We start from the raw sequence: 65,673 nt of genomic DNA, 5'->3' as shown, positions 1-65,673 counted from the left end.
GTTTCTCTCTGTCTTTCCCTTTTTCTTCCACTCTCTCTAAAAATCAGTGGGGAAATATCCTTGGGTGAGGATTAAAATATATATATATATATATATATATATATATATATATATATATATTAAAATCAAGTCTTTCCTAAAAAATAAAAAAGGTGGGGGGTGAGGGCGGGGTGGCTCAGGCAGCCTGGAGCCCAGAGGAGCCCTGGCCAGGCAAAGGGCGGAGGGCGGGGTTTTCCTCCCAGTCCCTCTGAGAGCCGCCTGCCCGCTGTGGGGAGGGGTGGGGCTGAGAACCGGACTGGCAGGAGGTGGAGGGTGGTGGCTGAGCTGTTTGAAGGTTTCTGGAAACTGCTGGCTCCCAGAGGCAGGGGGAGGGGGGTGGGGAGCTGGGCCTATGGGCCAGTGACAAAGATCTCATTAAAAAAAAAATATATATATATATATATGTTATTGATTTCAGAGAGGAAGGGAGAGGGAGGTAGAAACATCAAATGATGAGAATCATTGGTCGGCTGCCTCCTGTATGCCCCCTACTGGGGATCCGGGTTGACTGGAATCGAACCCAGGACCCTTCAGTCTGCAGGCCGACCCTCTATCCACTGAGCCGAACCGGCTAGGGTGAAAGACCTCATTTTATTCTCATTTCTCCCTTCCTTTCTTTTTAAAAAATATATTGTTTTATTGGTTTCAGAGTGGAAGGGGAGAGAGAGAGAGAGAGAGAGAGAGAGAGAAACATCAATGATGAGAGAGAATCACTGATCTGCTGCCTCCTGCATGCCCCTCACTGGGGTTCGAGCCCGTAACCCAGGCATGTGCCCTTGACCGGAATCAAACCCAGGACCCTTCAGTCCGAAGGCTGACGCTCTATCCACTGAGCCAAACTAGCTAGGGCCTCCTAGTTTTTTAAAAAAAAATTTTAAGGGATTGGTGATAGAAACTTAAAAAAAAAATTTTTTTTTGCAATTTCCGTTTACTATTTTGTATTCGTTGCAGGTGGATGTATAGTGGTTAGACAATCAGGTACTTTACAAAGTGTCCCCCAGGCATAGAAACTTTTTTTTTTATTGTTTTCTTTCCTGGGAGGAAAAAAGTGAACCAGATGTGAATTGGAAAGATCCTCAGAATGAGGAAGAGACTGATGATCCGAGGGTGACTCTAAAAGCAACCTCATCACAGGGGGAGAGTGTGTGTATATCTGCGAGGGGGTGAACACCAGATGCATGGAAACGACGTTGGTTCGGTAGATCTGATACTGTCTTCTTCCCTCGGACATTATGTCTGTTTTTAAACTTTTTTAAAAAAATTGTAAACTTCCCACGCTGGCCGGTTTGGCTCAGTGGATAGAGCGTCGGCCTGTGGACTGAAGGGTCCCAGGTTCGATTCCCGTCAAGGGCATGTGCCTTGGTTGCGGGCGCATCCCCAATGGGGGGTGTGCAGGAGGCGGCTGATCGAAGTTTCTCTCTCATCGATGTTTCTAAACTCTCTATCCCTCTCCCTTCCTCTCTGTAAAAATCAATAAAATAGAAAAAAAAAACCCCAAAACTTTCCTGCAGCTGTAAAATAGGAGGTTCTGCTCTGGCCGGTTTGCTCAGTGGATAGAGCATTGGCCCTCAGACTGAAGGCTCCCAGGTTCGATTCTGGTCAAGGGCACGTACCTCGGTTGCAGGCTTGATCCTTGGCCCTTCGATTGTTGTCTAGATTAATCGATGTGTCTCTCTCACATTGATGTTTCTCTCTCTCTGTCTCTCTCCCTCCCTCCCACTCCTTCTAAAAATCAATGGAAAAAACATCCTCTGGTGAGGATTAACCAGAAACAAACAAGCAAACAAACAAATCAACCAATTAATCAATCAATTTAAGAAAAATTTAGCCCTGACTGGTTTGGCTCAGTGGATAGAGCGTCGGCCTGCGGACTGAAGGGTCCTGGGTTCGATTCCGGTCAAGGGCATGTACCTTGGTTGCAGGCACATCCCCAGTAGGAGGTGTGCAGGAGGCAGCTGATCGATGTTTCTCTCTCATCGATGTTTCTAACTCTCTTTCCCTCTCCCTTCCTCTCTGTAAAAAATCAATAAAATATATTTTAAAAAAAGAAAAATTTTAAAAAATACAAAGAATTCCCATCTACCAAGTTCAGTTCCCCCAAGGTTAGCAGTGAACATGAATGCTTTTGCTCGTTCTTTCTCTCTCCCTCTCCTCTTTTTTTTTTTTAGATGCTGGGGAACATCAGGGATATGGCCTTTTAAAAAAATATATTTTATTGATTTTTTACAGAGAGGAAGGGAGAGGGATAGAGAGTTAGAAACATCGATGAGAGAGAAGCATCGATCAGCCGCTTCCTGCACACCTCCTACTGGGGATGTGCCCGCAACCCAGGTACATGCCCTTGACCGGAATCGAACCTGGGACCTCTATCCACTGAGCCGAACCAGTTAGGGCTCACGCCTTCTTTTTCTCAATTGTTTGTCATTACAGACTTGATATCCCTTTACCCGTAAGAACTTTATGTATTTCCTAAAAACAGCCGATTGAGAGAGAGAGAGAGAGAGAGAGAGAGAGAGAGAGAGAGAGAGAGAGAGAGAGAGACTTGGACGCCAGGAGCCCTCTGATGGGAAAGCAGAGGGCATTGTGGGAAAATCCTCTCAGCACCTGGGACAGCGCCCAGCACTCAGGCATCTATTAAGGGCATCAGCGCTGGTGTGTAAACCCGCGTCGCCTGCCCTAGTCCCGGGAGACGAGAGGGAGAGACTCTGAACAAGTCGGGTGTGTCTGGGAACCGGGTGGGAGGGCCCAGCGGGAGGAATTCGCGTGCATTGTTCCTTTAGGGTAACATTGGCAGCCAGGGACGCTCAGGCCCGCGCTGTGCGGCAGGCCCCTGCTGCATGTCGGCCTCCCAGAGTCAGGGCAGGAGCCAGCCAACGACAAACTCCGGCCCTCTGCCGCTTTTATTTATTTTTAATTTTTACTGATTTCAGAGAGGAAGGGAGAGGGAGAGAGAGATAGAAACAGGGATGATGAGAATCATGGATCGGCTGCCTCCTGCACGCCCCCTACTGGGGATCGAGCCTGCAACCTGGGCATGTGCCCTCTTGACCGGAAACGAACCTGGGACCTTTTATTTATTATTTATTTTTAAATATATTTTATTGATTTTGACAGAGAGGAAGGGAGAAACATCGATGAGAGAGAAACATCGATCAGCTGCCTCCTGCACACCCCCTATTGGGTATGTGCCCACAACCAAGGTACATGCCCTTGACCGGAATCGAACCTGGGACCCTTGAATCCGCAGGCCGACGCTCTATCCACTGAGCCAAGCCGGCCAGAACATAGTTTTGTTTTGTTTTTATACTTTAAAAATAGGCATGTTACTATATAAACTCTAAAAAGAGCCAGCCTGCTTCATCTCCCCCCGCCTCCCCACCTGTATTGGCACTTAAGGAACTCATGGGTGTTCGGAAGCATTTAAACCCAATGAAGCTATAGGCAGAGTCTGTCCAGAAACAGGGACAGAGAGATTGACGTTTACTGTCCGTGTCAGGGGATCTGTGAGGCGGCGACTTTGTGTGTCTTGTGGCCGAATTTCCAGTGTCTAGTTCAATGCCTGGGACGCATAGGTGCTCATTAAATGATTGTTGAAGAAGGGCAGGGGTAGGAAAGGAGAGAGGAGGACCACTCTCCTACTCATAGACATCGAGGCTGCTTTCATTTGCTTCCAGTGTGTCGCTATGGCCGAGAGGCAGGGCTGTGAGGAACAGTTTCCTATGTATGTTTCTCTCCCAATGACCCATCTATATATCTATCTCTATCTCTATCTCTATCTCTATCTCTATCTCTATCTCTATCTCTATCTCTATCTCTATCTCTATCTCTATATATATCTATATCTATATCTATCTATCTATCTATCTATCTATCTATCTATCTAACTATCTATCTATGTAATATGCAAATTAGGCCGGGATGCCATAATGGGTCACGACCAGACAGGAGGAGGTTGCATGCACAGGTGAGGTCCGAGCAGAGGCAGAGACAGACACAGGGGGGCCTGCCCAAGCTGCCGTGGCAGCTCTGGCGGCCTGGAGTGGACACAAGCAGGGGGAGCCGGGGGGCCTGGGGCGGAAGTCAGGTGCGGGTCCTGGCCGCAGGTGGCACAGGTCCGGCCCAACTCCCTCGGGGTGCCTTCTTGCACGGCGGGAGGTGGGGCACCTCCTCGCCTGATTCCAATCGTGTGCTGGGCCTCTAGTTATTTACATAAATTCTTACAAGGGGAAGGTGGATCAAAACTCTACGCAGATGGTTTTGCCCTGTATTGGAATGCCCGTTTAGGAAGGCTGCACTAATTGACACTCCCATGGGCTGGTATGAGTACCTGTTTTGCCGCATCCTTGCCAACACTCGGTATCATCCCTGTGTTGGTCCTGCCAATCTGATAGGCAGGAAATATGTTGTTATGATCTTCGTGAGCATGTCTTTGACTCCCAGTAAGGCTGAGCAGCTTCATTACATTTGTTAACTTATTTTTATTTTTTGCAAATTGCCCATCATATCCTTTGCCTATGCTCCCATCTCCCTGCAGGAGGCAAGCTTTTTTTCTTCTTATTGATTCATAAGAGCTCTTTACATATTAAGGATACCAGCTCTTTGTCATTTTGGTGGCTAAGAGGAGCCAGAAGCTGAGAGAGGGGAAGTCGCTGTGGAAGGTACACATCTAAGAGGTGGCTCAGAAATTTGAAACAAGATCTGTTTAGCTCCATGTCTGGGGATCTTTGCCACAGGCTCCATACCACCTTTTCCTTTCCCTGGCTTTGCCCCTCCGTGGCCCAGGAGCTCCGAGTTCCCGCAATCTCAGAAAGGGGAGAGGTCTCTCACCAGATCCAGCCACCCTCGCTACATCCTCAACAGCAAAACGATTCTTTGGTTTGTTGTATAGATTAAACACTTGGCAATACTAGGTACTCAAGAAATAGTATCTGGTGTTATTTTTATTTTATTTATTTAAATGCTAACCAGAGCATATGTTTTTATTGATTTTTAGAAAGTGAGAGGAATGGAATGAGAGAGAGAGAGGGGGAGAGAGGGAGAGAGAGAGAGAGAGAGAGAGAGAGAGAGAGAGAGAGAGAGAGAGAGAGAGAGAGAAGCATCAATGTGACAAAGAAACACAGATTGGTTGTCTCCCATATGTGCCCTGACCAGGAATCAAACGTTTTGGTGCACAGGATGATGCTCCAACTAATTGAGCCACCCAGCCAGGGCAGTATCTGGTATTATGATTATTATTATTTTTAATTTAAAATTTTTCTCTTCAACCACATGTCTTGCCAGCTGCCTCCTCCTTCGAGCCAACCTCCTATAATCTGAAATATCTGGGACTCCCCAAGCAAGTTGCTATTCCACCTCTCTACTTGGTCCATTTGAAGAGCTCCTACTCATACTGCAAAACCCTACTCAGGCTCCCCTTTCTCTGGGAAGTCTTCCCTCACTCCTAGACTGAATTATACAGAGCCTGGACCCAGGGCTGTTGTGTGCCCTTTGAGCTTTCCAATGTACTACAGAAATAAGGCACACCTCTTAAAAAATTGTTAGCTCTAAGCTATAAAAGCTGCAGAACCAAAGTGAACACATTTCATTCCCTGTCTAGAAAACAAAACATTACGTCAACTGTCAGCTTTATTGTCGAAGCCAATATTAAAAAAACTCCTGGGACAGTTGGAAACAATTTATCAGTGAAACATTCTTCACTTCAAAGCATTCTCAAGTATGTCTGTGGATGGCTGACAAGTCCGATCCCATCATAAATTAGACCAAGTACTTGTTGCCAAATAATTCCCAAAAACACAATTATATAAAAATCTCTAGGGGGTGGTTTTTCTTTTTAGCCAGCTTTATCGCAGTCTAATTTGCATGCAACGGCAGTCACTATTTTTAAGTGACCGCGGAGACTTGTCAAATGTATGTCGTCAGGTGTAGAACCATCAGTAGGAGGAAGATAGAGATTATCTCCAAAATCCACCAAAAATTCCTTTCCAGTCGTCACTGCCCCACACCCTCTGCCCCCGCCACTGATCTCCATTCTTTCACGATAGTGTTGTCTTTCCTGGAATGTCATGTAACCGGAGTCATACAGCACCAATCAGTCCTTAGGGTCTGCCTCCAGGGTCCCTCAGATCCATGAGTCAAAACACCCAGCCTCCTCCCTCAGACCGAGGAGTCCAGGACCCCAGCCCCTCCTCTCCCAGGCCCAGGAGCCCAGACCCCCAGCCCCTCCTCCCTCAGACCCAGGAGTCCAGGCCCCCAGCCCCTCCTCCCTCACACCCAGGAGTCCAGGCCACCAGACCCTCCTCCCTCAGACCCAGGGGTTTGGAAACCAGAGGCTAGTATACTGGTCCTGGTTTCTGATCATTGGAATCCTAAAATTCAGCCATAGAGTCTGTGAGGAAGGTCTGAACACATTTTTATTTATTTTTAATTAATTAATTAATTTTTAAAAAATATCTTTTTATTGATTTCAGAGAGGAAGAAAGAGATAGAAACATCAATGATGAGAGAGAATCACTGATTGGCTGCCTCCTGCACGCCCCCCACTGGGGATTGAGGCCGCAACTGGGCATGTGCCCTTGACCGGAATCGAACCCGGGACCCTTCAGTCCGCAGGCCGACCCTCTATTCACTGAGCCACACCAGCTGGGGCTGAACACATTTTTCGAGGAGGCAACAGGCTGCTATGTTTGAAAGACGCCCAGAGAAACGGTCCTGAAGCGGCAGCTGCGGGATTGGAGTCCTGGTTTCCCCCCAGAACCGAGCTGCGCTTTTGCAGCAGAACGAGTGTGACGTCATTCCAACACCGCGCAGGCCCCGCCCCTCCAGCCTCGCCCGCAGCCCATGGCCACGCCCACAGGCCAGAAAACTACAATTCCCAGCAGTCGTAGCGCTCGCGGCCCACCCCATAGGCCCCGCCCTTTAAGCCCCGCCCCCGGCCTGCCACGCCACGCCCCTTTCCGGAAGTCCCGATTGCCAGTCCTGCCGCCCGCCCTTCCCCACGTGGATCCCGGGTCGCGCGCTCCTGGGAGCGATCGGGCGGCGGATCCGCGGGCGGCCCCACGCGGTGCCCCGCGCCAGCCCGGCATGAACCGCTACCTGCTGCCGGTGTCCCTGCTGGGCACGGCGGTGGGCGGCGCCGTGCTGCTCCGGTGAGTGCGTGCGGCTCCGCTGCAGCCCAGGGAGGGGAGGCCGGGGGAGACCGCCAACTCCTCGCCCCGCAGACACCCCACCTGCAGCGCCCCCCGGAGGACGTGGGGGGACGCACCGGAGCCCCGAGATGGCAGGTCACCGCCAAGGTCACCCAGAGGAAAGGGCGCTTCCGGGCCCTGGTAAACATTGTGGTCTAGTTGCTTCCGGGCTTTTTAACGGGAGAATCCATTCATTCATTCATTCATTCATTCATTCATTCATTCATTCATTCATTCATTCAACAGGTATGTATCGGGGCAGTCCCGTCCGTATGTCACCGGCTGGGCCGAGGTGCAAAGAAAAATGTGTGCCCCCTAAACGCTCTAATCCAGCGGTTCTCAACCTGTGGGTCGCGACCCCTTTGGCGGTCGAACGACCCTTTCACAGGGGTCGCCTAAGACCATCCTGCATATCAGATATTTACATGACGATTCATAACAGTAGCAACATTACAGTGATGAAGTAGCAACGAAAATAATGTTATGGTTGGGTCACCACATGAGGAACTGTATTTAAAGGGCCAGGAGGTTGAGAACCACTTTGTCTAATCCGAAATGAGGGGACAGAGAGAATTGTGCAACTCGACACACGAAAAAAGCTCGTGTTGCATGGGATGTGTGTGCATGTAGCTCCTTAAAATATAAAAGAAACCCGTCGGTTATGCTCATATGCATGCATACAAGTCCTTTGGTTGCTCTCTACCCCCCCCCCCCCCCCCCCCCCCCCCGCCATTTGTCTCTGAATCTATTCTTTTTAAAAAAATATATGTATTTTTAATATATTTTATTGATTTCAGAGAGGAAGGGAGAGGGGAAAGAGAAATAGAAACATCAATGATGAGAGGGAAACATTGATTGGCTGCCTCCTGCATGTCTGACCAAGCCCGAAACCCAGGCATGTGCTCTTGACCAGAATCAAACCAGGGACCCTTCAGTCCGCAGGCCCATGCTCTATCCACTGAGCCACACCAGCTAGGGCCATTTGCCTGGTTTTAACCACTCGTTACAGCGGCCGTAGGAAACGAATACAGCGGGTCTTTATACAATAACGATGTTTCCCTGGCCGGGTAGCTCCGTTGGCTAGAGCCTCCTCCCAGTACATCCAGGTTCCGGGTTCGATCGCCTTTTGGGACACATACAAGGAGCGAACAATGATGCATACGTAAGCGGAACAGGAACTCATCACCTGTAACCTGGCAATGGCTTTGTGGAGCCAGGCAGTGTCCTTCCATCTTTCCGAGGGGTCACTTGCCTGAGACCCAAGCGGTCGGGGTCACCGGTGGGGAGTGGTCAGGCAGGTGGAACTGAGGCGGCTCTTTCTTGCCTCCAGGGACTACGTCGCGGGCGGGGCCTGTCCCAGCAAGGCCACCCTTCAGGGCAAGACTGTCATCGTGACGGGCGCCAACACCGGCATCGGGAGGGAGACTGCCTTGGAGCTGGCCAGGAGAGGTGAGCCCCCCGTGGCAGGGCAGGGCATCGGGAGCTGGGGGACAAGGGAAGGGACTAAGAAGCACAAATTGTAGTCACAGGATGGTCACGGGGATGTAACGTACAGCACAGGACATGCAGTCAATCAGATATATATACTAGAGGGCCGGTGCACAATATTTGTGCACAGGCGGGGGGTGTGGGGGGTCTCCTCAGCCCGGCCTGCACCCTCTCGCAATCCGGTATCCCTTGGGGGATGTCTGACTGCTGGTTTAGGCCCAATCCCACTGGCAGTCAGACATCCCTCTCACAATCCGGGACTGCTGGCTCCTAACCGCTCACCTGTCTGCCTGCCTGATCGCCTCTGACCCCTCTGCCTGCCTGATCACCCCTACCCTAACCCCTCTGCCTGCCTGCCTGATCACTCCTAACCACTCACCTGCCTGCCTGATGCCCCTAACTGCTTGCCTGCCTGCCTGATGCCCCTAACTCCTCTGCCTGCCTGCCTGATCACCCCTAACAACTCACCTGCCTGCCTGATGCCCCTAACTGCTTGCCTGCCTGCCTGATTGCCCCTAACTGCTCTGCCTGCCTGCCTGATCACCCCTAACCACTCACTTGCCTGCCTGATCGCCCCTAACCCCTCTGCCTGCCTGATCACCCCTAACCCCTCTGCCTGCCTGCCTTCCTGATTGCCCCTAACCACTCTGCCTGCCTGCCTGATGCCCCTAACTGCTCACCTGCCTGCCTGATCGCCCCTAATTACTCTGCCTGCCTGCCTGATGGCCCCTAACCTCCTCTGTCTCAGACCTTGCTGCCGTGGCTTCGTCCAGAAGGGTGCCTGGAATGATGTCCAGAAGGTCATTTGGCTCTCTGGTCTAATTAGCATATTACGCTTTCATTATTATAGATATTTTAATAAAACATTTTTATTGATTTCAGAGAGGACGGGAGAGGGAGAGAGAGATAGAAACGTCACTGATGAGAAAGAATCATGGATCGGCTGCCTCCTGCACGCCCCACACTGGGAATCGAGCCCACAACCTGGGCATGTGCCCTTGACCGGGAATCAAACTGTGACCTCCTAGGTCCTCGGTCGACGCTCAACCACTGAGCCACGCGGGCCGGGCCCTTCTCTGGGTTTTGCTGAATGGTGGATTTTTAGTCTGTTCAGAGTCGTGCAACCGTCACCACTCCCAATGAGAACACTTTCAACACCCCCAAATGAAATGTCGCTTTCCTTGGACCCCCCCCCCCCTCCATTCCCCATCCCTCCCTGGGAGACACGAATCTCTCTTCCATGGATTTACCTGTTCTGGACATTTCCTAGACGTGGAGTCACTCACTACGTGCCCTTGGCCGTGCGGCTTTTCACTCAGCATCATGTTCTGTGTTCGGGTCAGGGCCTCTGCCTTTTTCATGGCTGAATAGTACTCCACGGCGCGGGCAGACCATGTTTTGTTCACGTGTTCCTCCATCGACGGACACTTGGGTTGTTTCCACCTTTGGGCTGTTGTGAATAGTGCTGCTGTGAGCGCGTGTTTTCATTTGTGTTGGGTATACACATACAGGGGTGGTTTTTTGCCGGGAGCCGGTCCATGCTTGCTGTTTCAAGGGACCTGGCATATATGGCATACTGTTCTTAATATGTTTGCTCACCTTCTTGGCACTATGTGTTTTAACCAAGGTCTCTGAGAAAGGTTGTTTCCCCAGGTAGGGATTTTCCCCTGAAGTTAGGGAGGGAATAAAACCTTTTAACTAAGTGCCAGGTGGGTAATTAATCACTTTAACTACGAACAATCATGCTTAAGCTACATAATATTTACTCCCTGGAATGAAGATAAGAAACGCCCTAACCTTTGTAATAGAGATTGATAGGATTGAATCAACTGGTATAAATACAGATGCAACAAGACAGCAAGTCAGAACTTAGAAGACAGAGCTTAGAATACAGAACTTAGAACACAGAACTTAGAATACGGAACCAAGAGAGACAGAACCTAGGCACAGAACCTACACAGAACGTTCTCTAGAGACAGAAGAACTTCGCTGGAGAACATGGCAAAAGTTCCTGGACAGAAACTGGCCTCAGAACCTAGAGACAGAACCTAGCGAGAGAACATGGCAAAAGATCCTGGACTGAACCTGACTACAGAAATTGGCAAGAGAACCTGACTAGAACCTGGTAACTGAACCTGGCTGGAGAACCTGGTGACTGAACCTGGCTGGAGATCTGAAGCAGAACCTCTCTGGAGATCCAGACCAGAACTTGGCTGGAGATCCTGGCTGGAGATCCTGGCTAGGCTGCTGATCAACTGAACACTGTCTCCGTGTCCTTCCTTCTTCGCCGACTCCGTCCACACCTTTGGGGACCCCTGGACCCGCTGGGGTTGGACCCCAGCATCTGGCGCCCGAACAGGGACCCCTAGGTAAGCGCCCCGCACTCGGGACGGATAGGACTCCACCGTAGGAAGAGGGTGGATAGTCTTTGCCCCACAATCGGGACAGATCGAACTCCACCATAGGAAGAGGGTGGATAGTCTTCGCCAACTCCGTCCACACCTTTGGGAAACCCTGGAACAGGATTCCCCTAGGTAAGCCCCCCCCCCCCCATTGAGAACCCCACACTCAGGACGGATAGGACTCCACCAGGGTACTGCAGACCCCCCTATAGAGGATAAGTAGGGTAAGAAGGTGGATAGTACAGAACTTAGATTGAGAAGATGTGCCATACTGAGTCCAAAGAAAGAAGACTCTGTATTGATCTTTAGATTAAGAAGATGTGCCATACTGAGTCTAAAGAAATAAGACTCTGTATTTATCTTTTAACACATATGCTTGCTAGCAGAGGAATTAAGGTTACTCCCAGTCAGACAGAACGTTTTATACAAGAAGTATGTCCATGCTTTTCTGAGGAAGGAAAGGTAAATGTAAAGGCATGGGAGGAGGTAGGCCCAAGGAGCCTTATCCTTAACCCCACTGCAGCCTTTCCACCCCGGGAAAGTGCAGGATTGGCAAGCTCTCCCTGGGGTGATAGATCAGGACTCAGGTAATAGCAGAAAGCGCCAATCCTACTCTTAAAATGGATACAAGAGAGCATTCGGGGTTTTCTTTTTAATGCCCGCTTTTAAAAAATAAAAAAGGGGGAATTTGCCGGGAGCCGGTCCATGCTTGCTGTTTCAAGGGACCTGGCATATATGGCATACTGTTCTTAATATGTGTGCTCACCTTCTTGGCACTATGTGTTTTAACCAAGGTCTCTGAGAAAGGTTGTTTCCCCAGGTAGGGATTTTCCCCTGAAGTTAGGGAGGGAATAAAACCTCTTAACTAGTGCCAGGTGGGTAATTAATCACTTTAACTACGAACAATCATCTTAAGCTACATAATCTTTACTCCCTGGAATGAAGATAAGAAACGCCCTAACCTTTGTAATAGAGATTGATAGGATTGAATCAACTGGTATAAATACAGATGTAATAAGACAGCAAGACACAGAACTTAGAACACAGAACTTAGAATACAGAACTTAGAACACAGAACTTAGAATACGGAACCAGGAGAGACAGAACCTAGGCACAGAACCTACACAGAACGTTCTCTAGAGACAGAAGAACTTCGCTGGAGAGAACATGGCAAAAGATCCTGGACAGAAACTGGCCTCAGAACCTAGAGACAGAACCTAGCGAGAGAACATGGCAAAAGATCCTGGACTGAACCTGACTACAGAAATTGGTAAGAGAACCTGACTAGAACCTGGTGACTGAACCTGGCTGGAGAACCTGGACAGAACCTGGCTGGAGAACCTAGCAAGACAACTTGGCTACAGAACCTGGCTGGAGGACCTGGAGAACCTAGCAAGAGAACATGGACACAGAACCTGGCTGGAGATCCTAACCAGAACCTCACTGGAGATCCTGACCAGAACGTGGCTAGAGAACCTTGCTATGATGATCATCTGAACGCCCTCTCCATGTCATTCCTTCTTCGCCGACTCCGTCTACACCTTTGGGGACCCCTGGACCTGCTGGGGTTGGACCCCGGCAGTTTTTTTTTTTTTTTTTAATTATTTTTTTCCATCCTGGGCATCCAGGAGGCAACATCATCCTGGCCTGTCGAGACATGGAGAAGTGCGAGGCGGCGGCCAAGGCCATTCGTGGGGAGACCCTGAACCACCACGTTAACGCCCGGCACCTGGACTTGGCCTCGCTGAAGTCCGTCCGAGAGTTTGCAAAGAAGATCATTGAAGGTAGGCGGGAGGGCGCTGGCCATGGGGGCGAGACCTCGGGTGGCCAGGCTCTGAGGACCCAGGAATTAAACCAGGCCTGGGCCTTAAGCTCGCAAAGCCAGTAATCTCTACTGTCTGGTCCTGGTCCCTTTAAAAAAAAAAAAATATATATATATATATATATATATATATAATTTTATTGATTTCAGAGAGGAAGGGAGAGGGAGAGAGAGATAGAAGAAACATCAATGATGAGAGAGAACCATGGATTGGCTCTGTCCTGCACGCCCCTACTGGGGATCGAGCCCGCAACTCAGGCATGTGCCCTGACCGGAAATCGAACTGGCAACCCTTCAGTGCCTGGGACCACGGTCAACCAACTGAGCCGCAGCGGCCAGGGCTGTCTGGTCCTCCACAGAGAGTTTGCTGGCTCCTGCTCGGTGGGAAAGCAAACGCCTTCTGTATTAGCTTGGATCCTACAAGAAGCAGAGGGCAGGACGGACCCGGAGCAGGAGTCAGCCAGGGGAAGAGGGGCCGAAACAGTAATTCATCCATTGTTTCCTGAGGCTTTTGTCTCTCTCGGGTGGCCCTGGGGGCACACTGATCAGTCAGAATCAGGCTGTGACAATCCCTACGCCACTGGAGGACCCACAGGCACAATGCGAGTTCACTGGACCTCCCACACCTTCGCTGGACATTAAAAAAAATATATATATTTTTATTGATTTTAGGGAGGAAGGCAGAGGGAGAGAGAGAGAAACATTAATGATGAGAGTGAATCATTGATCAGTGCCTCCTACTGGGGATTGAGCCTGCAACCTGGGCCTGTGCCCTTGACTGGAATCGAACCTGACCTCCTGGTTCATAGGTCGACGCTCAACCACTGAGCCACACCAGCCAGGCTGGAGTTTTTGTTTTTTTTTTTGCAAATCCAAGGATCAGGCTCGAGTTTTCTGCACTCGTCACACTGATTGCTGACTCACTCGTTTTGCTTCCCACCTGGTGTTCTCTGAACCGTCCGTGCGCTAATTTTTTCGAACAGGAATAAGGTTGACAGTATTCAATGTTCAGAAAGCACAGAAAGGGAGGCAGTCAGACGTCTCCCAGCCACGCCCGCCCCTCGCTCCCAGCCCCGCCTTCCTCACGTGTGTGCAGTGCTCACGTGTCCGTCTGCGGAGAGTTCATGCGTCTACCAAACAGGAAGGTGTGTCGCCGCCTTTTAGTACAAATTGGAGCCTGTCCTGTGCCCGGTGGGGCCCCAGCGATTCCCTCCCCGCTTCTCTCAGCTTCCTCGTTCTTGTGGCCACATGGCATTTCTTCATTCTTTTCTTGTGGCTGCACTGTCTCCCTTTATTCTTCTCTTGTAGCTGCATTGTATCTCTTTATGGTTTTCTTGTGGCTACATGGTCTCTATTTATTCCTTTCTTGTGGCGACACGGTCTCTCTTTATGCCTTTCTTGTGGCTACTAGTACATGGTATTGTGCTCCCTCCTGTGGTCTGACGGGTTGGCCGTTTGGCTGCCAGCCTTCCCGCGGCTGCTATGAACGTCCGACCTCGTGTCCGTGTCATTTGTCACGCGGTTGACGGTGTCTGCACATCTCGGAGGCAGCCTCTTCCTCTCCACCCGGCTGCGTGTGAAACCACAGCAGGGAAGCTAGCCTGGAGACAGAGGAGCGGGGGCTGAGAAGAGGTGAATAAACAAACACAGATGGACTGTTTTCCCTGATGCAAAGAAATACATGCTCCTTATGGAAAAATTGATAAAATCTGGAAGAGTGAAGGAGAACAAAACACCATTGATTCCACACCCAGCTCAAGGGACTCCCTGTTGACTTTTCCCCTGCTGCCTGGTGAAGTTTCATTGTGAAAACTTCGCTACTTTTCTTTCTTTTAAATGCTAGAGGCCTGGTGCACGAATTCGTGCACCAGTGGGGTTCCTTGGCCTGGCCTGTGAGATTGGGCTGAAACCGTCTCTCTGACATCCCCCGAGGGGACCTGGATTGCAAGAGGGCACAGGCCAGGCTGAGGGACCCCACCGGTGCACGATCGGGGCCGGGTAGGGACCGCGGGAGGGCTCCAGGGAGTGTCTGGCTCGTCTTGCTCAGTCCCTATCGGCTGGGCCCCAGCAGCAAGCTAACCTACCAGTTGGAACATCTGCCCCCTGGTCGTCAGTGCACATCATAGCGACTGGTCGACTGGTCAACTGTCTGCTCCCTGGTGGTCAGTGCACATCATAGCGAGTGGTTAAGCGGCCTTAGCATATCATTAGCTTATTACGCTTTGATTGGTTGAATGGCCGACCAGTTGACCAGACACTTAGCACATTAGGCTTTTATTATATAGGATTTTTACAGATTTCTAGGGCGAGGGGAGGGAGAGGAAGAGAGAAAGAGAAACACCCATCAGCTGCCTCCTGCATGCTCCCTGCCGGAAATCGAGCCCCAAATCCAGGCACATGCCCTGACTGGGAATTGAGCTGGTGACCTTGTGGCACAGAGGACCTGTTGGTACCTGGGGCGACACCCAACTGACTGAGTCACACCAGCCAGGGCCAGACTTGCCTTCTTGTGAGGACGCTCGTCATGTTGGATGAGTTGGATGAGGACCCTGTGACCTCATCTTTACTCGGTCGCTTCCGCCAAGACTCCGTTCCCACAGGAAGGGCACACGCCCAGGTTTCAGGTGGTCGCGAATCCGGGGGGACACTGTGCGTGCAGCCCCCCGCAGACGGGGAGCTGACGCGCTGGCCCTGGCCCCTGTCTTCCAGAGGAGGAGAAAGTGCACGTGCTGATCAACAACGCAGCCGTGATGCGCTGCCCACACTGGACCACGGAGGACGGCTTCGAGATGCAGCTGGGCGTGAACCACCTGGGTGAGGCCGCGCTGTGCACGCCTGGGACGTGAGCCTGCTGGGTCAGGCATGGGCTCTGGGAGCGGGTGTCCACTTTCTTTTTTCTTTTTATTTATTTATTTGTTTATTTATTTATTTAAAATATATTTTATTGATTTTTTACAGAGAGAAAGGGGAGAGATAGAGAGTTAGAAACATCGATGAGAGAGAAACATCGATCAGCTGCCTCCTGCACATCTCCCACTGGGGATATGCCTGCAACCCAGGTACATGCCCTTGACCGGAATCGAACCCGGGACCCTTCAGTCCACAGGCCGACGCTCCATCCACTGAGCCAAACTGGTTTCGGCCACTTTCTTTTTTTTTTAAAAAAATATATTTTTATGGATTTCAGAGAAGGAGGGGAGGGTGAGAGAGAGAGAGAAACATCAATGATGAGAGAGAATCATTGATCGGCTGCCTCCTGCACGCCCCCCACTGGGGATCGAGCCCACAACCCGGGCCTGTGCCCTTGACCAGAATCGAACCTGGGACCCTTCAGTCCGCAGGCCGAAGCTCTATCCACTGAGCCAAACCGGCCAGGGCGGGGGGCGTCCACTTTCCACGTCGGCCAGGTGGCCACTCCTGGGGTCACCCAGCAGCTCAGGGAGTTGCCGATGCCTCACTGCGCGCTCATAAAGTCTTTGGGACCCACCATCAGTCCCTCGACCTTCTATCCCTTTGTCCGTCCATCAGTCACTCCGTCAGTCTTTCCGCTGTCACCCTGCATGTACCTGGGGTTCTGTTAGGAAGGGCCAGGGGGCAACGGGACATATTGGATCAGGGCCCACCCTAATGACCTTACTTTAACTTAATTATCTCTGCAAAGACCCTGTCTCCAAATAGGGTCACATCCTGTGGTTCTGGAGGGTAGGACTTCAACATATTTCTTTGGGGGCTGAGAGTAGGGAGACACAACTCAACCCTTAACACACACACACACACACACACACACACACACACACACACACACAATCATTTGCATCCTATTGGCTGGGACTTAGTCACATGACCAATCCAGTTGCAAAGGAGCCTGGGAAATGTAGTCTTTTACCTGCGTCTTGGGCCCAGCCAAAAGTTCTATGACTGAAGAAGAAATGGAGAAAAAATTTTGGGAGGCAGAAGGCAGTCTCCTCCCCAGCTGACCTCAGAGGGCTGGACATTTGGGGCTGGATAGTTCCTTGTTGCGGGGACTTTGCTGTGCGTTGTGGGATGTGGAGCAGCATCCCTGGCCTCCACCCACTAGATGGCAGTGGTGTCCCTACTCTCCACAGTTGGGACAAACAAAATTGTCTCCAGATGTTGCCAAATGTCCCCTGGGGGCCATGCTGCTTCTGGTTGGGAACCATGTGCTATTGGGAGGGTGAGGTAAGGTATGTGCTCAGCCCACTCCAAGGCATGTGGTCGGACTTTAAGAACAGTTTTCTCTTTTTTTCGTTCATCCAGGTCACTTTCTCCTGACGAACTTACTGCTGGACAAGCTGAAGGCCTCGGCCCCTTCGCGGATCATCAACCTCTCCTCCTTGGCCCATGTGGCTGGGCACATAGACTTTGAGGACCTGAACTGGGAGAAGAGGACGTATAACACCAAGGCGGCCTACTGCCAGAGTAAGCTGGCCGTCGTCCTCTTCACCAGGGAGCTGAGCCGGAGGCTGCAAGGTGAGCGGGTGACCTGCCTCTACCTGTAGCTCTGAGCCTGGAGCGGTCCTGCTGTGACCCGGGGCTGATGGGAGGTCAAGCAGGGGCTCTAGGACACAGGAGGCAAATGCATGGCACACATGACCAGACTCCTCCCTGGTGCCCAAAGCAGACATCACTAATCAATCACACACCACCAGGCTCCCCCCTGGTGCCTGAAGCAGACATCACTAATCAGTCACACCCCACCAGGCTCCCCCCTGGTGCCTGAAGCAGACATCACTAATCAGTCACACCCCACCTGGCTCCCCCCTGGTGCCTGAAGCAGACATCACTAATCAATCACACACCACCAGGCTCCCCCCTGGTGCCTGAAGCAGACATCACTAATCAATCACACACCACCAGGCTCCCCCCTGGTGCCTGAAGCAGACATCACTAATCAGTCACACCCCACCAGGCTCCCCCCTGGTGCCTGAAGCAGACATCACTAATCAATCACACCCCACCAGGCTCCCCCCTGGTGCCTGAAGCAGACATCACTAATCAGTCACACCCCACCTGGCTCCCCCCTGGTGCCTGAAGCAGACATCACTAATCAGTCACACCCCACCAGGCTCCCCCCTGGTGCCTGAAGCAGACATCACTAATCAGTTACACCCCACCAGGCTCCCCCCTGGTGCCTGAAGCAGACATCACTAATCAATCACACCCCACCTGGCTCCCCCCTGGTGCCTGAAGCAGACATCACTAATCAGTCACACCCACCAGGCTCCCCCTGGTGCCTGAAGCAGACATCACTAATCAGTCACACCTTCCCTGGTCATCCAGGACTGGCCTCTAAGCCTCCCGTGCTCCAGGCCAGTGGACATTTGGCAATAATTGGATACTTTTGGCTGTCACTTCAGGGGTGGGTGTTGCTCCTTGCATCTAGTGGACAGAAGCCGGGGACCCGTCCAGGGCACAGGTTAAAGAATGACTGGACCTCAGCGTCCATAGTGCGGGGGTTGCAAAGCCCGCCCTTTGCCCTTGCTTCTCATAGAGGCGTGTGGGCCAGCCGTGTCCGCTCACCTGGGAGCCTGTCGGACCCCCCCGGACCCACTGCTTCAGGCCTCTGTGGGTAGGGCCAGCGGTCCGGGTTTCCTGAGGTTCCATGTGGTTTCGACACACGGGTGGACAGGCCCGTGCTCTGGGCAGCCACGTGACGGAGTCGCCTCGCACGATGAAACCACGTGATATGGAGGTTTCAGAGCAACAAGGGGATGCGGGTTCAAGGGCAGGAAACGGGGGTGGGCCCAGAGCTCAGGGTGGACAGCGTCAGGCTTCCTGGTAAGGAGCGAATCTGACATCCGTCTGCCCCCTCATCTCCCCCCCCTTCCTTCCCTTCTCTCCCCAGGCACAGGCGTGACCGTGAACGCGCTGCACCCCGGCGTGGCCCGGACAGAGCTGGGCAGGCACACGGGCATGCACAGCTCGGCCTTCTCCAGCTTCACACTCGGTAAGCGCCCCCCTGGCCTGGGGCCCCCTTGCTGAACCCCTGTCCTCCCAGCCTGGGGCCCAGGAACCTCCTGCAGGGTTTTAAGGCCGATGGGACATCTGTAGGTATTTAGAAAGATTTATTCGGAGAAAGTGGCTCACGATGTGTGGAGGCTGAGAAGTCCCACCATCCGCCCTCGGCCCGGGAAAGCCAATGGTGTAGTTGCAGTGAGTCTGCAGCCGGGCGCGCCCAGGTCTGACGGGAGATGGAGATGACGTCCCAGCTCAAGCAGAGATCGAATTCTCCCTTCTTCACCTTTTTCTTTTTTTAAAATATATTTTTTATGATTTCAGAGAGGAAGGGAAAGGGAGGGAGAGAGAAACATCCATGATGAGAGAGAATCATTGATCGGCTGCCTCCTGCATGCCCCCCAGTGGCGCTGGAGCCCGAAACCTAGGCTTGATTGGAATCGAACCTGGGACCCTTTGGTCTGCAGGCCGATGCTCTATCCACTGAGCCACACCGGCCAGGGCAGAACAAGTCACTTTTCTGTGTGGAGCCTCAGAATAGCCCCAGAAACAGGCCAGGGCCCATCCGACTGATGAGAAAGCCACATCTGGGGGGAGGGGGGGCGGGGAGGAGCCTGTGGAGCCAACTCCTCGAGTCTGCTAACTGGCTGTGCCACCCAGGGGAGCGGCTGCCCCTCTCTGAGCCTCAGCGCCCTCCTGCAGAGGGAGGGCCTGCGTCGGCGTCCCCGGGAGGAGGCCTCCCGTAACCGGGCCAGCACAGCGCCTGGCCCAGATCGAAGGGGAACAGTTAGAACTTGACAACTAGCATTTATAACCCTGAAAAACACGAAGTGGGTGCTACCAGGTGGCACGGATCTCAAGCTGGAGACAGTCAATAATAAAAGTTATTTAGCCCTAGCGGCTAGGATCAGTGGATAGAGCGTCAGCCTGTGGACCAAAGGGTCCCGGGTTCGATTCCGGTCAAGGGCACATACCTTGGTTGCAGGCACATCCCGGGCCCGGGCCCTGGTCGGGGCTCGTGCAGGAGGCAACCAATGGATGTGTTTCTTTCCCATTCATGTTTCTCTCTGTCTTTCCCTCTCTCTTTTACTCTCCCTAAAAATCAATAGAAAAATATCCTCAGGTGAGGATTAACAACAGCAAAAAGTGATTTTAAAGCAAGATGGGGTATGGTGGGGACTCGGGGCTGATGGAAAGGAGGGAGAGCCTCCATTTGCCTGGGAAAAGCCAGGAGGGCTTCCTGGGGGAGGCAGCTTCTGGAGGGAGGTGCTAGGGAAGGGGATTCCTGGTGGCGGGAACCGCGGGAGCAAAGGCCCGGAGGGACTCCTGGCCAACGTCCGGCCTCCCTGGGCCCTGAGTCTCCCTGAATGCCTGTGGACTGAATGCTCTGTGGGCTGGTTGCAGGGCCCATCTTCTGGCTGCTGGTCAAGAGCCCCCAGCTGGCGGCCCAGACCAGCACCTACCTGGCTGTGGCCGAGGACCTGGAGGGCGTTTCGGGGAAGTACTTCGATGGACTCCGAGAGAAGGCCCCGGCCCCCGAGGCTGAGGATGACGAGGTGGCCCGGCGGCTCTGGGCTGAAAGCGCCCGTCTGGTGGGCTTGCAGGGGTCCTAGAGGGTCCCCTGCGTGGGGCCAGCCCTTCCCCCAAAGCACCTGGGAGCAGGTGTGGAAACCGTCAGGATGGAGCAGCAGGAAGACCAAGGCTGGCTGCCACGCCCATGCCGCCCTCTAGGTGGCCGCATCGGCCAAGCCTTCAAAGGAAGGACCCTGCCTGCCTGCCACGCCCGCAGCCGCCGCTAGATGGCAGCATTGGCCAAGGAATGCTGGCTGCCATGCTCACACCGCCCTCTAGGTGGCAGCATCGGCCTTTCCACGCTCCCTCTCTCTCCTGGCAGCGGGGAACTGGGCGGCAGGTGCGCACCTGAGCCAGGGGCTGCCCCAGGGGAGCCAGGCCATCAGCTGCTTCCCCTGGGAACTGCTGGGGAAGGAGCCAGCGCCCTCCGACGTGGGCCGGCCACGGTGGGGTCAAGGTGTCTGCTAGACATGATCGAGTTCATGGTTCACCCGTGGTTCTCCTCTCTGAGCCTCAGTTTCCCCAACTGGAAAGTGTGCACAATCCCTGGACTACCTCACAGGATGGCGTGCTGAGCATTTCTTGCCAGGGAGAGATTCCTGAGGGTCTTTGTGTGCCAGAGCCTGGCCGGGTGTGGGGGAAGGAGGGGTAGTTGTGGGGGGGGGGGGAGGGCTGTACCCCGAGACCAGGCTGAGACACACCTGGCCCATTATCCCCGAGTGACGCCCCCGCGGACAGGTGAGCAACGCACCAGCTGCTGCTGCTGCGGGCCCAGGATGACCGGGGTCACGACCTTCCCTTGCTCTTTAATAAATAATGATAAAGGTCTAGCTGAGTTTTAGCTTTCACTCCTTCCTCCGGGCACGTGGGGAAGTCCCATGGGCTCGTGTATTTCTTCCTGTTTTTGTTTTTTTTTTAGATCTTGCCATTCACATTCTAGGTTTCTTGGATACATGTATATTTTAAAACACGAACCATTAGAGTCCGGCCGGCGTGGCTCCGTGGTTGAGCATCGACCCAGGAGCCAGGAGGTCACCCGGTTCGATTCCCGGTCAGGCCACACGCCCGGGTTGCAGGCTCCATCCCCAGCGTGGGGCGTGCAGGAGGCAGCCGATGGGTGATTGTCATCATTGATGTTTCTATCTCTCTCTCCCTCTCCCTTCCTCTCTGAAATCAATAAAAGGAAAGGCTCCTGCCCTGACTGGTGTGGCTCAGTGGATAGAGCGGCCTGTGGACTGAAGGGTCCCGGGTTTGATTCTGGTCAAGGGCACATGTCCGGGGTTGCAGGCTCGATCCCCAGTAGGGGCTGTGCAGGAAGCAGCTGATCAATTATTCTCTCTCATCATTGATGTTTCTCTCTCTCCCTTCTCTGCAATCAATACAAATATATATTTTAAAAAAGGCTCTTAAGAATGACTTACTCACAGACAACAGGGGGGTGAGGGCATGAGTGGGAGGGTGATGGGGGTTAATGTGGGGATAAGGACACATATAATAACTTAATAAAGTAATAAAAAAAGAATGAGTTACTAATTAAAAAAAATTAAAGTCCCTTAATCAACAACTTTAATCCCCCTCATCCCAGGTGCCTCCTCCATCCCCTTGGCCCCAGGAAGGGGTGGTTTTGGGGGAGCAGGATGTGGACACCTTTGGGGGCGCCCCCGTCCTGTCTTCCACTCTGTCCCTTTCACACCCCTGCTTTCTTAGCCTTTCTCACGGCCGTGGGCTCCCCTCACAAGGTCCCCACTGCTTAAAGGAGGCAGAATTACCAGCAGAATTACGGTCCCGGTGTTAGCAGCAAATCAGCTGAAATGAGATGTTATCGCCAACTCCCCAAATAGGGCAGCCAGTCTGGCCTCAGCCACGTGCAGGCGGCTGGTGGCTTGCGGTTTCGAGCCACAAACCCCTCAGACCGACATCCGCTTCCTTTTCGGAACCGAGAAACCTCAGACCACAGACATTGTCTCACACACTGAGGTCACCCTTCTCTCGGCCCCGGAGGCCCTGGGCGGCTCCCGAGCCCAGCGCTAACCTTCGGAGATGAAAGGTGATGAAACCCCGTCTGAAACCACCAAACCCACAGCCGCTCAGACCGGAGACTGTGGCAGAGCAACCAGCAGCCGGAGGAAGTGGAGAAAGGGCTGTGGGTTAGCGGGGGGCGGGGTGCACGCTTCACAGAAAGGCAGCCAAGTCGGGGTGAAGCTTTCGTAGGCTCTTTGGGGCCTGGGGACTGTGCCAGGAGGCCCGACTGCTGGTGACAGGCGCTGGCCGGGTGCCGGCTGGGCTGGTGTTCACCCGGCTGGGCGCTGTGGCCCAGGAGACACCCGGCTCTGGTTGAGGAAACCATCCCACCTGCCTGACAGGTGACCATCACCAGGGGCCACTTCACCCCGAGGCTGAGCGTCTATGGCGGGTTGATGGTGGCCCCTAAAGTTATGTCCATCCCTAGCCGGTGTGGCTCAGTGGATAGAGTGTCGGCCTGCGGACAGAAGGGTTCGATTCCAGTCAAGGGCACATGCCCAGGTTGCAGGCTCGATCCCCAGTAGGGGGCATGCAGGAGGCAGCTGATCAATGATTCTCATCTCATTGATGTTTCTATCTCCCTCTCCTGCTCTGAAATCAATAAAAAAATATATATATTTTAAAAATATGTGGCCCATCCACACAAGGACATGTTGTCCTGGGAGGGAAACGTCGCGTTCAGTGGAGAAACCCTGAGACAGACGGGCCGGGGTCCCTGTATGAGGCTGCCAGCTTCAGGAGCTGGGAGCGGGCGGCGGGGGAGATGGACCTACTACTCGCGGGCAGCGCACAGTGGGACCACAAATCGCGTCTGCACTGTGGCTCATAGGGATGGGGCACGGCGCTGAGCCAGTGGCCTTAGAGTTTGACATCGTCATGGAAACAGAGCGAATGGTGAAAGGCTGTGGCAACCGAGCGACAGTGAGCGAGCAGCCGGTGCCCGGAAAGGCGCGTGTGAAATCGGGGTTTCCTCCAGCAGAGGGGCTCCCCGAAAGTCACGCCTGCCCGGGGGCTTGTCACAGCGGCGGAGCTTCGCGGGAAACGCGCAGCCTCGGGCCGGCTGGACCTGGGAACCTGGAGGCCCTCCGCCCCCCAACTCCCCTTGATGGGAAGTCCCGGTCCCTCCTCAGGCAGGTGTCTCCCCCATGAGGTTGATTGGCATCAAGCCCCGCCCCGCCTGGCTCACCTGGGTGGGGGTGGGGGGTCGGCTAACGCGCCGTGATTGGCTGAGTCCGGGGCTCACCTGGGGGCGGCTCTCGGGGCATTAGGCTGGGGGTGGGAGGGGGTCGGGCTGGGGGGATCCATGCATGGGGAGTTTCTTCACAATTTCGGGACCCGGGGACCGGGGCTGTGGCGGCTGCGCAGGTAGGTGTCTCCCCACATAACGTGTAAGAGCGGGGCAGCCCTGGCCCGCGTGGCTCAGCCGGCTGAGCATCGCCCTGGGCACCCCAAGGTCTCGGGTTCGATTCCAGGTTGGGGCTCATGCCCGGGTGGCAGGTTTGACCCCCCCGTCAGGGCGCCTGTGGGAGGCAACCAATCGATGTCTGTCTGTCTGTCTGTCTCTCTCTCCCTCTCTCTCCTTCCCCCTTCTCTCCCTCTCTCTAAAATAAATAAAGACATATCCTCAGACAAAGGCAGAAAGAATGCCCGAACTTATACATAATTTAAAAGTACATTGAAAAGGGAAACCCCACCCGTGTTTAAGGAAGTGGTTCTCAACCTTCCTCATGCCGCGACCCTTTCATGCAGTTCCTCATGTCGTGGTTTCCCCCAACCATAACATTATTTTCGTTGCTACCTCATCACTGTCATGTTGCTACTGTTATGAATCGTCATGTAAATATCTGATCTGCAGGATGTATTTTCATTGTTACAAATTGAACATAATGAAAGCATCGTGATTCATCACCAAAACAATATGTAATTATAGATGTGTTTTCAGATGGTCTTAGGCGACCCCTGTGAAAGGGTCGTTCGACCCCCAAAGGGGTCGCGACCCACAGGTTGAGAACCGCTGGTTTGAGGAGCCTCGCTCCCACTCTTTCCATATTTTTAACACATTTGAACCCTGTGGATGGATGACTGGGATAAAGTTAATTTAAGTTCAATAAGTCAAAGCGAAGGCTTGCGCACACATGGTGGCATACCAAGATATATTCTGCATCTTCCCTTTTCCCCACGCAGCCATCGATACGAAAGAAAAACCGTGCGATGCACGTGCAGCTGGCGGGCCCGGGGCTCTGTGCAAACCACCCTCAGACAGAGAGACAGGTGTGCAAACAGCAAAAACAACCCCAACATTCTGACCGATCAGGCACCGGCCGTGCCTTAGAAAGGCGACTCCACAGCGAGGAGAAACTAGAGGAGGGTCACACTTTGGGCTCTGCAGGGTTAAGGGAAAAAGCAGAAGAAAGGGGAAATTAGGATTTTGCAAGAAGTGGGGGGAGGGAAGGACAGAAGCCTCTTCCCCTATCAGATAAGAACCTGTACTTCACCGCACCGACAGTAGAGGGCGCGCTTGTCTGAAAAAAATCTTCACATTCATAACCAGGAACGTTAAATACTTAGGAGCACCTGTTCTCTCTCCCAGGGATGTTTCTCTCTGTCTGTCTCTCCCCCGCCCTTCACTCTCTCTAAAAATCAATGGAGCCCTGACCGGTGTGGCTCAGTGGATAGAGCGTCCGCCTGCGGACTGAAGGGTCCCAGGTTCGATTCCCGTCAAGGGCATGTACCTGGGTTGCGGGCACATCCCCAGGAGGGGCTGTGCAGGAGGCAGCTGATCGATGTTTCTAACTCTATTCCTCTCTGTAAACAATCAATAAAAACAATAAAAATATATTTAAAAAATAAAAATCAATGGAAAATAGCCTCAGGTGACCACGATGACCAGCAGCAGAGGAAGACACTGAAGGAAGAACTGTAGGAACCGCCCCAGCCGGCAGCCCCGGGCCCAGCGTAGTGACCAGACTCTGTCACCAAGTGGTCAGGTTGGACTTGGGGCTGCGGCTCCGTCCACGGCGGTTCCGCTGGGTTCTGCGGGTGAGACTCAGCCGGCCGTCCTGACGTCACTCCGCCTGCCTTGGGGAACCCTCTCCCTCTCCCTCTCCCGTGGCCACACACAGGCCCTGTGGGAGCGCCCCGGGGGGCCCCGTGTCTGTGGCGGGCAGGCAGCCGCAGGCGGAAACCGCAGAGGGATGTGGGTGGCGGTGCAGCCTTGTCTTGCAGAGGGGACGTCCCCTTCCCGTAGAGCAGGGCTGAGGTCGCCCCGGGTGAAGGGCTCAGAGCCCCGGGCTGCCCCGTCCTGAGCGTGTCCCCCTGTGGCCATCGGCCGTCCAGCGCGAGGTGTGGGCTCCTGTCCTCGGGGTCCCTCTCCTGCTTGGACCTGGTGAAGGCCGCCGCCGGGGAGGCGACGGGAGGCTGTGGAGGGAGGAGGGTGGAGATGCTGAGGTTCATTCCCCGGCGACCCTCTGCGAGGTCCTGGGGCTGGAGAGGGATCGAGAGACTGCCCACCATATGGTCATTTTTCTTTAGTTTTTAAAAATATATTTTTATTGATTTCAGAGAGGAAGGGAGAAGGAGGGAGGGAGAGAGAGAGAGAGAGAGAGAGAGAGAGAGAGAGAGAGAGACATCAATGACGAGAGAGAATCATGGATCGGCTGCCTCCTGCACGCCCCCCACTGGGGATCAAGCCTGCAACCCGGGCATGTGCCCTTGACAGAAATCGAACCTGGGACCCTTCAGTCTGCAGGCCGATGCTCTATCCACTGAACCAAACCGGCCAGGGCTTTTCCATTGATTTTGAGAGAGAGAGAGAGAGAGAAAGAGAGAGAGGAACATGAACATGAATGTAAGAGAGACACATCGATCGCTTGCCTCCCACACGCTCCCCGACCAGGGCTGGGGATCGAACCTGCAACCCAGGTGTGTGCTCTTGCCCGGGAATCGAACCCTTGGCCCCGAGGTGCTTGGGGCTGGCACCCTAACCACTGTGCAGCACCGGCCAGGGCTGGTTGGGGGTTTGATCTGCACGCCTCCAGGGAATGCCAGGGCGTCTATGGGGAGACTGGCCCGCGGACAGTGCCTGGTGGCAGGAGATAAGTGAGGCTCCTTGGAGCTTGTGTGCAAGTCATTCCCCCGGGGGCACAGCTCCGATCTGATAAGTCTCAATTAGGAAAGGCCGGGCGGGCAGGGGGAGGGAGGGGAGGGCACTTCTCTCTCATCACGTCCGTCCATCCGTCCGGTGTCCCTGCTCCAGCCCCTCACGGCTTCCCTCTGAGCTGCGGAGTCAGGATGGGCACAGGAGCCATGTCCCCGTCTCGGTCTGCCCTCTTCTGTCTCGGTGAGTCCGGAGGGTGGACCTGGGAGACGCTGAGGGGCGGGCAGTGGGTACCAGGCAGGTAACTGTTTGAAAGCGTCACTTGCGATGGATTTCAGAGCCAGAGGCAAGCTGTGGGTGGGACCCAGGGGGTGGCGTGTCTGCGTTTTCCTAGTCTATTCACGGCCCGGGCAGGACATGAACAGAACATGCTTAGTGTCGGCTTAAACGTTCTCCCACTACAACATCTTAAAAAAAAAAAAATCCAGCCCTAGCTGTTGTGGCTCAGTGGATAGAGCGTTGGCCTGCAGACTGAAAGGTCCTGGGTTCGATTCCAGTCAAGGGCACATGCCTGGGTTGCGGGAGCAATCCCCAGTGGGGGACATGCAGAAGGCAGCCAATCAATGATTCTCTCTCATCATTGATGTTTCTATCCCTCTCTCCCTCTCCCTTCCTCTCTGAAATCAATAAAAATGTATATATATTAAAAAAATCCTCACATACCTGGGTCGCAGGTTTGATCCCCAACCCCGGTCTGGATGTGTATGGGAGGCAACCAATCGATGTGTCTTTCTCACATGGATGTTCCTCTCTCTCTCTCTCTCTCTCTCTCTCTCTCTCTCTCTCTGTCTCTCTCCCTCTTTTCCTCCCTCCCTTCCACTCTCTCTAAAAAGCAATGGAGCCTGACAGTGTGGCTCAGTGGTTGAGCATCAACCCATGAACCAGGAGATCCCGGTTCGATTCCCAGTCAGGGCACGTACCTGGGATGTGGGCTCGACCCCCTGTGGGGGGCGTGCAGGAGGCAGCCGATCCATGATTCTCTCTCATCATTGATGTTTCTCTCTCTCTCTCTCTCTCCCTCTCCCTTCCTCTCTGAAATAAAAAAAAATATATATTTTCTTAAAAAAAAGCAATGGGAAAAATATCATTGGGTGAGGATTAACAACAACAACAATAAAGGAATCCCTGTCCATAGCATTCCCCTTCCCCTCTCCTCCCCCGGCCACTGCTGACCATTACTCTACTTCTTGTCACTGGACAGATGGCCGCTTCCTATACATGGAACGTAGAGGCCCGTCATGTTAGCGCCTTTCGCTTCAGTTAGGGGCCTGTGTATCTCCCAAAACAATGCCAACAAGAAGCCTTGAAGGCACGCCGACGCCTCATCCTGGCGTCCAGCCCCCGGGAAGTGGGTCCCCGGACGCCCTAGCCCTGGGTCCTGTCCTTCTGTCCCCAGGGCTGTGTCTGCGGCAGGTGATACAGGCTCAGGACGGTGAGTGGGGACCCCTCCTCCGGGCCCAGCTGGCGAGGTGAGCGGGCAGGGCGGGAGGGCCCGGGGCCCGGCTGACCCCCACGGCCTTCTGCTTGCTCCCCTCCCAGGGCCACTGCCCAAGCCCACCCTCCGGGCCCTGCCCAGCCCCCTGGTGCCCCTGGGCACGCCGGTGACCGTCCGCTGCCAGGGCCCCCCCGGCGTGGACTTGTACCGCCTGGAGGAGCTGAGGTCCGGGAAGTACATGAACGTGGCCTCCCTCAGCATCCCGGCCATGGAGCACACCTCTGCTGGGCCGTACCGCTGCTCCTACCAGAACGGCAGTCGCTGGTCCCTGCCCAGCGAGCAGCTGGAGCTGGTGGCCACCGGTAACTGGGCGGACGGACGGACAGGACGGGGCGGAAGGGCCGACAGTGCTCAGTTCTTGGGCTCGAAGTGGGTGAATGGGGGAAGATGATTATGGTAAACTCAGTGTCTCCAGGGTCTGGAACTAGGGTGGGGCAGTGAGGCACTGGGCTTATGTGCTAAATTTTGGGGAGTTGCCCCCCCCAAAATCAGCTCTCAAGGTAAATAATATGTTAGTGCAATAGCTGCTTACAAAGACCAGTGTGAAGCTCAGCCGGTGTTGTTCAGTGGTTGAGCATCGACTTATGAACCAGGAGGTCACGGTTTGATTCCCGGTCAAGGGCACATGCCCAGGTTGCGGGCTCCATCCCCAGTGTGGGGCGTGCAGGAGGCAGCCCATCCATGATTCTCTCTCATCATTGATGTTTCTCTCTCTCTCCCTCTCCCTTCCTCTCTGAAATAATAATAGAAAAATCAGTGAAGCTTGGCCAGTGTGGCTCAGTTGGTTGAGCGTTGTCCAGTGCACATACCTAGGTTTCAGGTTCAATCCCCACTTAGGGCGAAGGCAACTGATTGATGTTTCTCCCTCTCTCTCTCTCTCTCAACCTATCTCTATCTCTATCTCTATCTCTATCTCTATCTCTATCTCTATCTCTATCTCTATCTCTATCTCTATCTCTATCTCTCTATATCTATCTATCTATCTATCTATCTATCTATCTATCTATCATCTATCTATCTCTTCCTCCCTCCAGTGAGGATTTAAAAAAAACCAGTGACCTAAGCCAGTCGGAGAAGGACAAGTACCAGATGATTCCACTCATACGTGGAATCTAATGAACAAAATGAACTAACAAGCAAAATAGAGACAGATTCCTAGAGAGAGAGCAGCTGGTGTGTGTGTGTGTGCACACGCGCGTGTGTGCGTGTGTGTGAAGGGAATGAGCAAAAAAAGAAAAAGAGAAAAATACGTGGACAGGGACCACAGTGTGGTGACTGCCAGGGGGAGAGGAGGGGAGAGGGGAGGGGAGGGGAGGGGAGGGGAGGGGACATGAGGTGGAGGCGGGCACAGGGGGATACATGGTGATGGAAGAAGATATGACTTGGGGTGGTGAACACACCACACAGCGTGCAGGTGATGAGTTGTGTGGAACTGTGCACCTAAAACCTGTATAATTTTGTTAACCAGTGTCACCCCAATAACCAGTGTCACCCCAATAACCAGCGTCACCCCAATAACCAGTGTCACCCCAATAACCAGCGTCACCCCAATGCGTTCAATAAGAAGGAACAAGCACAAAAGAAACAGTGGCCCGTTGGGCAAAGGTGTAGCTACAGTGACGTTCACTACGATTTGTTCATGAGGTTTAAGTTTCTTTTGTTTTTGCTTTTTGTTAATCCTTACCCAAGGATCTTTTTCCCACTGATTCTTAGGGAGAGTAGAAGGGAGGGAGGAAAAGGAGAGAGAGAGAGAGAGAGAGAGAGAGAGAGAGAGAGAGAGAGACACATTGACTGGTTACCTCTCGCATGTGCCCTGACCAGGGCCGGGGGATCCAGCCTACAACTGAGGTATGTGCCCTTGACTGGACTCAAACCCGGGACCCTTCAGTCTGAGGGCTGACTCTATCCCCTGAGCCAAACTGGCCAGGGATATGATGTTTAACTGCACATTTTAAAAAAATATATATATTTTATTGATTTTTTACAGAGAGGAAGGAAGAGGGATAGAGAGTTAGACACATCGATCAGCTGCCTCCTGCACACTCCCCACTGGGGATGTGCCCGCAACCAAGGTACATGCCCTTGACCGGAATCGAACCTGGGACCCCTGAGTCCGCAGGCCGACGCTCTATCCACTGAGCCAAACCAGTTAGGGCAACTTTGCACATTTCTAAATTTTACAGAGAGGAGGGGAAAGGGAGGGAGAGATAGGAACATGGATGGGCTGTGCACGCACGGAATGATGCTCAGGCAATGGAGCCACACTGCTGCTGTCTTTGATCCCAGAGTTCTTTTGTTCACAGGAATTTATGAGAAGCCCACGCTCTCGGCCCAGCCTGGCCCGGAGGTGTCCCTCGGAGGGGACGTGACGCTCCAGTGCCGGAGCAAATACGGTTTTGACAAATACGCTCTGTACAAGAAGGGGGACACTGGGCCTTACAAGGGCCCTGAGCGGTGGGACCGGGCCAACTTCCCCATCATCACGGTCACGGCCGCCCACAGCGGGACCTACCGGTGCTACGGCTTCTCCAGCAGCAACCCGTACCTGTGGTCCGCCCCCAGCGACCCCCTGGAGCTCGTGGTCACGGGTAAGGGGGTGCAGGCCAGACCTTCCTTCCTCTGCCTTCGCAGACCCTGATGCAAGCTCCCAGGGGAGGGACCCAGAGGTGCAAAGGGTGGACTTTATGCCAACACCAGAGATTCTTCTCTCCCAGGAGTCTTTTATGTTGAAAATATATTTTTATTGTTTTCAGAGAGGAAGGGAGAGGGAGAGAGAAAGAGAGAAACATCCATGATGAGAGAGAATCATGGATCGGCTGCCTCCTGCAGGCCCCACACTGAGGATCGAGCTGGGAACCCGGGCATGTGATCTTGACGGGGAATGGAACTGTGACCTCCAGGTTCATAGGTCGATGCTCAACGCTGAGCCACACCGGCCGGGCTCTTTATTATTTTACTAGAGGCCCGGTGCATGCACCAGTGGGGGTTCCTCAGCCTGGCTTAAACCCTCTTGCAATCCAGGACTATTCAGGGGATGTCGGACTGCCGGTTTCGGCCCGATCCCCTGGCCTGCGGCAGTCTGACATTCCCTGAGGGATGTAGTAGTGTGCAAAGCGGCAGACGGCCAGGGAGGAGCCCAAGGCCTGGCCAGGCGCCCGCAGCTCCAGCTCATCCTGGCCCCACTGCGCCTGCTGCTACTGCTCACAGCTGTGCTCGCCAGCCATGAGCCGGTGTCTGGCGCCTGAAGGTCAGCTGAGCAGCGCTCGGACTGTGGGAGTGCACTGACCACCAGGGGGCAGGTCCTCATCGAGCGTTTGCCCTCTGGTGGTCAGTGCGCGTCATAGTGACTGGTCAACTGGAAGTTCAGTCGTTCAGGCTTTTGTATATATAGATTGTTGACCGTATTAGAGGTGTCCCCCCTTTGCTCCCCTCCTCCCAGCCCTGGCTTTTCCCCTAGGTCTTCGCCACACTATTATCTACATCCCTGGGGTACATATATGTACATATGCATATAATCTCTTCCAATCTCCCCCTCCTCCCTCCCAGATCTGTTAGTCTGTTCCATGCACCCACGCCTCCGGACCCATTTTGTTCATCAGTTTATTATTTTGTTCATTAGATTCTATACATGCGTGAGATCGTATGGCACTTGCCTTTCTCTGATGGGTTTATTTCACTGAGCACAATGCTCTCCAGGCTAGGGGGGCCTTGGAAATGCTACTTAACACCCAGCGGTGTAAGATTTGTGTTCATTTTCCAGGCGAGGAATCTGGGTGGCAGAAGTGTTTTTGCTCAGAAAACGCAGCTAACAGGCCACAGAATTCCCTCTTTTTCTGATTTCTCAGGGACCTCTGGGACACCCAGCCAGTCACCCACAGAAGCACCTTCCTCTACAACACGTAAGTCCTGAGGGGTTCACCCTAGTGTCTGGGGTCCAAGGCACGTGAACCCCTTCTTTTTCATCCTCAACTGAGGATATGTCTATTGATTTTTTACAGGGAGGGAGGGAGGGAAGGAGGAGGAACATTGATTGGTTGCCCTCCTATATGTGCCCTGACCAGGGATCCAACCCATAACTTAGGCATGTGCCCTGACTGGGAATCAAACCTACTTTGTGGTGTATGGGATGACGCTCCAACCAACTGAGCCACACCAGCCAGGGCCATCGGTCGATTCTTGTAGGTGCCCCAACTGGGGTCCAAACCCGCAATTTTGGAGTATCAGGACGATGCTCTAACCAACTGAGCTACCCGGCCAGGGCCATTGCTAGTTTAATTTTCACATTGACGGAGTAGAGGAGATGGCCCCATCCCTTTACTCTCCCCTTAAAAAAACTCAAAACTTTATTGTTGAAAGTATTACAGATGTCCCCCCTTCCCCCATTGACCCCTTCTAGCCCACACCTGCCCCTGCCCCAGGCCTTCACCACACTACTGTCCACTATGTCCATGGGTGGTGCATATAGGCATACAAGGTCTTTGGTTAACTCCTTCCCACCCACCTTCCCTCTGAGATTTGACAGTCTGTTCCATGCTTCTCTGTTCTTTCTTTTAAAAATATTTTTATCCCAGGGCCTTCTAGGGATACCACCATCTTTTCAGGGGGGCCGGACTCTACAACTGGTGAGTAAGTGGTTCTCTCTGGACCTTCCTTCTCCTCACCTGTGTGTCTTTTTCTGATTTTTAAAAGTCTTTTAAAAAATATATTTTATTGATTTACCAAGAGGAAGGAAGAGGGATAGAGAGTTAGAAACATCAATGAGAGAGAAACATCGATCAGCTGCCTCTTGCACACACTCTACTGGGGATGTGCCCGAAACCAAGGTACATGTCCTTGACCGGAATTGAACCTGGGACCCTTCAGTCCGCAGGTTGATGCTCTATCCACTGAGCCAAACCGGTTAGGGCTGATTTTTTAAAGTCTTTATTGTTGAAAGTATTACATATGTCCCCTTCCCACCCGCCCCCCGCATCTACCCCCTCTAGCCCACCCCCGAATCTGTCCCAGGCTCTCACCACCCCACTGACTGTGTCCATGGGTTGTGCATACAAGTTCTTTGGCTAATCTCTTCCTATCCACCCACCCTCCCACTCCCATCTTCCCTCTGATATTCGACAGTCTATTCTTTATTTTTTATCCCAGAGCTTTCTAGGGACACCACCATCTTTTCCAAGAGGCCAGGCTCTACAACTGGTGAGTACGTGGTCCTCCTCTCTGGACCTTCCTTCTCCCCACTCCTCTTTATCTAAAGCTCACTGCTTTCCCAATACAGAAGCCATAGCTCTGGGATCTTGGGCCCTGATACACCCAGTGTGAAGGGGAGGGGAAATAACAGTATATGGAGCTCAGACTTGGGAAGGTTGAGGTCTTCTGGAAGATCAGAGTAAGATCCATTCCACCTCCACCCCCTGATAGTAGCCTTTTGTTCCACAATCTGCCAAATAGCCAGGGAGTGTTTGTGTAGGGGCGGGTTGCCTCCGAGGCCTGATGATGGAAGAGGTTCTACTCAGGGCACTGGGCTTATTGACCCCGGGGGAGAGGGGAGGGGCCCTCCAGGAAGGAGGTTGGCATCCCAGCTAGCAGAGTAACAGGACTTCCGGTGAGGGAATACGGCTATGAGAAGCCCACGACAGGGCTCCCATCTCTCTTCATTCCCCAGGCCTTGCCCATCAGGACTACACTAAGGGGAACCTGGTCCGGATATGCCTCGGGGCTGCGATTCTCTTACTCCTGGCGGGCATCCTGGTAGAAGACTGGCGCAGCCGGAAGAAATTCCCGCTGCACTGGGTCCCGGCTGTCCACAGGCCACTCCCACCCCTCCCACGGGCTCAGAAGTCACAAAGTGGTCAGGGCGGGGGTCGACTAGTTGGCCATCCCCAGGGTTTGCCACCATCAGAACCTCAAGATGTGGTTGTACCCAAGAGGTCATGAGAACAGGGAGGGGACTTGGCGTGCGCGCGCGCCCGCGCGTGTGTGTGTGTGTGTGTGTGTGTGTGTGTGTGTGTGTGTGTGTGTGTCTCTTCTTGGGGCTCCGTCAAGGAGCCCTTGAGTCAGTGTCTATTTGGCTTTCTGATTGCTTCTCAGCCTTTAAGGCCAAGTGCACTTGGCTTTCTGTTGATTAACCAAAGAACTTATATGCATATATTCATTGCTCATGGACACAGACAATAGGGTGGTAAAAGCCTGGGGCCGGGCTGGGCGGGAACTGGGTGAAGAGGAGCAATGGGGGGAAGAAATGGAGGACATCTGTAAGACTCAACAATGAAGATTAAAAAAAAGAGAACTCCCTCTGTTTGGGGTGGAAAGAATCAAACCAGCAACCCCTCAGTCCACCGGCCAATGCTCTATCCACTGAGCCAAACCGGCTAGGGCTAGTCCCTCATGTCTTGCACATTGTGGCTCTTACAACTTCCTCACCGCATCATCATACTTCCCTCTTTTTTTTTAAAAAAATGTTTTCATCGATTTTTAGATAGAGAAATGGAGAGGAGGATAGAAACACTGCTTAGAGAGAAACATCGATTGGCTGCCCCCTGTACACCCCTCTACTGGGGATGGAGCCAACCACCTGGGCATGTACCCTGACTGGGATTCGAACCGGTGACCTCTGGTGCATGGGAGGATGCTCAATCCACTGAGCCACTGGCCGGGCTTCCCTCTTTCTCCAGCCTTCTCTCAGGTGGCTCCTGGATGGACCCCTGCCTCTGGTCTGACTGTTAATAAATACAACCTCTTCCACAAGTGCTTTCACCTTTATTTCTCTTGATAAACTCGTGATTGGGGCAGCTCATCGTAACAGGATTAAGTGACACGTGCGTGATTTGTGTAAGGGGGAGGGTGCAACCATGGCTCAGACCCCATCGGGTCCAGAAAGTACTGACACGGAGCGGGCTCACGGGAAGCTCACCCTCGCCTCGAAGAGCCGTGGCGCCTTGATTGGCGGGACAACGAATGACTCGGAGGGGATTCAGAAAATGAAGTCTGCAGAAGAAGGCCTGTTATTTCTGGGCTCTTGGTTGTCCCTCTCAATAGTCAGTTTTGGGTTGCCCTCTTTGATTTCTTCCAGCAGCTTCTGGATTTGGGCGTCAGAATGATCGATCTTCAACCTGGTGGAACAATGGGGAGTGAGGGGGGGGGGAATCAAAGGTTTCTTGTTGCTTCCAGGAGACTCATTCCAGACCCCCCCCCAAGCATCCGCATGCGTTAGGGAATTTCAGCAAAGGGACCACCTTTATGCATTCGTCTGTGCTTCCAGGTAGAGTTCCATATCGACTTGATAGGGAAGAAATATGATATCAGGCTACCCTCCTGATGGCATCAAGCCACTGGCGAGCTTGGGATGCTCGGAGGGTCTTGGGTGATTTTCACGTCCTCCTTGGTGTGAGAGACGGAACTGAGGAACGTACCTGTGACGTGGCTCTAATACCAACCGGCTCCATATCTCACTCTGTCAACTTCTGCTACGTAGGTGGACCCAGGATGAGCCAGACAAACACAAGCCAAGTCAGCCAGGCCAGCTTTTTATCTCTCTCTGGCTACAGGATGCTATCTCATGACCATGCTTTTTTTTTTTTAATTAATTAATCCTTACCTGAGGGTATTTTTTTCCATTGGTTTTTTTTTTTTTTTTTTTTATTTTTTATTTTTTATTTTTTTTTTATTGCTTAAAGTATTACAAAGGGTATTACATATGTGTCCATTTTATCCCTCCATTGGTTTTTTTAGTAAGAGAGGAAGGGAGGGAGGGAAGAGAGAGAGAGAGAGAGAGAGAGAGAGAGAGAAAGAGGGACAGAGAGAGAGGGAAAGAGAAATTTCAACGTGAGAGAGACACATTGATTGGTTGCCTCCTGCACATGCTCGGACCTGGGCCAGGGATCAAATCTGAAAGCCAGGCACATGCCTTTAACTGGGAATCAAACCTGAGACCCTTCAGTGATGCTAAAACCATTGAGCAACACCACCCAGGGCTAACCATGCTTTATTTAACCTCTGATGATAGATAGTGGCCCCATTTCTAAGATTCACCCCTTGGTAACTATGGTAACTATCGAGCCCCAAACCCCGGGCATGTCCCCTGACCGGGAATCGAACTGTGACCTCCTGGTTTATGGGTCAAAGCAACAAGAGGAATCGACAGAACATCAATGGTGACCGAACATCAATGGATTAAAACTGAATGTTAGGGATAGACATGCCTACGAGGTATCCTGTCGTTGGTGCTCCCCCCAAATCTACAATCATGGCGCAAACACTGGGGCATAGGAGGGTCATACCTGAGTTTCTGCAGAGGGCAACTTTGAAGTTTCAGGGCATCTCCCAGCATCTTTATCCCACTGTACTCCAGGGAATTCTGGCCCAGGTCCAGAGTGACGAGGTGCTGGTTGCTGCTAAGGGCCGACGAGAGGTCTGCACAACTAAATGGGGTAATCGCACACCCCCATAACCTGTAGGTGAAGCACAAAAATCCATTATTCATTCATTCATTCATTCATTCATCCAGTGCTTATTGATACCGTCCTATGTTGATACTGTCCTATTTGCCAGGCACACTGTTGGGTGCTGGGGATCCAACAGTGAACCACACGAGTGAGTCTCTTCCCTCTGAGTTTGGCGATAGGGAGCAGAGCAGGTAAAGCAACATCAAGGCAGTCATGGTGAGTGAGCCAGGAAGGGCTGTAGGTGATGTCACAGATAAGCCAGGGAGGACTGGAGGTGGGGTCACAGATAAGAGGGGGCCAGCTCGAAGAAGGCCCTTAGGTCTTGGTAAACTTAGGATTTTACTTGGAAGGAGATGGGGAAGCACAGAGGGTGTTGATCAGAAGGGTGGCAAAAGTTACACCTTAGAAGGCAGTCTTATGGGTGGTTGAAAAACTGTAGGGCACGAAGAAGGCAGGATTCAGACTGATTTGAAAACTCAGCCACAACCCACATGTTACCAGTACATGTGTGGGGGTAGAGATCAGATCTAGATATCTGGAAGGGGGGTAGCATGATTTCAACAAGGATTCAATACTTGAACTTATTGATTCCAGAGAGAGAAAGGAAAGGGGAGAGGAAGAGGGGAGAGAGGGGAGGGAGGGAGGGAAGGAGGGAGGGAGAGAGGGAGGGGGAGAGAGGGAGAGAGGGAGAGAGGGGGAGAGAGAGAGAGAGAGAGAGAGAGAGAGAGAGAGAGAGAGAAAGAGAAATAGAGAATGAGAGACAGATTTATTGTTCTTATTCATGCATTCATTCGTTGATTCTTGTATGTGCTGGGGATTGAACCTGCAACATTGGCATATGGAAGACGATGCTCTAACCAACTGAGCTACCCAGCCAGGGCTATCCTAGAGGCCTTTTGAAATATTTAATTGACTAAAAAAATCCTTATTGTTGAAAGTATTACACATGCGCCCTAACTGGTTTGGCTCAGTGGATAGAGCGTCAGCCTGCGGACTGAAGGGTCCGAGGTTTGATTCCGGTCAAAGGCATGTACCTTGGTTGCAGGCACATCCCCAGTAGGGGATGTGCAGAAGGCAGCTGACCGATGTTTCTAACTCTCTATCCCTCTCCCTTCCTCTTTGTAAAAAATCAATAAAATATATTATAAAAAAGGTGCAAATCTTACTAAAAAAAGTATTACATATGCCCCCCATTTCCCCCATTGACCTCTTCTAGCCCCCCTGCCCCACCCCAGCCTTTACCACCCTCCAATTTTTTTTGATTACGAGCACATGGCACAATTACATGCCTACACGTCTCAATATTGTCCTCAATAGAGCTGGGGGGCGGGGAGGGAGATTGCTACACTGGTATTTCATTTCAGGTGCAGATTAAAGTACAAAAACCATTAACTGACCATAGACATCTTAGGTGACACAGCGGTTTTTTCAGAGCCTCACACAGAAACTTCACCCCAGTGACTCCAATGTGGTTCAGCCCCAGGTCCAAGTGCGTGAGACTAGAGCTTTCTTGGAGGAGTGTGGCGAGGATGACGCAGCCGTCACTGGTTATGTTGCAGTGGAACAGCCTGGAGATCGATCACAGGAAGGAAAAAACAACAACAAACCGTTAGTGCTCACTGGTGTGATGCAACCAAACCATGATTGGCCAGCTCAAGCCATGGGGTTATTTATTTAGAAAATATTTTTATTGATTTCAGAGAGGAAGGGAGAGGGAGAGCGAGAGAGAAACATCAATGATGAGAGAGAATCATGGATTGGCTGCCGCCTGCACACCCCCTACTGGGGATCAAGCCCACAACCTGGGCATGTGCCCTTGACCAGAATCGAATCCAGGACCCTTTAGTCCGCAGGCCGATGCTCTATCCACTGAACCAAACCTGCTAGGGTGGCTTATTTTAGTCATTATTATTTATTGATTGATTTTTAAAAATTGAATTTATTGGGAGCGATAGTGGTTAATAAAATTATGCAGGTTTCAGACATACAATTCTACAACACATCACCTGTATATTGTATTGTGTGTTCACCACCCCAAGTCAAGTTTCCTTCTATCACTATTTATTCCCCCTTTACCAAACTCTTCTACCTTCCCCCGCCTCCCCTCTGGCAATCACCATACTGTTGTCTGTGTCCATGAGTCTTTTTTTCTTTTCTTCTTTGCTTAATCCCTTCACCCTTCTCACCCAGCCCCCAAACCCCTCTTCTCTGACAGCTGTCCATCTGTTCTCTGTATCCATGGGTCTGTCTCCAGTTGGTGAGTTTATTTTGTTCATTCGATTCGTGTTGTTTTAAGCTACTTAGTTTGGGCTAATCTGTCACAGAAGCCCTGGGAAATCAGGACAGCTGGTCTGTACGATTTCTACTCTAACCATGAGGCAGAGAATTTCAATCCTACCTGGGTCTGCTACCTTCTATTAGGGGACGTGGCCAATTGTATTTCCTAAATCCAGTTACTAGGAAAGTAGTATCTTAGGCATGGAGGCCACCCACTATGTGTCAGTTACCCAACTACACACAATATCAGTGGTATTTCACCTTAACTGTGTTTTTTTTTACTCTTCACCTAAGGATATTTTTCCCCCCATCGATTTTTAGAGAGCGTGGAAGGGAGGGAGGAAGAGGGAGAGAAAGAGACAGAGATATGAACATCGATGTGAGAAAGACACACTGATTGCCTTCTGTATGTGCCCTGACTGGGGCCAGGGAATTGAAGCAATCCAGGTATGTGCCCTTGACTGGGACTTGAATGTGACACCACTCAGTGCATGGGCTGATGCTCTAACCACTGGGAAACCAGCCAGAGAGCTTACCTTAACTTTTTTTTAAAAAAATTTAAATTTATTGGTGAGAGAGAGAGAAAGAGAGAAAAAGAGAGAGAGAGAGAGAGATTTGTTGTCCCACTTATTTATGGATTTATTGGTTGATCCTTTTTTTCATTGGTTGATTCTTGTATGTGCCCTGACCTGGGATTGAATCACAACCTTGCATAAATAAGTGGAACACTTTCTTTTTCTCTCTAAAATAAAAACATTAAAAAAAAATCAAACCTAGAAGTCAGCTACACCCCCCAAATTCCTGTAGAATATTAATACCATTTGTACATTTTCCCTATCACCCTTTCCCCAGGTCTCATCAGATTTAACCATCAGCATCACACTTAGGGTAGTCAGAGAAATGATTAAGTCTAGCTGGCATTCAGCACACACACAGACACAGACACACACACACACATAATACATAATACACATAACACACACAGACACACACACAGACACATGCACACACAGGCACACACAGACACACATAGACACACACACGCACACGCAGACACACACGCAGACACACACGCAGACACACACGCGCACGGCCAGCGGGGACTTACACCAGGGTCTGTAGCCGACATTCGGGGTAGCTCAAGCCCTCGCACAGCAGTCTCACCCCGTGGTCCCCAAGGTCATTTTTGGCCAAGCACAGGTGTGTCAGCCTCTGGTTGACCATCAAAGTGGAAGAGAGCTCCTTGCAATAGGCGGCTGTCAGGTGACAGTTTTCCAACCTGTGGGAGGGGGAAGCGCCACACACCCCCACAGTCAGATGGTGAGAACGTTCCCGAAGCCCAACCTTCATCCCTGACTCTCATTGATCGCCTACGTGATCGCAGTCACGAAGAGACGGGAGCAAGAGAAGAGTGAGCTGCATGGGACCCAAAACGGGAACCGAGTGTCTACCTCAGTAGGCTGCCCAGAAAATATGGGTGTTACCGTCACTCTTCTCGATGTGGCCCCAGATCTAAAAACAAAGATGAAGATGTCCCGTGAGAGAAGAGGGGTCACTCACGACAACCGCTGTAGGATGCACTTGGGGTGTCTCAGAGTCATGTACAGCAGCCTGGCGCCCTCGTCCTGGAACTCATTGGCCGTGAGGTTCAAGCACGTGAGGGAATGGTTCGTCTCCAGGGAGGAGGCGAGATCAGCCCACTGCTGGGCGGTGGCAGAACAAGACACCAACCTGCAGGAGACATGGGAGGACGTCATCCTTGAGAACCAAACCCTGGACTGTGGCCCCTAGTTTCATTCCTCACACCACTTCGTGAAGTGACACCCTGGACTACGTGGTCTGGAGTAGTGGTTGTCACAGCGTGGTCCCAGGACCACCTGCATCATCACCATTGGGCAACCAGCTGGAAGTGGAAATCTCCAGAAACGCTGGGTGTAGGGTCCAGTGATATGTGTTTTCAGGTGTCCTGCAATGAGCACCTGGAAGATGAGTTAAAGCAAATTCTTGGGTCATATACCCAGAACCCGATTGAGAAGATCTTTGGGAGAACCAAGAATTTGGGTTTTGAGAAGTTCCCAGGTAGCCCTGGCTGGGTGGCTCAGTCGGTTAGAGCATTGTCCCCATATGCTAAGGTTGAGTGTTTGATTCCCTGATCAGGGAATTAACAAATGAGTGCATAAGTAAGTGGAACAACAAATCTATGTTTCTCTCTCTTTCTCTCCCCCTTCCTTCCTCTTTCTAAAAAAAAAAATCAAGAAATAAAAAAATGGCACCCACATTTAATTTCTGGAAATGAATATTCTTATTATGGTGCAATGGAATTTCACTGGATGTGTATCTCATGGCCTTTGGGGACAGGTTTCTAAAAACATTTGGTTCTTGCCCTGGCCAAGTGCCTCAGTTGGTTGAAGTGTCATCCCATACACCAAAAATGTTGTGGGTTTGTCCCTGGTCAGGGTGTATACAGCAGGCAACTGATCAATGTTTCTCTTTCACCTCTCTCTCTCAAAAATCAACAAAAACATATCCGTGGGTGAGGATTAAAAAAAAATCCTGGTTTTTCCATTTACTACACATGAAAATGTGGTCAAGTTACTTAAATTTATGAAACCTCATTCCCATCTTTAAGTTGGGAATAAGTCATACCCTCATGTGATAATTTGCATGAAATGCCAAGCAGAATGGGTGTCACATAACTTACGTTCATGAAAATTCAGTGAAAAGACATGTTTCTCTCTTAAGAGTCTCAACGGTAATAGAGGAACCAAAGTTAGCTAGGGACTTGGGACACAAACTAGAACATTAACTGCTTCTGATAAAATAAGCCAAACATATATGGAGTCTTCTCTTTCCATTTTGGGTACCTGTTTATCCACCGAGAAACAAATTAGTGACCCAAACCTTGCAGCGACACAATGTCTTTTCCCGGTGAATCCCATGGGAAAGAGAAAGGAAGGTCACCTGTAATGATCGATAATGACAGTACCTGCTATTGAATGTGTATGTGCTTGGACGTGGTTTCATTCAATCCTCAAGTCCTTGTGAGATGGGAGTTATTCTATTCTACTGATGGGGAGAATACCTAGTTCAATAGCCCAAGATTCTATCAGTAAAGGAAGAGCCATAATTTGAGACCAAGAGGTTACATTAAATTGTGTTTCTGTTACTACTTAAACGTGGTCATGTGAAGGCCAATGGAACCCAATGATGAGTGATAAGAAGCAAGAACTTCTCAAAGGGAGGTCTCTCAAACCAGAGGGGTACCAGGAAAGGGAACACCCGGTGTTCCTCAAGGGTCCTTTCATGCAAAAATAAGGCCAGTAGCCCTAGCTGGTTTGGCTCTGTGGATAGAGCATCGGCCTGCGGACCAAAGGGTCCCAGGTTCAATTTCAGTCAAGGCGGCACATACCTGGATTGCAGGCTCCTCCCTGGCCTGGGCCCTTGTCAGGGCTCATGCAGAAGACAACCAATTGATGTGTTTCTCTCACATCGATGTTTCTCTCTGTCTTTCCCTCTCTCTTCCACTCTAAAAATCAATGAAAAAATATCCTTGGGTGAGGATTTAAAAAAAGAAAAAGAAAAAAGGCTAGTAGCTGGTATTCTGAATCATGACGTAAGAGACATGAGCCACAAACAAATGATGTCTGACTGAGGATAACTCTAAGGTACCTGGGAGTTTGTTTGGACTCAGAGTTATTGTGCACAGTTGTCCGAGTTGTTCAGTGATCAACACAAGTGGAAACTCAACTCCAGCTCGCTTTCTATTCTGAGATGTGTACCCTGAGTGGTACTGATACTGTTGTAATTAGCTAGTCCTATATAATAAAAGGGTAAGATGCAAATTGACCCTAATGGCAGAACAACCAGAACGACTGCTGCACCAGTCACTATGAGGTGCACTGATCACCTCTTGGTCCCTTTCCCTGATGGCCACTGGGGAACCGGGGGGTGGGTGGTGGCGGATGTGGGGCGGGGCTGGCTGCGGGCAGCTGGGGAAGATGGCTCTAATGTCTGGCTTCCCCCCTTTGCTCCTTTTCTATTATTAATAACTAGCGCCCTGACTGCTTTGGCTCAGTGGATAGAGCCTCGGCCTGCGGACGCAAGGGTCTCGGATTTGATTCCGGTCAAGGGCATGTACTTTGGTTGCGGGCACATCCCCAGTAGGGGGTGTGCAGGAGGCAGCTGATTGATGTTTCTCTCTCATCGATGTGTCTGACTCTCTATCCCTATCCCTTCCTCTCTGTAAAAAATCAATAAAGTATAAAAAAAAAATAACTAGGGACCATGCGCCGGGCATCTAGTTATTAATAATAGGAAAGGAGCAAAGGGGGAAGCCAGACATTAGAAGCATGGCCATTTGGGCAGCTTCACCAGGGAGCTGCAATTTCACACTCCCCAGGGAACCACCAGTTCATTCCCTCTAGAACACTGGGGGAAGGGGTCCAAAAAGGGGAGGCAGACACAAGCCCAGTGAAGTTGGGGTGACATAAGAAGGTACTTGCCTGTCAGCCAAACCTGGGGACAGAGATGGTTGGCCAGAATGGGTGTGGCCACTACAAACCCATAAAAACTGAGGGACACATAATCTCCCAAATGACGGAATTCTCTCTCCTGTTGCTCTCTACTCTTGGCTTGTGGGGCTTTTTTGCTCCAGCTTCCTTGCATTTGCCTGTGTTTCCTCCATAGCCTTGTGGTCCTGAGGACACCACATGCAACGCATCTGGAGACTATAGCTGGGAACACAAGCTAACCCAGCCTGATGTTGGACTGACACTGCTCCAACATGGAATGGAAGCTCTGGTCGCTGACTCTGATTCTAGCCCCCCTGAAGTCACAGAGACACTTGTGATTCCATGGAAATAAAGCTTTCTATGCCCTGGCCAGCATGGCTCAGTAGTTAGAGCATTGGCCTGTGCACCAGAGAGTTGAGAGTTCAATTTCTGGTCAAGGGCATGTATCCGGTTTGCAAGTTCAATCCCCAATCCTGTTGGCGCACGTGTGGGAGGCAACCAATCAATGTGTCTCTCTCTCATCGATGTTTCTCTCTCTCTCTCTTTCTCCCCATCTCTTTCCCTCCCTTTCACTCTCTCTAAAAATCAAGGGGAAAAATATCCTTGGGTGAGGATAAAAAATAATAATAACGCTTTCTTTTCTCTTTCTTTTGTTTTGTTAATTCTCACCAGAGAAATTTTTCCGTTGATTTTTTAGGGAATGTGGGAGAGAGAGGGAAATACAGAGAGAAACACTGATGTGAGAGGAACACATCAGTTGGGACTGGACTGGGGAGGAGCATGAAACTAAGTACTTGTCCTCGATCGGAATCGAACCTGGGACCCTTCCGTAGGCAGGCCGACACCCTGTCCACCGAGCCAGACTGGCTAGGGCAGCGGTTCTCAACCTGTGGGTCGCGACCCCTTTGGCGGTCGAACGACCCTTTCACAGGGGTCGCCTAAGACCATCCTGCATATCGGATATTTACATGATGATTCATCACAGTAGCAACATGACGGTGATGAAGTAGCCACGAAAATAATGTTATGGTTGGGTCACCACATGAGGAACTGTATTGAAAGGGCCAGAAGGTTGAGAACCATTGGGCTAGGGCAATAATAATAAAGCTTTCTACACTATCTCGTCCTCTGACGGGGGCTTCTCGAAATTCTTATTCCAGTAGTGCTCCAAGAACCCCACCTCTACTGGTAACAATACTGTTTCTAATCAGAATAAGAGATTTCCTCGCCCTCCCCGCCCTGCCATTTATGCAGAATGGCCGTAGAGGCGTGTGGCAGCTGTCTTCATATGTGGCGGGTCCTCTGTGGCCGCGAGATGTACCTGAGATATCGCAGATGACACTTTGGGTGAAGCAAGACCCCACACAGTACGGGCAGCATGTTATTCTGATCATTTCCTTCCAGGGTCAGGTGCGTGAGAGTCTCGTAACCGCCCAGAATGACGCAGAAGTTCCGGTAAGCATCCGCTGGGGACACATTTCGGAGGCTAGGGCAGAGAAGACAAAGGTGAGCTCTTGTTCCTCTACTGCACACACACGGACACAAAGGGCTGCCATAGGTTTACACACTAGAAACAAATTTCTTCTCATATTTCCACCTTTATTGAGGTATTACCAACAAATAAATTGTACATATTTAAGGCCTATGATGTAATGTGTTAGACTTAATGCTTTTAAAAAATATGCCCTGGCCGGTTTGGCTCACTGGATAGAGCGTCGGCCTGGGGACTGGAGAGTCCTGGGTTCGATTCCGGTCAAGGGCATGTACCTTGGTTGTGGACACATCCCCAGTGGGGGGTGTGCAGGAGGCAGCTAATCACTTCTCTCTCATTGATGTTTCTGACTCTCTGTCCCTCTCCCTTCCTCTCTGTAAAAAATCAATAAAATATATTAAAAATATATTTTTATTGATTTCAGAGAGGAAGGGAGAGGGAGAGAGAGATAGAAGCATCAATGATGAGAGAGAATCATTGATTGGCCGCCTCCTGCAAGCCCCCTACTGGGGATCAAGCCCACAATCCAGACATGTGCCCTTGACAGGAATCGAACCCGGGACCTTTCAATCTGCAAGCCGATGCTCTATCCACTGAGCCAAACCAGCCAGGACATGGACTTCGTGCTTTGATATATTCGTACCTGGTGAGGTCATCACCCCCATCACGCTAATTAGCGTATCTGTCACCTCTCACAGTCACCACTTCCTTTTTTTATTTTGTGGTGAGACCGCTGAAGATCAAATCTCTTTGGTCTTCTAGAGCTTCTTCATCTCGCGTGTCTGAAACTCTGTATCCCTCACTAACATCACATTTTAGACGCTATTAGAAACTTCAATTTATTTATTTTTTAAATCCTCACCTGAGGATATTTTTCCCTCTTTGATCTTTAGAGAGAGTGGAAGGGAGGGAGGAGGGGGAGGGGGGGAGAGAGAGAAAAAGAGAGAGAGAGAGAGAGAGAGAGAGAGAGAGAGAGAGAGAGAGAGAGAAAGAGAGAGAAAGAGAGAGAGAAAGAGAGAGAGAAGAGAGAAAAAAGAGAAAAGAGAGAACAAGAGAAAAAAGAGAAAAACTAGAAAAAGAACTCAAGAGATGAGAGAGAGACAGCAAGAAAGAGGAGCTCTCGCAGAGAAAGAGCGTCCCCAGAAGAGAGAGAAAGAGAGGAGACAACACTATTCATACACCTCTCCCGAGAAGTCCTCCCAGAGAGCCTCATCTAGAAGCAGAGAACGAAAGCTCTAGCTAGAATCGTAGGCTGCCTCCCATATACTCCCTGAACAAGGATCAAACCCATGACCCTTCAGTCACGAGATGATTCTCTAATCAACGGAGCCACCCTGGCCGGGGCGAGAGCTCCAATTTTAGTTATCTCACGCTTTTGCCAAAGGGAAGTGAGTTGCTCCAGACAAAAGCTGTTCTATAGCTTTCTTTCTTTTTATTAAATTCATTGCCCTGGCTGGGTGGCTCAGGCGGTTGGAGTGTTGTCCCAGACACCAAAAAGTGGCGAGTTTGATCCCTGGTCTGGGCAAATACAAGAACCAACCGATGAATGCATCAATATGTAAAACAACAGATTAATGATTCTTCTCCTCCCTCTCTCTCAAATCAATCCGTCAATCAATCATAACAATAAGTACAAAGTTTGAGTTTTGCAAGATAAAGCGTTTTGGAGATAAATGGTGGCGATGGTTGCACAACATGAATGTAATGAATTCCACCCAACTGTACTATTACCCATGGTTAAGATGGCTATTTTTATGCTATGCACATTTTACCACAATAAAAAACTGGAAAAATCACTTTATATGTATGATTCAGGAGACAAATTTAAGGACCGGCCTGCCTCTGTTTCCTGTGTCCTGAGTATGTGGTTGGAAGCGGGGTTACAAGAACTCAGAGACTGCTCCACCAAGCTCCGTCATGCCCTCGGGGTTGTAACCCTGGGGTTCGCTTCTACTTACACCACTTTCCGGAGGCTACAGGGCACAGAGGAGATTTTTTCACAAAGAAGCCGGACCGACGAGGTGCTGAGGAAGCTCCGACTGATGTCCAGGAATTCCAGGTTCTCGTTGGCGCCGAACATGGAGCAAAGGTCCATCCAGAAGGGAAGCAGGTGCCGATCACTCTGGGACCTTCAGCGAAGTGACAAAGGAGGGAATTTACCAAACACGGCTGGAGCGAGAACCCACATTTGTACGTCACCCTGGAGGTCCTTGGGGTTGCAACCACCCTTAATACATTAGTAAACTCTAAAAGCTGGAGGATGGCCTGGTAGCTCTGTTGGTTAGAACGTTATCAAGATCCACCAACGTTGCAGGCATGATCCCCGGTCGGGGCACCTAAAGAATCAACGGTGCTCCCTTGGGCAGCACATACACTAAAAAACTGGAATGATACAGAGAAGAGTAGCATGGCCCCTGCACAAGGATGACACGCAAATTCGTGAAGCGTTCCATATGAAAAAATAAAATCAACGAATGGAGTTCCTGGCGGCATAGGCTGCGTGGGGTTGTGTTTTCGCTTTCCGCCCCTGCTGGCCACCTCCACGATGGCGAACTCGGGGTCGGCGCAGAAGCGGCTGCTCAAAGAGGAAGACATGACCAAAGTGGAATTCCAGACCAGCGTGGAAGAGGACGTGACACCCATATTCGACAGCCTGGGCCTGCGGGAGGACCTGCTGCACGGCATCTATGCCTATGGGTTTCAAAATCCATTCGCCATCCAGCAGCGCGCCATCAAGCCCGTAACTGAAGGGAGAAACGTCATCGCACAGTCTCAGGCTGGCACGGGTGAGACCGCCACTATCAGCATTTCTATCCAACAGTGTCTGGATATCCAGTTACTTCACCAGGTCCGTGAGACCCAGGCTTTGATCTTGGCCTCCACGAGAGAGCTGGCTGTGCAGATCCAGAAGGGCCTGCTCGTGCTGGGCCATTACGTGAATGTGCAGTGTCAGGCCTGCATCGGGGGCACCCACGTGGGGGAGGACATCCGGAAGCTGGACCACGGGCAGCACGTCGTGGCCGCCTCGCTGGGGCATGTCTTTGATATGAGATGCTGAATCAAGGTTTCGACATCTATAGGTACCTGCCCCCGGCCACGCAGGTGGTACTCATCAGCGCCACGCTGCCCCACGAGATCCTGGAGATGACAAACAAGTTAATGACGGACCCCATCTTCATCCTGGTGAAGCGTGATGAGTTGACGCTGGAAGGCATCAAGCACTCTTCCGTGGCAGTGGAAAGAGAAGAGTGGAAATGTGACATGCTGTGTGACCTCCACGACACGCTGACCATCATGCAAGCCATCACCTTCTGCAACACCAAGAGGAAGGTTGACTGGCTGACGGAGAAAATGAGAGAAGCCAACTTCACAGTGTCGTCGGTGCACGGGGACATGCCGCAGAAGGAGCGGGAGTCTATCCTGAAGGAGTTCCGCTCCGGTGCCAGCCGGGTGCTCATCTCCACCGACGTCTGGGCCCGGGGCCTGGACATCCCTCAGGTGTCCCTGCTCATCAACGACGACTTGCCCGACAACCGGGAGCTCTACATCCACAGAATTGAGGGTCAGGGCGGTATGGCCGGAAAGGGCGTGGCCATCAACTTCATGAGGAATGACGACATCCACATCCTGTGAGACACTGAGCAGTATTACTCCACGCAGATCGACGAGATGCCCATGAACATTGCCGATCTGCTCTGAGGCGTCTGCTGTGCCAGGGACGAGTCGGCCAGCTCTGTCCCCTCGGGACTTTCCAGAACAGTTTTTTTAAGGAGGTTTCGGCACACATGGGAATTGAACTTTGACCCCTCTGACCACATTGTCAGAGCGTGGCAACACCTGCAGCTCACAGAGAGGATGTAGGAAGGACAAAAAGTTCTTGCAAAGGGAAACAAGTCTAGTGGTGCCTCACAACCCACCCAGGATGCGGTCTTGGGTCTGTCTTCTTTTCTTTTGTTTTTTTGAGATATTTCATTGTAGTGTTTTTTCTTTTCTTTTTTATTAAATCTTTATTGTTCAGATTAAAAAAACAACAACAAAAGAATCAACAAATGGCCCAAGCCGGTTTGGCTCAATGGATAGAGTGTCGACCTGCGGGTCTCAGGTTCGATTCCGGTCAGGGGCACATGCCCGGGTTGCAGGCTCGATCCCCAGTAGGGGGCGTGCGAGAGGCAACCGATCAATGATTCTCTCTCATCATTGATGTTTCAATCTCTCTCTCCCTCTCCCTTCCTCTCTGAAATCAATAAACACACACACAAAACTAGAATAAAATCTTAAAAATAGCAACGAATGAATGATCAATAAGTGGAACAAGTTGATATTTCTCTCTCTCCCCCTCTCTCTCTCTCTCTCTCTCTCTCTCTCTCTCTCTCTCTCTCTCTCTCTCTGTTCCTGTCTTTCTCTATTATAAGTTTGGTGATGTCTGATAGTAATGCTAAATGATTACAAGTCATCACCTAAGACCTATCATTGAAAAAATAACTCAATAAAGTTATGGCACTGCAATATGACAGAGCAGTAGAATAAGTCAAAATCTGCTCTAGCCGGTTTGGCTCAGTGGATAGAGTGTCGGCCTGTAGACCGAGCAGAAGGCAATCAGTCCATATGTTTCTCTCCCATTGATGTTTCTCTCTCTGTCTCCCTCTCTCTAAAAGTCAATGGAAAAATATTCTCAGAGGCTGTCCTCCACAGTGGAGCCTGGGATGAAGCTAAAGGTAAAAACACACGAGGCCAGTAGGAAAGGCGAGTCCTTACCGCTCCGCCCACGTGCCTGGCTCCGAGGCCCCGTCATTCTCCAGGAAGATCCCCTTCTCCACCTGCAGCCAGAGCCTGCGCAGGGCCTGGCCGTGCCTGAGGCAGAAGGACGCGTGCACGAGGTCCCTCTCACTCTGCAGGTGCAGGGCCAGCTCCGTGATGGGCGCCAGGGCCTCCCTCACCAGCGCCTCCTCCTGAGACTCATAGAGGCAGCGCATCAGCTCCCGGATGTCCGCCCTGGAGGAGAAAGGCCAGTCCCTGCTGTGCGTCACTCTCAGCAGCTCCTGCCTGACGTCCAGGGACACGCGGCAGCCGAAGGTGGCCTCCAGCTCCCGGGCCCTCTCCTGGTTGGCGAGGCCGAACAGGAAGTAGCCCACGCGGGTCAGGCTGGGGTTGCGCAGCCGCTCCTCCTTGGACAGCAGCGCGCGCACGGTCCTGATGTCTGGCACGCAGTCGCCTGTGTCCCCCCGCTCCGCGCCGTCCAGCAGGTAGAACAGGGCGGCCAGGAACTGCTGGACGCTGAGGTGCAGGAAGGCGTAGCAGCCCTCGCAGTCCGCGTCCGCCTGCAGGACCTTGCCATCCAGGAAAGGGCGCAGGTCGGCCTCGCTGACCCCCAGCTGCCTGAGGTCTTCGCCATCGAACAGGGACGTCTGCGCCCAGATGCCCCGGGCGGCCAGGAGGCTCAGGGCGTGGAGCGCAGTGGGGAGGTGCGGGGCGGGGCCGCTGCCGAGGGCCGCTGGGGAGCACTGGCCGCACAGGAAGCGCAGGAACAGCGAGGTGGGGGTCCGGCAGGTGGGGGCCGGGTCCTCCCCCTTCTCCAGCTGCCTCTTGAGACACGTACACACGACCCAGCACACGGCGGGCGCCGCGCCCATGTGGAACAGCGCCGGGCTGCCCTTCATGCCCTCGAAGGCGCGCAGGGCCTGGTCCTGCTGCTCAAAGTGCTTCAGGAAGTAGCCCCTGCGGTCCGCCTCCAGGAAGCCCTCCACCTCGATGAACAGCGGCTGCTCCACCAGGAGCCGCAGCTCCCCCAGGGCCTCCGGGCGCGTGGTGACCAGCAGCGTGGCCTTGGGCAGCAGCTTTCTCATCAGCAAACTGCCCAGCAGGACGGGCACGGGCTTCGGCTTCTCCCAGTCGCCACAGATGTCATGGATGAGGGGCCCCGAGGGCGCTCTGAGCTCGTCGAAACCATCGATGACCACCAGGATCTTCTGCCCCTGAGCCAGGACCTGGGGGCCGGCCTCCTGCGCGTCTGGGCACTTCTTAGCCAGGAGCTCCGCGAAAGTACAGGGGCCCTGGCGGCCCAGCCCCTTGCAGCTGAGGTAGAAGGCGGAGTGGAATGTCCCCGGGAGGTGGTCCTGTGCCCAGTCCAGCATCCACTTCTTGGCCAGCGTGGTTTTCCCCACGCCCGCCGCGCCCTGCAGCACCACCGTGTGCGGGAAGGGCCCGGCCAGCATGTTGGGGTTACAGAAGGGGACTAGCCTCTCGTATCTCTGCGTGAATTTATGGAGCTTTTCACTGGCTTCGGGCCAATGGTTTTGCTTCCAGATGGGCCCGGATGTCTTCCATATACTGCTGTAGGTGTCCTGTGTACCTTCAGGGATAGGAGACGGGAGAGAGACGGGGTCTAGCTGGTTAATCATTGAGAACAAAGTGCTTTGTGTCAAGTAGGAAAGAAACGTGCGCACACGTGTGTACACACACACACACACACACACACACACACACACACGGAGAAGAGCCACCAGATGCCAAGCTCCCTCCAGGGAGATCTGAGACACACCTGGTGTTTCTCCTTCCAAGCTTTCCGTTACTTCTTCTGGGTTGGTGACACTTCTGCCCTGTGCTTGAGTGAGCTCTGTAAAATAGCAATTAGGGTGAGCTTGGCACAGAACAGGTATACTTTATGGGCAATAGAATATGACACGGCCAGGATAACGAGATCTTGCCACTTGCGACAGCATGGATGGGCCTAGAGGGTGCTATGCTCAGTGAAATAGGTCAGACCCGGAAAGACAAACACTGTACGATGTCACTTATACGTGGAATCTAATGAACAAAATAAACAAAACAATAAAACAGACCCGCCCTGGCTGGTTTGGCTCAGTGGATAGAGCGTCGGCCTGTGGACTGAAGGGTCCCAAGTTGGATTCTGGTCAAGGGCACGTTTCGGGGTTGTGGGCTCAATTCCCAGTAGGGGGCGTGCAGGAGGCAGCCAATCAATGATTTTCTCTCATCATTGATGTTTCCCTCTCTCTCTCTCTCCCCCTTCCTCTCTGAGATCAATAAAAATATATTTAAAGTGAATAAATAATCTGATGAACAGAATAAACTGGTGAATATAATAGAATCAGGGGCATAGAAAGGAAGTGGACTGACTATTCTCAGGGGGGAAAGGGGTGTGGGGGATGCGGGAAGAGACTGGACAAAAATTGTACACCTATGGATGAGGACAGTGGAGCGGGGGGAGGTAAGGGCAGAGGGTGGGGTGGGAACCGGTGGAGGGGAGCTATGAGGGAAAAAAAGAGGAACAACTGTAATAATCTGAACAATAAAGATTTAATTTAAAAATAAACAAATAAATATCAACGTGCACATGAGCTAAATTCTAGACACACAAAAAATGTATTTAAAAAAACAACAACAGACTCACAGATACAGAAAACAGATTGACACCTGCCAGAGGGGAGGGGGTGTGTGGGCCTGGGTGAAAAAGGTGAAAGGATTAAACAAAAAACAACCAATAACAACAACAATAACACAACCTCATAGACACAGACAACAGCTTGGTGATTACAGTTTGGTGATTCCTAGGGGGAATCAGTGTCGGGGGACAATAGAAGAAGGTAAAAGGGAGATAAACGGAGATGGAAGGAGACTTGACTTGGGGTGGTGAACACACAAGACAATCTACAGATGACGTGCTGTAGAATTGTACCCCTGAAACATGTATTTTATTAATTCATATCACCCCAATAAATTCAATCAAAAAGGAAAAGAATATCATCGCAATAACTTTGTATGGTGCCAGGTGGGTACTAGACTGATCAGGGGGAACATGTTTTAAGTTATATAAATGTCTAATCACTATGATGTATACCTGAACCTATATTGTATGTCAACTGTAATTAAAAAATAAAAAGACAGAATACTTAAAAAAATAGGTGTAGTTACTTCATCAGAAGTGTGATGATAAAATAGGCTCCAAGGAGTAGAGAATCTAAATTCTTTGTCTACAATTTGTGCTGGCAAGTGTGACTCAGTTGGTTGGAGCATCCTCCTGTGCAACCAAAGGTCACGGGTTTGAGTCCGGTCAGGGCACATACCTAGGTTTCGGGTTTGGTCCCCGGTCTGGGCATGTGAAGGAGGCAATCAATCAATGCTTCTCACTCATATCAATGTCTTCTCTCTCCCTCTCTTAACCCATCCCCCCAAAACACACACACAAAGGGGTGGAAAAGGGGTGGCTTCCCTTAGCTTCCTCTAACACTGGACATTCCAAGACCAACCTGGCTCTTCTCCTTCTCCTCCTCCTCCTTCTCCTTCTTCTAAATGCTGTTGTATTTTTTCCTCGTTTGCACATTTGGGTTCCCGAATCCGTGTTATCCCTGAATAAAAGAGGGGACATCATGGGCTTGTCCCTGTACCAGTATGGAGCCTTCTGTTTGGCAGAGGTGGGACTTCAAGGTGGTTCAAGGTCAACAGTTGGGCCGCCATGTTTAAGCCCAGGTCACATAGAAAGGATGCTAAGGAAGTATGGGAGATGAAGTGTGCCAGGCCATGACATCAGGCTTACATGCCTTTTCTGGCAAGGGGCTGCCGATGGAGTTAAGAATACATGGTCCTGGCCAGAGAGCTCAGTGGTTAGCGTGTCATGTCAACATGCCAAGGTTGTGAGTTCAGTCCCTGGTCAGGGCACATACAAGAATCAACCAATGAATGCATCAATAAGTGGAACAAGTCGATGTCCTCCACCCCCCCCTCCCCCCAAAAAAGAATACATGGTCCAAGCCCTGGCTGTTGTGGTTTAGTGGTTAGAGCGTCGGCCCAAGCATTGAAGGGTTGCGAGTTTGATTCCCAGTCAAGGGCATGTACTTGGATTGCAGGTTTGATTCCCAGCCCAGGTCGGGCACATATGTGAGGTAACCAATCCATGTGTATCTCTCACACATTGATGCTTCTCTCTCTTTCTCTCTCCTTTTCCCTCCCTCTCCCTCTCTTCTACTCTAAAAATCAATGGGAAAAATGTGCTGGGGTAAGATTAACCAATAAACAAAACAAAACAAAAAAACCCAAACAAAAAACAAAAACAACCCACAAAAAACCAGAAAACAAAATAAACACACAAACAAAAAAAGTGAAAGCTATTCTTAGCTTGTAGGTGGGTGGGACTTGCTTTGTGAGTCATAGCTTGGCCACCTCTGCCGCAGGTCAGTCTAACACCCAGTGTATCTAGATTCCAAGAGAAAGTTCACTCTGATTTCTAGTATAAATACGGCTTCATGTTACCTTTCCACGTCTTACACCTCTTACCACTGCCACCTGCATGACTGCAGAAGAGAGGAAGTCTTGTATTTCTTTGCCGCCTTAGTGCTTGGCATAATATCTTGTCCCTAAATCCCCAAATCTCATATTAAAAAAAAAAAAAAGACTGTCAAGGAGGTAACGTACCTGACAATGGAACCTTGTTTTTCTGAAGAGACTTCAAAGCCGCTTCTGAAAAAGCAGGAGGGGAGAGACGTGCAGTTTTCAGAGCCAGACCCTGAACTGAGTACAACGCTGATGTTCCTCATGCCGCTTTCAAACTTGTAATCGCTCCAGAGGCCGGCGAGAGCTGATCCCTCACCTGTCTGTAGAAGGCGGGGAACAGCTCGGCTGGCATGCTCAGTGGTTGAGCATCAAACTATGAACCTGGAGGTCACGTTTGATTCCCAGTCAGGGCACATGCCTGGGTTGCAGGCTTGATCCCCAGTGTGGGGCGTGCAGGAGGCAGCTGATCCATGATTCTCTCTCATCATTGATGTTTCTATCTCTCTCCCTCTCCCTTCCTCTCTGATGTATATGTATATGTATATGTATAAAGACAGGGGACACTAAGCTAAAAATGAAGCCCCAGCTGGAATAAAACCAGAAAATTTTAAATATATATTTTTTATCGATTTCAGAGAGGAAGGGAGAGAGATATTGAAACATCAATGATGAGAGAGAATCATGGATCAGCTGCCTCCTGCACACCCTCTACTGGGATGGAGCCCGCAACTTGGGCATGTGCCCTGACCGGGAATTGAACCGTGACCTTCTGGTTCACAGTGCAGTGCTCAACCACTGAGCAAGACTGGCCTGGTCAGACATTTTTTAAAAAGAAAAAAAAGTCATAGAGGTAGTTACTGTGTCAGGTAGCAGAGCCCTCTAAGTAGGAATTATAAAACTTGGGATGTACACAGGCATCACCCAGGAAACCTTGAAGAATCCCATGCCTATGGCTGGACCTAGAGGGTATGATGCGCAGTGAAATGAGCCAGGCAGAGAAAGACAAGTACCGCAGGATCTCACGCATCTGTGGATCTAAAGAACAGAACAATATGTAATACCCTTTGTAATACTTGAAGCAATAAAACTAAAAAAACAGAACAAACAAACCAAAGAGAAACAGACTCAGAGAACAGACTGGTGGTTGTCAGATGGGAGGGGCTTGGGTTGCTGAGTGAAAAAGGGGAAGGGATATTAACAAGTACAAATTGGGCCCAACCCACGTGGCTCAGTGGTTGAGCGTCGACCTACGAACCAGAAGTTCATGGTTTGATTCCAGGTCAGGAGCAGGGTACATGCCTGGGTTGTGGGCTCGGTCTCCAGTGGGGGGCATGCAAGGGGCAGCTGATTAGTGGTTCTCTCTCATCATTGATGTTTCTCTCTCTCTCTCTCTCTCTCTCTCTCTCTCTCTCTCTCTCTCTCCCTCCCTCCCTCCCTCCCTCCCTCTCTGAAATCAATAAAAATATATTTTAAAAAGTGTAAATTGAAGTCACAGAATAGTCATGGGATGTAACATACAGCATAGGAATATAGTCAACAGTATTGGGAGGGGGGCAGGAGAGATTAGCCACAGAACTTACATACACATATGCATCACCCATGGACACAGACAGTATCGCCGTGCAGGCCTGGGGAGGAGGTGGGAGTGGGTAGAGGGAGTCCATGGGGGAAAATGGGGACATCTGTCATACTTTCAACAATAAAGATAAATAACTTCCCCCCAAACAAACCAGTATTGTAAAAACTATGTATGGTGTCAGATGGGGACTATAGTTATTGAAGGAATCACTTGGTAGGGAATAAAAATGTCTAACCACTACACCATCCACCTGAAACTAATACAAAATAATATTGAATGTCAAATTGTAATTAAAAAAAGAGGAATTGCATGCCTAGGGGGAGCTGTAGATCAATGAGTTAAATGGGTGTCTCCAGCGATAGGTTCCAGATGTCAGTATATTTCAAGCTCCCCAGGAGATTGCTGAGAACAGTGAGAGTGGGGAACCCCGGGACATAAAACATGGCTCTCCACTCAGGGCCATTTCCCCCCGTAAAGGGAACATTTGGCCATATGTGTAGACATCATTGGTTGGGGGGAGAGGAGGCAGTGTGCTGCAAGCATGTAAGGGTTAAAGGTGTTGGGATGCTAGCACCCAGGTACCATGGATGCTGCTAACTATCCTATAGTGCACAGATGTCCCTTCCTTTCCCCCAAGAGAATCACCCAGGCCCCAGTGCTGCTGACCTAAAGGACAGTAGGGGTTTCAGTGTATGAATGTGTGTAAGTATGTTTATAGACATAACTATGTGGGAAAGAAACATTATAAGTAGGAATTAAAAACAAAACAGAGGTTACGCAGTGATTTAATATTGTGGAGGACAGGCGAGAGACGCAAATTAAAACCACAAGGAGGGATCACCTTGCACCTGCCAGAATGGCGACCATAAACCAACAAACGACAAGTGCTGGCGAGGATGTGGAGAAAAGGGAACCCTCATGCACTGCTGGTGGGAATGCAGACTGGTGCAGCCACTGTGGAGAACAGTATGGAGTTTCCTCAAAAAGTTAAAAATGGAACTGCCATTTGATCCAGTGATCTCACTTCCGAAAATATATCCTAAGAAACTTGAAACACTTATTTGAAAGAATATATGCAGCCTTATGTTCATAGCAGCACAATTTACAACAGCCCAGATCTGGAAACAGCCCCAGTGAGTGGATAAAAAAGCTGTGGTACATCTACACAATGGAATACTATACAGCTGTAAAAAGAATGCTCTCTTACCTTTTTGACAGCATGGGTGGACCTGGAGAGCATTATGCTAAGTGAAACGGGCCAGTCAGAGAAAGACAAACACCACGTGATCTCACTGATGTGTGGAAATCCATGAACAAAAGAAACTGATGAACAAATAGAAACTGAAGCATGGATGGATGCACGGAACAGGCTGACAGCTGTCAGAGGGGAGGAGGGTTGAGGGACTGGATGAAGGAAGGTGAAGGGATCAGCCAAAGAGCATACATGCATAACCCACGGACACAGACAACAGTGCGGTGATGGCCAGAGGGAAGGGGGGTGGAAGAGTGCGGGGGTGGAGGTGGAGGTGGGCACGAGGGCGGGGAAGGGGGACGGAAAGTGACTTTGCTTGGGGAAATGGGCGCACGATGCAGTGTGCAGATGGTGTTTTGTTGAGTTGTACCGTTGAAACCTGTATGGTTTTGCGAACCAATGTCACCTCCAATACATTCAAATAAAAATAAATGAATAAATAAACAAACAAACACAAAGGAAGGAAGGAAGACAATCATGAATACACTTCAGAAACAGTTTAGAACAGAAGAAGGGATGTATGGTGAGGAGCCCAGGGTAGGTATATAGGACGCAGAAAGAGTAGAAATAGGGAGGATATACGCAACGGCGAGGTTATAAGAATGACACTTTGTGTTGAGCCCAGGTAGCCCCTCCGAGGCTCACTGTTATCTTTGTGCTTCTCAGACCCTGGGCACTCCCACTCCCCCCCCCCCCACTCCCCAGGACACAGGGTGGCCTCCCGTCGGCTCACCTCTGAGCTCCTCCTTGGCTCTCTTGGACAGATCCGTTCGGTTCATCTTGTCAAAGACCTGGATGGTCACCATCTCCACCCAAAAGATGGGGCAGCGGGTGGTGAGAATCTCCGCCAGCTGCTGCCCGCTGGCCTCGTCCACCTCCGTCTGGGACACGTGCTGTAACTCATCTTGTGGGGGAAGGGTCCTCAGCAGAGACTTGAACTCGCTCAGCTCCTCCAGCTCCAGCTGTTCCAGGAGAGGCCTCAGGTTGAAATCCATCTTGTCCTACGTGGGAGAGCTGAGCTTTTGACAATGGAATACTACGCAGCCACGAGAAAGAAGGAACTCTTACCTTTGGCGACAGCCTGGAGGGTCCTGGAGAGTAGTATGCTAAGTGACATAAGCCAGTCAGAGAAAGACAACTATGGCCATGATCTCACTGATATGTGGAATCTAATGACAGAATAAACTGACGAACAAAATAGGTCTAGAGACATGGATACGTGGAACAGACAGACAGACCTCAGAGGGGAGGAGGATGGAGGGGATGAGCAGGGCTAACCAAAGAACACATATGCATATAGGCATAGCCCATGGACACAGACAATAGTGTGGGGAAGGCCTGGGGTGAGGTGAGGGCTGGGTGGAGAGAGGCAAAGAAGGGGAAAATGGGGGACATCTGTAATACTGTCAACAATAAGCTAAAAAAAAAATAAAAGTAAAAAAAAAGGGGCGGTACATTTATACAATGGAATACTATGTGGCTGTAAAGAAGGAAATCTTGCCCGGCCAGTGTGGTTCAGTGGTTGAGCATTGACCTATGAACCAGGAGGTCATGGTTCGATTCCCAGTCAGGTCACGTGCCCAGGTTTTGGGCTCATTCTCCAGTGTGGGGCGTGCAGGAGGCAGCCAATCAATGATTCTCTCTCATCATTGATGCTTCCATCTCTCTCCCTCTCCCTTCCTCTCTGAAATCAATAAAAATATATTTAAAAAAGAGAAGGAAATCTTACCTTTTGCAACAGCATGGATGGACCTGGAGATTAGACAAATACCATATGATCTCACTTACATGTGGAGTCTAATGAACAAAATAAACTGATGAACAAAACAGAAGCAGAGGCATGGGGACATGGGACAGACAGCGGTAGGAGGGAAGGGGAGTGGGAGGGACTGGATAAAAGAAGGTGAAGGGATTACCCAAAGGACATATATGCATAACCCATAGACACAGACAAGGGTGGTTGTGGCCAGAGGAGGCAGGCTGGATGGAGGTGGGCAAAGGATGGGAAAATGGGGGACCTTAATAGGTCAACAACAACAACAAAAAAGACCATGGCAACTACCCCATTCCTAATGCTACTTATATGTGAATCAGGTGTTAAGCATATAATTTAGCCCTTGTTGAAAGACTTGAATGAGGTCATTTGTAAGGGTGATCCTTTTAAAACACAGGGAAAGGAGATTTGCAGGGGTCCTCAAACTATGGCCCGAAGGCCACATGCAAATACAAATATTGTATTTGTTCCCGTTTTGTTTTTTTACTTCAAAATAAGATATGTGCAGTGTGCATAGGAATTTGTTCATAGTTTTTTTTAAACTATAGTCCAGCCCTCCAATCGTCTGAGGGACAGTGAACTGGCCCCCTGTTTAAAAAGTTTGAGGACCCCTGATTTAGAGAGATGAGCCATGATCTGTTCTCAGCCAGCTGTGAAGTGTGGAAGCCAAAATTTGAATCAGAGCAGCCTTCTTTCAGATGCTGTGATGTCAATTCCTGTGCTAATCGACTCCCATAGATACCTCCCCACCCCCACCCTCACCCAGGCATCAGGTGAAAAAATAAGGACATTTCAGAAGAGAAGAACCAACTGGTTAAACCCAGAATAAAGTCTTCTGTGAAGCTGGGAAGCAGGCAGATGAAGTGAAATGGGTCAGAACCTGGTGGGCCTTTGAGGCTGTGGATGGTTGGGCAATACTCATGGAGTAACTCCAGTGGGAAGAGAAAAGTTATACCTGCAATGGGATCCAAAATCACAGCAACGAAACACATCTTACACCAATGTAGTGTATCTACACCCAAGTGTTCAATGGTTGTATTTACATTGAGATGTAACCGTGGGACCCTTATGTGTGGAATCAAAAGAACAAAATACAGTGGGGCCTTGACTTAGGAGTTTAATTCGTTCAGAGACCGAGCTCGTTAAGGAGCTCATTAAGGATCTCGTTAACTCAAATTACTCTATCAACTCAATGCAAAAAATCGGCCGAGAGACAGCTGGTATCTCAAAAAACTTGTTAGTCGGGACACTCGTGAGTCAAGACCCCACTGTAAATGAAGAAACAAAACAGGAACAGACTCAGACACAGGGAACAGACTGTGTAAGGGTTGCCAGAGGGAACAGCATAAGGAATAGAGTCAATAATATTGTAACGACTATGTTTGGGGCCAAATGGGTACTAGACTTGTCGGGGGAAATCACGTCATAAGTTATATAAATGTCTACCCACTGCGCTCTACACCTGAAGCGAATATAAAATAGTGAATATCAGTGTAATTTAAAAAATGTTAACCAACAAAAGAAACATTAACGGCAGATTCTTAGGACTGGTCTTGACCTTCCAGTCTTTGACTAGCCTGCGTTTTATTTGTACGAGGACATACCTCCTGGAACAACGATTCAGCTGCCTTATGGAGACCCGTCAGAGAAGGACCCCAACTAATCTTTGTGTTTGTCAGACGAGATCTTAAGAAGAGCAATTTCAGGGGAATGGTAGGGCAAGAAGCTAGAGTCAGACTGTGAAGGGCAGAAACATGCATGAGGTGTCTTGACGTGGAGGCAATGGCATAAAATAAATGAAAGAACAAATTTCTCTCTCTCTCTTTCTCTCTCCCTCCTCCAGCCTCTCAGATCAATTTTTAAAAATATCTGTATGTGCCCAGCTAGCATGCCTCAGTGGTTGAGCATCAGCCTATGAACCAAAGTTATACTTCTATTTCTAGAAACTTGGCTAAGAGAGTGAAATTAGAGATTCCATACCAGCTTTAGGGAAAATGGGAGCTTGGATCTGACTTCATATGGCCACACATTAGCCCGTTGACCACAGGGTGTGTCTTTTACCCTTAAAAGCGTTCGTTCCAAGTAGCACGCATTTTACACAAAACAGGTTATTTCATGTTGTTCTCGTCTGGCCAAAGTTAATCCAATTTACATTTATACCCAGTGATCTTAGGAAATGGAGCTTCAGCAAGAGGAAAAAAACTATTCAAAGTTATAGGAGTCATGGTCAGAGGGGAATCTGACTTGAAACTTCAAAGGTTTAACATGCAAACATTCAAAAAAAAAAAGAGAGGAGGCATATTTATTGTAGACTTAACAGCTGAATGAAGACAGAGAGACATGGAGTAAAGAAGCTGGGATGTTACTCACCTCACCAACATCCGGACCCATTCTCTGGCCACGGCCACGACGTCTGAGGTTTGGAAACCCAGCTATAAGAAGTGTGTCTTTCCACCCAAGCTCTGGGATTGGCCCGCTGCCGAGAACTTCCCGCCTCCAGCGTGATTACTGATAGGTGGAGACCCTTTCTCTAATTTGGGCATCCATTCCCGGTGTTCTCACCCTTGGCTGCGTGTTAAACTCACCTGCCTCGAGCATTGTTTCAAAGTACCAAGGCCCAGAGAGTCTGACCTCTAGGTCAGTGAGGGCTGCCCAGACGTAGGGGTTCTCTTAAAGACTTCCAGGTGATTGCAATTGGGGCCAAGCTTGAGAATCAGGGCTTGGAACCTTCAGCTGTGATTAGCTGCTTCCTGCCATCGTACAGATATTTTTAAAAACTGATGAGAGAGGAGAGAGAGAGAGAGAGAGAGAGAGAGAGAGAGAGAGAGAGAGAGAGAGGAAGAGATGGATTTGTTGTCCCACTTATGCTGCATTATTCATTGGTTGATTCTTGTATGTGCCCTGACCGTGGATTGAACCCACAACCTTGGTGTGTGGGGAGGATGCTTTAACCAACCTAGCTACCTGTCCAGGGCCAATACATATTTTTAATTTTTGAAAGCATTTTATTTTACATTCAAGATCTGGCCTGTGTTTCACACTGGCACATATCGGTTTAGATAAGTCACATTTCTGATATTCAATAGCCATGTGTGGCTAATGGCCATCATATGGGTTGGGTCTAAAGCAGTGGTTCTCAACCTTCTGTCCCTTTAAACACAGTTCCTCATGTTGTGACCCAACCATAACATTATTTTCGTTGCTACTTCATAACTGTAATGTTGCTACTGTGATGAATCATAATGTAAATATCTGATATGCAGGATGGTCTTAGGCGACCCCTATGAAAGGGTCGTTCGACCGCCAAAGGGGTCGTGACCCACAGGTTGAGAACCTCTGGTCTAGAGCCAGGGACAGGAGAGTGATCCTGGCTTTAAAATGAGGAGAGTTGCTCTAGCTGGTTTGGCTCAGTGGATAGAACATGGGCCCTTGGACTACAGGATCCCAGGTTTGATTCTGGTCAAGGGCATGTACTTTAGTTGCAGGCTCAATCCCTGGCCCTGGTGGAACATGTGCAGGAGGCAATCAATTGATGTGTGTCTCTCTCTCTCTGTCTTTCCCCCTCCCTTCCACTCTCTCTAAATATCAATGGAAAAATATCCTTGAGAGAACCAAGATGGCGGCATAGGTTAACGCCGGAGTGTGCTGCTTTGAACAACTACTTCAAAAGTGAAACTAAAAGACAGAAGGGACATCACCCAGAACCACAGGAACGCTGGCTGAGTGGAAGTCCTACAACTAGGAGGAAAAAGAAACGCACACGGACACTCAGAGGAGGCGCAGTGCTGAAGTCAAATTCTGAGGTGCGGAGTGCGCGGAGCGGGCTGGCGGCGGAGGGCGCGGTTGGCGTTTTCAATCGGGAGGGAGTCGCAGACTCTGAGCTCCAGATCCGGGCGAGTCTCTAGGGACCCAGACTCAAACGGGAGAAGCGGGACTGTCTGGCTTCGGTCAGAGCGAGTGCAGCTTTCTCTCCGAGCTTTGCAGCGGGTGCTGGGACTCAGAGAGGCAGAGCCCCTGGGGACAGGACTGAGAGCCGCCATAACTGCTCTCTCCGGCCCACCCTGTTGATCCTGTGCGACCCGCCCCGCCCAAGCCCTGCACAGAGGCTTTTGCCGGATAGCCTCAGGCAAAGGCTAGATTAGCACCTCCCTAGAGGACAGAAGTTCTCTCACTGCTGACACAGCTGATTCGCATAGCCACTTGGCCTGGAGGTCAAACCCTCCCTGGAATTAGCTACAACAATCAAGATTTAACTATAAGACTTCGAACAAAGACCACTAGGGGGTGCACCAAGGAAGCATAACAAAATGCGGAGACAAAGAAACAGGACAAAATTGTCAATGGAAGATATAGAGTTCAGAACCACACTTTTAAGGTCTCTTCAGAACTGTTTAGAAGCCGCCGATAAACTTAATGAGATCTACAAGAAAACTAATGAGACCCTCGATCTTATATTGGGGAACCAACTAGAAATTAAGCATACACGGACTGAAATAACGAATATTATACAGACTCCCGACAGCAGACCAGAGGAGCGCAAGAATCAAGTCAATGATTTGAAATGCGAGGAAGCAAAAATCACCCAACCGGAAAAGCAAAATGAAAAAAGAATCCAAAAATGCGAGGATAGTGTAATGAGCCTCTGGGACAGCTTCAAGCGTACCAACATCAGAATTATAGGGGTGCCAGAAGATGAGAGAGAGCAAGATATTGAAAACCTATTTGAAGAAATAATGACAGAAAACTTCCCCCACCTGGTGAAAGAAATGGACTTACAGGTCCAAGAAGCGCGGAGAACCCCAAACAAAAGGAATCCAAAGAGGACCACACCAAGACACATCATAATTAAAATGCCAAGAGCAAAAGACAAAGAGAGACTCTTAAGAGCAGCAAGAGAAAGAAACTCAGTTACCTACAAGGGAATACCCATACGACTGTCAGCTGATTTCTCAACAGAAACTTTGCAGGCCAGAAGGGAGTGGCAAGAAATATTCAAAGTGATGAATACCAAGAACCTACAACCAAGATTACTTTATCCAGCAAAGCTATCATTCAGAATTGAAGGTCAGATAAAGAGCTTCACAGATAAGGAAAAGCTAAAGGAGTTCATCACCACCAAACCAGGATTATATGAAATGCTGAAAGGTGTCCTTTAAGAAGAGGAAGAGGAAGAAAAAGGTAAAGATACAAATTATGAACAACAAATATGCATCTATCAACAAGTGAATCTAAGAATCAAGTGAATAAATAATCTGATGAACAGAATGAACTGTTGATTATAATAGAATCAGGGACATAGAAAGGGAATGGACTGACTATTCCTGGGGGGAAAGGGGTGTGGGAGATGCGGGAAGAGACTGGACAAAAATCGTGCACCTATGGATGAGGACAGTGGGTGGGGAGTGAGGGCGGAGGGTGGGGCGGGAACTGGGAGGAGGGGAATTATGGGGAGGAAAAAAAGAGGAACAAATGTAATAATCTGAACAATAAAGATTTAATTAAAAAAAAAAAAAAAAAAAAAAAAAAAAAAAAAAAAAAAAGAAAAATATCCTTGAGTGAGGATTAACAAAAAAACCACACACAAAGAAACAAAAAAATGGGGAGGGTCAAGGGACCCAAAGGGTTGGTTTCCTGGCATGAGGTTATTTCTCTGAGATTCTATATCTATCTATCTACCTCCCTCCTTCCTTCCCTCCCTATCTATCTACCTATCTATTATCTATCTATCTATCTATCTATCTATCTATCTATCTATCTATCTATCATCTATCTATCATCTATCTCTATCTCTCAAGAATCCCTCAGTAAGAGGGAGACACCCATGGGCCCTCTGACTTGATAATCAACTCACTAATAGCTGTCTTTCAGGTGATGGTACTCAGAGAGGGACATCCATCCCTCCAAACCTTTCTAGGCTGTGCAAACTTGGTCAAGTTTCTTAACCCCTGTGCCTTAACTTCCTCATAGGTAGATGGGGACAACAAAAGTGTCGGCCTCATAGGATAAGGATATTTTAAATGAGTCACTACTTGTAATGGATTTAAACAGTGTGTGGAAGGAAGGAACTATTACAAATATATTCTGTTTAAAGATAAACATTTCCCATGTGCCTCAGATGAGATACTGGCAAATGTCCTATTGGGCGGGGGAGGGGGGAGAAGCAAGCAGGCAAGCCAAAGGAAAGGAAAGGAGGTAAATTTATTTATCTTAATTCAGTGGTAACAGGGGAAAGATATAGTGGCCACTGGGATGACTGGGGTATTCTCAGCAGAACAAGGAGGACAAAGACTGAATTTCTAAAATTTTATTTTTCAACCACAGTTTATAGTCAACACCATTCTGCACCCATGTCAGATGCACAGCAAAGTGGCCAGAAAACCATGCACCCTACAGAGTGGGCCCTCGCTTCCCACAGCACCCACCTGGCCCCACACCCAGTTATCTCAACATTATTGGCTGTGTTCCCCATACTGCAATCCGAATCTCTGGTTATTCTGCAACTACCAATAGGTACTGCTGAACCTTTTCACCCTTTTTAAAAAATATACTTTTTAAAATTGATTTCAGAGAGAGAAAGGGTGAGGGAGAGAGAGAGAGAGATAGAAACATCAATGATGAGAGAGAATCATTGATCAGCTGCCTCCTGTATGCCCCACACTGGGGATCGATCCTGCAACCTGGGCAACTGCCCTGACAGGGAATCAAACCGTGATCTCCTGGTTCCTAGGTCGACACTCAGCCACTGAGCCACACCGGCCGGGCAACCTCTTCACCTTTTTCACCCAGCTCCCCAACGCCCCTCCCCTCTGACAGCTGCCAGTCTGTTCTCTGTATCTATGAATCTATTTCTATGTTGTTTGTTTATTTTGTTCATTAGGTTCCACATATCAATGGGATCGTATGGTATTC

The 65,673-nt window shown here is 50.6% G+C and overlaps 3 protein-coding genes, 1 non-coding gene and 1 pseudogene across 8 annotated transcripts; 4 read left to right on the top strand and 1 right to left on the bottom strand.

Annotated features, from left to right (window-relative positions):
* Nucleotides 1–6,992: 6,992 nt before the first annotated feature.
* Nucleotides 6,993–21,313, top strand: RDH13 (retinol dehydrogenase 13). 5 transcript variants are annotated; one of them, XM_036306654.1, is made up of 7 exons: nt 6,996–7,184; nt 8,554–8,672; nt 12,742–12,897; nt 15,645–15,749; nt 17,214–17,426; nt 18,802–18,903; nt 20,316–21,313. In XM_036306654.1, exons 1-7 carry the CDS (start codon nt 7,120–7,122, stop codon nt 20,522–20,524), a joined length of 969 nt encoding a protein of 322 aa, XP_036162547.1. In that variant the 5' UTR covers nt 6,996–7,119; the 3' UTR covers nt 20,525–21,313. The 5 variants fall into 5 exon arrangements, with proteins under 5 accessions (XP_036162548.1, XP_036162549.1, XP_036162547.1 ...); XM_036306658.1 differs by lacking the exon at nt 6,996–7,184 and adding an exon at nt 7,205–7,364; XM_036306655.1 differs by lacking the exon at nt 15,645–15,749 and having other exon boundaries at nt 6,993–7,184.
* Nucleotides 21,314–26,715: 5,402 nt separating this feature from the next.
* On the top strand, nt 26,716–34,897 carry GP6 (glycoprotein VI platelet). Its single transcript, XM_036306686.1, has 8 exons — nt 26,716–26,844; nt 28,058–28,093; nt 28,201–28,458; nt 30,460–30,744; nt 32,002–32,055; nt 32,728–32,778; nt 33,299–33,349; nt 33,816–34,897. Exons 1-8 carry the CDS (start codon nt 26,796–26,798, stop codon nt 34,085–34,087), a joined length of 1,056 nt encoding a protein of 351 aa, XP_036162579.1. The 5' UTR covers nt 26,716–26,795; the 3' UTR covers nt 34,088–34,897.
* A 30-nt stretch (nt 34,898–34,927) lies between these two features.
* Nucleotides 34,928–58,067, bottom strand: NLRP2 (NLR family pyrin domain containing 2). Its single transcript, XM_036306547.1, has 10 exons — nt 57,724–58,067; nt 51,413–51,487; nt 49,630–51,223; nt 46,833–47,003; nt 44,704–44,868; nt 40,432–40,602; nt 39,980–40,150; nt 37,992–38,162; nt 36,430–36,600; nt 34,928–35,262 (listed from the first exon to the last, which is right to left on the bottom strand). Exons 1-10 carry the CDS (start codon nt 57,983–57,985, stop codon nt 35,124–35,126), a joined length of 3,090 nt encoding a protein of 1,029 aa, XP_036162440.1. The 5' UTR covers nt 57,986–58,067; the 3' UTR covers nt 34,928–35,123.
* LOC118655206 lies at nt 47,225–47,333 on the top strand. The gene has a single exon (XR_004967212.1). It is a non-coding gene; the product is annotated as a U6 spliceosomal RNA (small nuclear RNA).
* On the top strand, nt 47,408–48,573 carry LOC118655193 (annotated as a pseudogene).
* Nucleotides 58,068–65,673: the final 7,606 nt, after the last annotated feature.

This window comes from Myotis myotis, unplaced genomic scaffold (genome assembly GCF_014108235.1).
Source record: "Myotis myotis isolate mMyoMyo1 unplaced genomic scaffold, mMyoMyo1.p scaffold_m19_p_42, whole genome shotgun sequence".
NCBI lineage: Eukaryota > Metazoa > Chordata > Mammalia > Chiroptera > Vespertilionidae > Myotis > Myotis myotis.
This window is presented reverse-complemented; position numbering and strand designations above follow the sequence as displayed.

What these genes read in the sequence shown, in the direction of transcription:
- RDH13 (XM_036306654.1), top strand. Translation starts at nt 7,120, where the DNA reads ATGAACCGCTACCTGCTGCCGGTGTCCCTGCTGGGCACGGCGGTGGGC. An exon ending in TGCAAAGAAGATCATTGAAG is followed by an intron (nt 12,898 to 15,644) that starts GTAGGCGGGAGG and finishes CCTGTCTTCCAG; the next exon opens with AGGAGGAGAAAGTGCACGTG. An exon ending in GCTGGGCGTGAACCACCTGG is followed by an intron (nt 15,750 to 17,213) that starts GTGAGGCCGCGC and finishes TCGTTCATCCAG; the next exon opens with GTCACTTTCTCCTGACGAAC.
- GP6 (XM_036306686.1), top strand. Translation starts at nt 26,796, where the DNA reads ATGGGCACAGGAGCCATGTCCCCGTCTCGGTCTGCCCTCTTCTGTCTC. An exon ending in GTCTGCCCTCTTCTGTCTCG is followed by an intron (nt 26,845 to 28,057) that starts GTGAGTCCGGAG and finishes TTCTGTCCCCAG; the next exon opens with GGCTGTGTCTGCGGCAGGTG. An exon ending in GAGGCCAGGCTCTACAACTG is followed by an intron (nt 33,350 to 33,815) that starts GTGAGTACGTGG and finishes TTCATTCCCCAG; the next exon opens with GCCTTGCCCATCAGGACTAC.
- NLRP2 (XM_036306547.1), bottom strand. Translation starts at nt 57,985, where the DNA reads ATGGATTTCAACCTGAGGCCTCTCCTGGAACAGCTGGAGCTGGAGGAG. An exon ending in TGTAGCCTCCGGAAAGTGGT is followed by an intron (nt 44,869 to 46,832) that starts GTAAGTAGAAGC and finishes TCTCTGCCCTAG; the next exon opens with CCTCCGAAATGTGTCCCCAG. An exon ending in TGTCGGCTACAGACCCTGGT is followed by an intron (nt 38,163 to 39,979) that starts GTAAGTCCCCGC and finishes ATCGATCTCCAG; the next exon opens with GCTGTTCCACTGCAACATAA.